At 38.8% G+C, this 72,089-nt stretch overlaps 1 protein-coding gene across 1 annotated transcript; it reads right to left on the bottom strand.

Moving 5' to 3' along the window:
- Positions 1-5,392: 5,392 nt before the first annotated feature.
- Positions 5,393-22,459, bottom strand: ufl1 (UFM1-specific ligase 1). Its single transcript, XM_023275734.3, has 19 exons — positions 22,250-22,459; positions 21,930-22,075; positions 21,757-21,785; positions 19,921-20,018; positions 18,465-18,579; positions 18,129-18,259; positions 15,985-16,043; positions 15,758-15,904; positions 14,417-14,592; positions 14,124-14,303; positions 13,897-14,023; positions 12,447-12,569; positions 12,106-12,226; positions 11,848-12,014; positions 10,262-10,392; positions 10,062-10,142; positions 8,797-8,882; positions 7,966-8,146; positions 5,393-5,874 (listed from the first exon to the last, which is right to left on the bottom strand). The coding sequence occupies exons 1-19, from the start codon at positions 22,324-22,326 to the stop codon at positions 5,662-5,664; spliced, it is 2,388 nt and encodes a 795-aa protein (XP_023131502.2). The 5' UTR covers positions 22,327-22,459; the 3' UTR covers positions 5,393-5,661.
- Positions 22,460-72,089: the final 49,630 nt, after the last annotated feature.

Here is a 72,089-nt window from a genome sequence, read left to right on the forward strand (position 1 = left end):
AGCTGGTGAGAACAGGGGCTGAGATTTCTAGATAATCTTGAATACATCTTCTGAGAATCCTCCTCTATGAATCGTAGACATAGTCTGTGAGGGGGGGTATTGTCTTGTTGCCCCTGTTGACAATCAAACAGTATCCTAATTTTCTTGCAAGGGCTGAACCGACAGGTCAAGAAAACGCAAGACTGCAATGCTTGAACAATGTCTGTTAGCTTCTGGATCAATAAGAGGGACTGTGATTGCTCGTGCTAAAAACATAGTTTAGAAATGCTCATACTGTGTCCATATAATGCCGCTGATGTTATGCATTGTCCCTACAATCATTAGTGTACAGTGTTTAAAGGCGAACGTAGAAGGGGCTTTTAGTATTTAACATAAACAGCAACATGAGTGGTATTGACTGGGTAAGCACAGGTGATACTGACTGCATGAGCTACTTACACTGTCGTGTATAATTAAATGGAGAGTGGGTGTGGGACTAACTGCTGTCATTAATGGCTGATTTCCACTGGGACCAAATGCCATTAAAATTTATGGTATTCTAACACAATGTACCAAAGCAAACAAAGTAGCAGTAGTGTAGCAACGTCCAATTCTGAGCTACTGATGCTTCACATGAAGTTCCATTTTGTTTTTTGCATGTTTTAACAAGTTCTCCACACTAAAGCGCCTAATAGGCCACTTTGTGGTTAAAAAAATCACTCTTTGGTCAGAACTACAATGAAAAATATACACTCTGTCTATTTTTGCAATAGAAATGGAACTAAAATGAAAGCAAAAGTACATTTTCTAAAGGAGAACTATTATGAAAGTATCCTCTGTTTAAATTCTTTGTTTTGTTGACCCACCCATTTACCCCAGCCTCCTCCTAAACTGTTGCAGACAGTTTCATCTTTAAGAGTTGGTATAATGAAATATATTGCATTTTGAAAGAAACCCAGTTGACTATGAATTCAATGTGAGAAACATTCATTCACTACTGTCTAAGTCCAATGTTTGTTTGATCTATCCATCCACCCCATCCTCCTCCTATACTGTTGCAGAAAGTTTCATGTTCAAGAGTTGCTATGATGAAATATATTACATATTAAAAGAAACCAGGTTGACTATGGAGTCCAAGTGGGAAATAAATATGGTCAAATGTGTTAAAGTCCAATGTTTTGTTTACTCATCATCTACCTCAACCTCCTCCTGTCACAGAAATGTATTTGAGATTTTGTCCGATGAAATGTATTACTTTTTTTTAAAGAACAAGAAACAGCCCAACTATGAGCTCAAAATTATAAACAAACATGGTCTACTGTGTTAAGCTCCAGTGTTTTGTTGACCTATCCACCCACCCCAACCTCCTCCCTACTGCTGTATAAATGTTCATGTTTAAGAGTCGCTATGATGAAATTTATTGCACTTTAAAAGAAACCAGGTTGACTGTGGACTCAAAGTGGGAAACAAACACTGTCGACTGTGTTGAAGTCTGTTTTGTTGATCTATCCAACCACCCCAGCCTCCTCTGTACTGTTGGTTCTATGATGAAAAGTAATGCATTAAAAAAAAAAGGACAAAAAAAGAAAAAAGAGGCTTGACTATAAGTTCAAAATGCTTAACAAACCATGTTAAAATCCAGTGTTTTATTGACCCATGTATCCACACAGTCCTCCTTCCGACTGTCGGGGAAATGTTCGTGTTGAGAGCTGAGTAAATATAATGTGAGTTGTACATTCAAAGCATGGTGCATTCAGAATGGTGCATTCAAAGTCACTGAACTGATCAGATCTTGACCCAAGTTTGACAGATTTCTTAAACTTACGAGGTTGCAAAAAGAAGCCTAGTAACTTTACACAAAAATTTTCTTGATCATGTGCAGTGATGTTTGCCTTACAGAAAGTGGGAGTTTAAGCTGGGAACGTTTCTACATAAACATATATTGGGCAAATATTTTCCATGATGTAGAAACAGGGGCAATGGTGTGGATCTCTGACGTGTTTTTAATAGATTTTGACCACAGAGGAATAAAGTAAAGAAGGGTACTTGTTACTAGGATGTATTCCTTGTTGGTTTGATCTTTACTTGGGATTTGTTGACAAGTAGAAATATATAGGCAACCTTAAAACTAAGCATATGCCTTTTATGAATAAAGCTAGCTTATATACCGTACTCTCCTTTTTATTGATGATCGTTGCCGTTTTCCCATTTATCTGGCTGATTAAGTCTCTTATAATACGTTATCCACCCTTGCATGCACTGTTTATGGTATGTTGGAAACGCAAAAGCAGCAGATGTATATAATGTGTATCCTTTCTTCGTTATGAATCATTTTCTGCGAGTAGGTGGCTCTGTTTTTAAATCTCTCATTTTAGAATGACATTCCTCATTTGACATCTCTCACTTGCCAAACCCGGAGGCCTCGGTGGAAAATGGAAAGCGCAAAAAAAAAACAAAAAAAAAAGAAAGAGAAAAGAATCTGGCCTCTGTGAGGAGATGCTTGTTTCCATGGCGATGTGGAGCATGTGCTTGTGTGTATGATGTCCTCACGCATGCATATCCTCCTCGCTAGCCTCTTCTTGTGCCAGGATGCAGACAGTGTGTCTGCCTCCACACGGCACATGGTGCAGCCACATGTCAGGCGCCGCTGGATGGGAGGACTTTGTGTTGGAAACGTGAGAAATCCACGGGAGAAAGTCAGCAGCTCAAGTTTACCTTCAGGAGGATGCTGATGGTTCTGACATCGTATAGCTCAGGGTTCATCTTGCTTTGGAATTTTATGAGCATTTACCATAAAGTGAGAAAGGAGAGATTGATCAGTTCTTATCAGGGAACATTTTATTGTAGGGGAACATCCTGTACTGCAGTCTAACTTGTTTCACACTAGTGCTTTTCAGCTGTTTAATGCATTTGTTTTAAAATCTTAAATGGGTTGTTTCTGCTTCTCTGACTTTCCCGAGGTGGAAGACAATAATAAAGCAGGAAGAAGTTCGAAGAAGAAATTTGATCTTACAGTCAGTGTGGAAACCTGCTATGTAAAGCTTTCTTTTTTCTTTATAAAAAGCAGTTTTCTAGTTTGCGGATATATTTATGAGCTCACATTTTTAAAAAAGTAAGTCTAAAATAGGGAGTTTGAACCAGATCACATTTGCCTTTAAACAGATATTGAGTCAGTTCATTTAAAACTTTGGGGGCTTGCAGAACCACCTATAAATACACCAATGACATCACAAAAGGTCATATGCTAGCCAGCACTTCCTTATTTACAATCTCACTAAATACGGTGCAACTTTGTCATGAGTCTTGTTTGTGTCTGACAAACAAAATCTCAATTTTAGCTCTGTTTTGGTCTGAGCAAAATATCTGACACTTTAGCTGTGAAATGCTTAACTATGTTCCCCAGCTAGATGCTAACCTTTTCTATCACTCTTCAATTAAACCCACAGTATTCCACTTGTCCAGCAAACAGCTAAAAACAAGGTTGAAAAAATCAGAGAGGACTAAAGCATTAAAGTTGTGGGACATAAAAACCAAAACAACAAGCTAACAGATGCTAAACAAGCTCTGCAGAGTTCTTAATTGGGTGATATTTCTTTATATGAGCCACCTCTATGGCATTACACACAGTCATTTGATATGTAAAAATAGGATTAGAGCAGCTTTAATGCCTGTTTCTCTGTGTTTTAGCATTTTCCTATTGTTCTGTAATTGTAATTTGTGGCCACAAGTGTCACTATTTAGCAAAGGTTACATAACTTAAAAAATTAATGCAACATAGCAGCTTTCTTGATTATAAAATATGTTGATAATGACACATGGACACCTCCATTCACATGCCTTTGTGTGCTTTTGGAGCTGCTTTAATTGTTTTTTTGGGTAATGACAGTTGCAACAAGGGAAATTGTACTGCCACAACATTAATGCACTGTTTAGGCAACTTAAAAAAAAAACCAAAAACCTCTGAGAGGACCGTTGACTGTTTTAACATTTGCAAATCCAGCTTTTAAGTTTGCAGTGTGTCGGCCTACATGAGGCTGACTGGAATTAAAGGCAAATTCCTGCGGCCAGATTCCAAAATCGGCTGGTGAAGCTTGAAACCAGCAGACCGAATGCTATTAAAGCAGCAGATCACTGTCAGTTCCATCTGTGTTTAATGTTTGACTATACTGTATATGTATCTTAAATGCTGCTACCATAATAGTCTTTTTTTTCTGCCTTCCACAACTGGATAAATACTCCCATGTGCTGCTGTGATTATATTTTAGTCTTGGCTGTTGGCGCCCTCAAGTGGCAAAAGGAAGAATTACGCACAACTTCTGTTGAAATGAGTTCCATGAGTTGCCACAAGAGGGAGGAAATTCAGATTTTTCTGATGCCCTTTGCCATTCTCACAGAAAAGCATCATACAGGAGAGAGCTCCATTAAATTTTTCCACTTTTCCAACTTGTCTGAAAGCTGCTGCATCTCTTGCCAAGTCCGTTTTGTTTTATCCTTCATGCACAAATGCCTAAAGTGAACAATTCAGCTCCCTTTCTCCCTCCCTTTTCTTGCAGTTCATTTCTGATTTCTGTCTTCTTCCCAGGTTTTCACAGCAGAAAAGACGTTGTGTGGCTCAGGGCTATTTGGCAGCATCTGGACTTTGTTCCACTAATTTATGTTTACACACTGATAACTCTGTCATCCCAGTTGCCCACACAATAACTCTTATGCTCCATTCTGTACAAACATCCATTTCATATCTGTGATGACGATGTTGTATGGTGCATTTATTGGGCTGTATAAATGAATAAATAAATCACACAGGACTGAACTTTGACTGCATCATTCCCATTAAATGAGCTGCCACAGAAGTGTGGATTTTGTCCTTAAAAATTCACTTTTTTCTTTTAAAATGTGGACTCAAGGTCTATTTACTTGCTTTTTACATGATCCTCACCAGAAGAAAAAAGTAATAGTAAAAAGTGAAAAAAATTACTTATTTAAAAATGCTATAAAAAGGTGTTTTATGACACTAGAACTATAAAAGAGTCAATGCTATGAAATACTAAATAGTTTTATTACAGATAGACAAAAATATTTTTACAGCATTTACTGATTTTTATAACATAAGGAGTTAAGGGCTAAAATTAGTCAACAACAAGATTTTGTGCACAGATGAATGCACCAGACGTATGAAAGGTCATGCTTTGGATTTTTTTTTTTTTGTTGAAATAAAGTAACTGAATGTGTCAAATAAATGTAATGTGGTCAATGCTACAACGTTTCTCTAACCCTAACCCTAAAATTGAATGCTTAGGTTAGTTATTTTAAGTCTGTTAGAGTTTTAGAAAATTTCAGAATAAACTGAGCTGCTGTTTCCAAGATGAAGTTTTACCTGTAAAGCTGAAGTCAGAGTAGGACAGTGAATAAGTGATTCACGTGAGGAAGAGGAGAGCTTTTAATGAATGCATGGAAATCAGAACCTCACTGAGGACTTTCACGTTAACAAGGTTTACAGGGAGACATCCCGCACAGGAATTACCCTCAATAATTTATAATTATGTTCACGCGGATAAATCACAAAAATGCAGGGTTTACCAGCTGATCTCGCAGCAGTAAAAGCTTTTTATCTGAACATGTAAGAGCATAAAAAGATTCCTCGCAGATCAGTTGTGACATTCATTCCTCTTATCGTCGAACTGTTCACTCTTCGGTGACGGACGGCTTCTTCTGGGACAGAACAGCATCCTTCACCTGAGGCGTCAGGGTCAGCAGCTGAGTGCGGACGCTCTTCGCCTCCTCGTCCTGACCTTCCACCTCCTCGCCCTCCCCATCCTCCTGCTTCTTGCCTTGACTCTGGCTCACCAGCTGCTTCACCACCAGGCTCTGGTAGGCCGACAGCAGCTGCTGCTGCTCCTGCAGCAACAAGGAGACGCAGGATAACATTTCAGCAGCTTAACTCTCCAAACAAATACACTATTATACTGATGCTGCAGCAGATGGAGACCACCAACAGCTGCTGCATTTAAACACCAGTTTCAACAAACCTAAGACGAAGCATTTGCTGAAATTTAGACCCCAGTGAGACACATATACATGATTGTTATGACGGAGTTAAACATTCACTGTTGAGTTTTTTTTTTTTTTTTTTTTTGGAAATGCACACCTGTTTGTTTATGAAGAGAGATGTACAGTAAACAAGTTACATCTGATACAATCTACTGTGAGGAATGTCTGGGAATTCACTGATGCTGGGTTTAAACTGAACACAACATCAACACAATACCTGAACCTCCAAGATGCAGAGCAATGGTTTGAGCCTGTGTAGCATCTTGGATGGCTCACAAACTCCCGACAAAAACAAACAACCGATGTGTCACAGTCAATCATGTGACTTCCACAGCATGTTCACTCAGCAACCACCTTGGTAACACCCACAGGCAGTTATTTAAGGCTAACAAGATCAGATTTCTACCTAAATGAGTGCAGAGAGAACAGCAACTGCAATTTCAATTGACACCAGGAGATAAAAATAACTACAGAAACAGTAGTAAAATCTGATAACTGCTTAAAATGTCTGGTAACTTTGCTTCAAAATAAAGTTAAACAAGCATTAATGCTTCTATTAAGCATGTGCAGAGTGTCACAACACTGCACTTAAGCCAGTGCAACAACAGGATTGGCTGAATGTTTCCTGGTCAGGCTGTTGCTGTTGCTGGAACGTGTCATGACAACAATCACCTGTAGTATCACAGGATTCTTTAAGTGGTGCGTCTTTACCTTATTATGTCTCTGCAAGCATTGACCTCATCTTACTTAGCTTTTTTTTAAGGCTTTTCCATAACAAAAGAAGCCCTAACTATCACACTGCTCACTGTTCAAATTCTTGTTTCTTCCCAATGATATCACACAAGACAAGCTGCAATTGGTCAGGAACCTAGCTGTAGTCTCTCATGTCTTTTAGCTAACAATTTACAACTCCATGACCACCTGATCTAGCACAGTGTCCATCTTATCAAACAGAAATATGTAGACTGAAAGTTTTGGAGATGTTTTGAATCCATGTATTTTAACAACCAAAAACCAGATCCAAAAGGAACCAACTACTGCAGGGTTTCTCCAGAAATCAGCCAGTCAGATTTAATGCTTTTTAATGCCATTTTAATGCTATACTGTAAAAATTTTAATGCCACAACCATGAACTCAACAAATTACACGGGTTTGTTTTTTTTGTAAAAGATGATTTTTATATGAAAAGTGTCCTTACGTTTCACTATTTCTGAATCCAGAAACCACCCCTGACCACCAACGGGCTGCAGTCATTCTCTGAATTCCACGTTTTCTAGCCATTTTTGCTGGAATTTGCATTTCCCCATTACCCAGCTCTCCTCCACTTGGTCCAGTCTGCCGGCCACTATCCAAACATGCAGTTTTTGGCAACTGTACCCAACCGGCCGGAACAATTATTGCAATGCTTCGGCATGTTTACACAGATGCACATATCCGACGAATCGCAGTTTAAAATTATATATTATTATCAAATATTTTTCTTGAAAACTGTAGAAAGAATTTTTAATGCCACCGAGACTCAAATTTAATGATTTTTAATGCCATTTAAGGCCTTAATTTTCACAAAATGAATTTAATGACTATTAATGCTTTTTAATGCCCTGCAGAAACCCTGTACTGAAGCCTCCTGTGTTTTATAAAACCAACGTACTGATCAGCAAGTTCAGCTTCACAAACACCTTCGATCATTTCTGCTTCTTGCCTGACCTGACAACCCGACTGACAGCTGTGGGTCTCAGCTCTCCTTTTTTTTCTCCATTTGTTACACAACTTCTTCTGTCGGTTGTATCTTAGCAACTTGCAACACAATGAATTTCCAACAAAAGAAACAGCCTGGAAATGTGCAGCATTATCTCTATATTTGAATAAAAGACATCCAGTCTCTCCACATTCTGCTAGAACATACACTGATCCTATGTCGGCGAGTGTCAGACGTACCGCTGGTATTCGTCCTGTGAGTGTGCCGATGATCTGAGGAACGCAGCGCCCCGGGGCGTGCAGCATGCAGTGGGTGGTGGCCTGAAACAGCAGCACACTGGTCAGGTGGAGGACCAGAGCTGGATCCTCCGTCTCCTTCAGCTGCTCGGCGAGAGCCTGGCGGTGCAGGAACAGGGCCTGTCTGGATGACACACATTAACACACCTCTGAAGTCTTGCATTTTCCTGGAATTTAATGGAATACAGGGAGTCCTTGACTTATCTCGGAGTTCCGTTCCTACGGATTGACGTAAGTCAATTTTGCGCCGTAAGTCGGAAGTCTGGCGAAAATGTAAACAAAGCCGTTACGTGTATCACGATATCAATCAGTTCTTGGGAAAAGTCATGAATACCAGTGACTTTCATGCATGTATGAGTCATTTTACATGAAGATAACAGAATACATTGCACTGTCTTTACAACTTGAGCGTTTTATTATATCTAATTTCCCTTCCATGGCTTTCCTTTTCTTCAAAGCAAGGCTATCAGAAGAGTCTGACTTTTGCTTGGGAGCCACAATGAAGTGCAAAAAGTTATCAAATGTAACACAATCCAAGGTGAAGTACAACCAGCAAATGTAAACAAAGTCGTCTTATAGCGCCGCGTGACAACGTATTCATCCGTTCCGCTCGCCAGCTGCTTCCACGTAATGACGAAACACCATATGTCGTAAACCGAAGACCCAGTTCTGACGTAACGACAAAAATGCTTTAGGTCAAGGACGTCGTAAACCGAGAACCCAATGTATATAGGAAATACATAATAAAATGGGAAAAAATTGTATTTCAGTTACCTCTCCTTTTTCTTGTCTCCTTTCTTCAGCATGAATCCACAAACCTCTGCACATGTCTCTATGTTGGTCAGAAAGTCTTCAATGGTCTGTAATAAACACAGTTGTAGTGTTTTAGTCACTGTATTTACATTATACTCTTAAACTTTTCCACCAGACAGGTTTGATTCTGCTAAAATACAATTAGCTGTGGCCATTTTGAGATGGTCACCAAGCATAGCACACCTGACCCTCCAAATGGTGCCAACAAACAGACGGCCTTGTACCAATGTAACTAAAATGGATGTAGTGTTTGTTGTGCTTCATTGCTGTTGCACCCAATTTGGTGGAACTGCAGCTGAGGATTTCTAGAAGAGGTTCAATAATATAAAAGTCTCCTACTTACTCTCTAATGTAAGTATGTTTTAATTTCTCCTTGAACAAAATTATTTGAGTAGCTTTGTTTCAAGTCCATAATATGGAAAACATATATGTATAATCATCATCTCTAAAGGAGGCTGGCCATCTCTGTCTATTTTTGATTTATAAGGCCATTCTGAACGAACTACCATCATATTTTTGCCAAAATTAAGTCTTTGAGCTAATCTTTCAATTATAATAATAGATCACAAGACACGTGCCGTCTGGCACTAGAATACTGAGAAAGACAAAACTGAAATCTTTAATGTTTTCTGCTCGAGCCACTTAAAATAGTGGGAAACATGCATCTTAAGCTGCATTCAAAGCTCTTGTAAACTCAGTAGTTAAGATTTTTTCTGCTTACTATCTTTGTATTAAGTTCAGTTTTCTAGTTGCCTCATAGATTCTTTTTTTCTTTAACCCTTCAGACAACCAGGGTTACTTGTGTGTGTAATTATGATCCGTCCTGTTCGAGACAGAATATGAGAAAACTGCAGAAGCTGGAGGCAGTCTGAAGAATCGAGTCAAACACAGCAAAGGCTCCAATAAAATGAGGAAAAAAAAAAGGACTTAAGCAAGACTGAAGAATTCATATTGTGATGTGTAACCTAACATAGTTGGGGTCAATCTTGATGCATTCAAATCAAATTGTCACAATATAAAGTAAGACTTTGTTAGGAACTGCATGGCCTTGAGTTCTGAGATCTTTTTCTGCGGTTTTTGGATTTAAAATCTCAAAATGCTCCTAAAGCAGCTCAAAATTGATCATTTTGGCTGTACACTGTTGGAGCTGGTAGTAGTTAAATATGATTTTTCAGGTGGACATTCCAAAAAAAAAAAACTGCCAAAGTGACAGGAGTTCTACTTACTTTGCCATTCAGACAGTTGTGCAGCTTCATCAGAGGCCCTTTGGTCTCCTCTGGCAGTTTGCCCAAAATCTTCACTCTGACCTGAGGCAGAACATCAAAGACATTCAAGATGAACCAGCTGAACTCCAACAAGAGTCACAGAAAATTTCAAACAGCAGCATAGTGCCGAGTGACTTTAATTTAATCTAAATGAAACAGACCTCATTGGTAATGGTGCTGGGATTCTCCACAGACATCATGAGGTCGGCAGCCAGGAAGTTAACCAGGATGTTGGTGACATCGGTGCACAGGGTCTTCAGGACGTGCTTGGCGATGTTGGTCTGGGTTTCATCTGCACAATCAAATAATACAAGTCAAAGGTTTGAACTCCAGGCTGATTCTGCTCAGTTTTTTTTCTTTTTTTAGAGGCTTAAGGCATGGTATGAACTGTACTTTCACTTTGAAAGAAGCTAAGACACCACATTGATCGAATAATGTCCTCTCCTGACTCTAAATAGAACTGAAATGAGCATTCAACACTGCTGGTTTAGGTCATGTAGTGTGTCACAAGTGAGCTGGTTAAGTTATGTATATCGAGTAACAGGACATTAAACAAAGAACTTTGACAAAAAAATCAAGCCTCATGAATTTGGATTTTTTTTTTTTATCATCTATGATAAAAAAAATTCAAAATGTTTGGATTTTTTTTGCATGCTACTTTTTTGTAAAAATAACAGCACTAGACATTTTTAAAAATATGTTTTCTGACATAATACAGACTGTAACATATCATGAAGAATATAATCAGCAGGATAATCCATAAATAACCTATTTCACCTTTCCTACTTTTGACAGGTAACATTATTAGACATGATTTGATAACCCTCTGAACTTTGCTTTCAGGTTTAAAAAGCATGTTGTCTGTGATGTGCTATTTGGTCAGGAAGCCTAATTTGAAACTTTATGTCTCATTTAGGAAAATAATTATTTACAATAACCAGATTCTATTAAAAAAACAACAACTCCACACTCGTCGGTTCACCCAGGAAGGCACTAGTGACTCAGCCGTGACCAACAGTCACACCACAAAAATTCTGGCACTTTTCGGCTGAACTGCAGGTTGTGTTTACGCAGAGCAGATAAGAGACAAGTATTGAACAAGGTAAAATATCTAAGCAGTCATATGTCTTTAGTATGTCACCATTTTTCCCACTATTGGTAACACCTGTGGGCACAAGTGTTTTACATGCTGACTCAAGTTTTTATTTTTATTTAGTAAAATACATCACAAAAGACATTTAACTGTTATTTTCCCCCTCATTCTTTAAAATGACTCACTGAATTATGCCATTGTAAAGCGACACAAAAATGTCTGAGTTCTCTCTGCTTATAGTCATGGTTGTGTTGTTTCCATAAAGGTGCAGGAATTTATGTTGCAGTGAAAAAATGAGCCCACAGAACTAAAAGTAGCTCCTCAGTTGGAGGCAAAAGTAAAGCTAGTTCAAGGACTTCTGAGTCAAAAAAACCTGCTCATAACCAGTCGAGTGCGTCACACTGTTTTATGTACAAAAACAAGTATTTCATCCTTACAGGATGAAACTAAATACATAAATATTGGTGGGCCAAAAGTTTAGCCGGCTCACCTACAAGTTAAAATTTGAATATTTAATATTTTTAAAGTGTGCATTGGCTTCCAGTGCTGTTTAGGATGAATCCTGATAATCTTTGGTGAAGACAGCCCCTGGTGCTTATCGTTTGTGAGTTAGCAGTAGAATAGATCTAGGATTGTAGGATTAATAGGATTTACCAGAGAAGAACTTGGTGCCTTTTTCAAACAGTCGGATGTTGTTGTAGAGGTTGGTGATCTCCTCTTGTAGATCCTTCATGCTCTTCTTCTTGTTGGCCCCTGATGGAGAGCTGGTGGAGGACATGAACACTGTCCGCAGCACCTCCTGATAGGTTTTATTCAGAGGCCTGGAGAGACATGAACAATGAGATAATGGACTGATCGCTGGAACTAATCTGAGCAGAGAAAAGCAACTTTAGACAGAAACCTGTGCCTTACCTTACTAAATGGTCTGCCAGCTCAGAGAGGATTTCTTCAGGGCAGTCACTCACTCGCTCCTCTAAAACAGCTACGATCTCCTCCTGGGCCATAAAGGAGGCTTCAGTCTGTTTGCTGCGATCTTGGCAAAGGTAAAACACAAGCTAATTAGTCTCACTGGGATACTACAGTTACACCTTTGTCTTTCATGAAGAAAAAAAAACCAACCCAGGGGAGAGATTGTTAGCCAACCAGCCATTACGCTCTTGTTACAGTAAAAAGCCTCACTGAGCAGGTTTAATTTGCATATAGAGACATAATGTCCTTGTGAAGATAAAAAGGCTCTGTGGCCCTTGGTGTACTTTGCTGTGAAGGTCCGGTTTCTTCGTCGCTGTCCTCGTCTTTCCTCCCTTTCTTCTTGGTTTTACGAATCCGGATCTCTCTGGCGTTGCCTCCTCCGCCTGCTTTCACGCTGCCGCTGCCCTCTGAGAGACAAACAGATTATTTACAATCCAATCATCTAGGAAACATCACAGATTTGTATTTAGGTGACTGTACAGCCAAAGCCACATGCAGACTTCAAAAGTTTCTCATCTCATATTCACCGCGCTGCTCAGACCATGAGAGAAAAGCTATTTTTTGTCCCAGACTGTCCCAGGAGTCACTGTGAGGCAGATTGTGGCAGATTTTCAGGTGCAGATGTGATGCAATCTGCCCTAAACACAGATGGAGTATGTACTAAACTAAAGAGCAGGTGTAAAAATAGCACAGGTGGCATTTAGATGAGCCAGAAGCATGGCTGTAGGGGGAAAGCAGAACACAGACAGTCAGTGTAGTCAACGCCGCCAACTATTTTCAGTGGAACGTCTGCTTAAACAATCACTAGAGATTATGTTGTGCTAATTTGCACATTCATGACATAGTGGAACTATGTGCTTAGTTTATGCAAGCTTTTAGAGTGAAATCTAAAATAAAAAAGTCAAGCTGACTAACTAGCTGTTTTATTAGCTGTCATTATTTTTCAAGCTGCTGTCATCCAGTCAACGTGCATCTGCCTTTAACGAAGGCGGTTGTTCGGACTTGGAACCAAAATATCATAAAGATGATCCATCCACCTTCACCAAGAAGACTATAATTCAGGGAGAGGAGTTAGCAACACAGTTAGCTAATAATGAATACACCATATGATAAAAAATCAAAAGTCAAAACTGATTCCTGTAAAGAACTTAGAGTTGTCCTCCATTCAGAATTCTTTCTTTCTTTCTTTCTTTCTTTCTAAAGATAACATCCCTTAAAAACCCACAGAACAGTTCTGGGATTCAAAGGGTTGAAGTTTCCCGAGATCCAACGAGAATGGACTATATGGTGATATAGGAGCCGCTAAACTTCTAAAGTGAACAATATTTACATATTTAAAGGTCCTAAATATTTATTAATAGTACTCCGTTACCCATACCAACTTATAGAGAACAGGTTTTCATTACTTTTAAGACGTCATCTCGCACTCAGGGAAGTCAGAACATTCTGGAATGACAATCTCCTCACACCTGCCTTTGGGTTTCTGTTGCTTTCTCATTGGATGCTGCCCCTCTCTCATCTCAGACATATTGAAGGTCCTCTGAATAAAAGTTCTACAAATCATGGCTTGAGGACAATCAAACTTGTCACAGTGTCTGGGACAGAAAAAATGAAGACATACCTCATGAGGCCACAAGCACAGACTCTATGCCGAATTATGTCTGAGTCAGGATTAAGTCGCAGTCTACATTTTACTTTGTCTGTGTTTGGTGAGATGGAAAGGATTTAACACACCTGCAGCCTTCTTCCTGCGCTCCGCTTCCCTCTTTTCCTTTTTAGAAAATGCAGAACTCTCTGTCAGAATGGATGCTTGCTTCAGGTCTTCTTCAGTTATAAGGAACACTGGATTGTTCTTGACTTCCTGGAAGCCAAATTGCAGAAAACCACAGGAGCTGTAGCTTGTGAAGTGTTTTTTTTAAAGGTATATTTTACAAGGAAATGTGTGTCAAAGGAAGCTGTACCTTCTGAGCCTTCTGCTGCATAGCCTCATCAAATAAAGAGAGGCAGTTGCTGATGAACTTCTCGCTGACGACGACGGTTCCTCCCAGCACTCTAGCAGAAGACTGGACGTTGGTGTTCCTCATGGCCTGGCTGATCAGCATCCCCATGTCTTCCATTGACAGGCAGCTGGGAAGAATTGGCTAAACCAGCCGAGGCGAGAGCGCGAATGAGAAACAGAAATCTCCAATACGTGTAATTTATGTCACTAATATAATACGGTAGGTAGCTATTGGAGACAAGATACTGTAATGACCTGGAGGTCGGTCCATGTTGACGAGTTGACAGCTTCCTCCACAGACGCCTCCACTTGGTCGACCAGAGTCTGACCCACACAGGCAGCTCTGAGGAACAGCAGTTTGTTGGACTTGAAGCGCTTCTTAATGTAGCTGGAGGGGTCGGGGATCCCCAGTCGGACTAGCGCATCAAACTCTGCAGGAGGAAGATTTCATCAGGTGACCACACTATAGACACTAAAGGATAATAATAATAATGAGCCGACTACACAACAAAAAACACACATATAGAGCAACAAAGAGGGTGTGGGAAAGTTATACTGGTCTACTAGCAAGAGGTTTTTAGCACTGACTTAACAACAGTCTGAATTTACTTGTTTAGGTGCGAACTACCATAACGCAGATTACATTTAATATAGATTGTCATTGTCATTAAATAAAGAAGCAGGCATCTAATTGCAGAAATTAAATGCAGTTCGGTATACATTTCATTTAATTTGGGAAAAAGCAGCCCTAACCCAAACCCTATCAATACTGGTGTTGGACGAGGACTCTGGATCGGCACTGCTATATCATCATCATATAAAAGTGAAAATTGAATCACTTCAGCCCTCCATTTTAGTAACTGCTTAAGTCTCACATGACTGAAATTGCAGCTTTTAAAACAAATTAAAAACATATGTGCAATTTATGACCTTCTTTGCATGTTTTTCAAAAGCTGTGGTGATGGTGAACAACTGCAACAACCTCCTGAAGTGTAGATTTTTTTTTTTATTATTGCCATTTATCTAACACACAATAACTTCTGTCCACAGGAGAAAAGAACACATCTTTGGAGACACTGAGGACTCAACATAATTACATTTATTGAGCCCCCAAAGTGCTTTAAAAAAAAAAAAAAAAAAAAGAATCACTGTTCAACGGTGCTAGGCAACGGTTCACAAAAAACATTACAAATGAAAGATGCGAAAGCAATTTCGCTCCAACATTAAACCAGAGCCTGAAATATGTTGTAACTGGAGAGCATCCACGTGCTGTCTAACATCTTAACTTTTCCTCCAGGTGACCATGAAGTAAAAGAGCATATGTAAACAGTATTTACAAAACTTTTAGAAGTTGAAAACAGTGTAGGATTATATCACGGTTGTATCCACAGGAAAGCTGCTTGGTTGAATCTGGATATAACTTGATCTGTTTCTCGTTCCTGCAGAAAATATTTCACAAAACTATAAGTTTTTAAACTACTAGTGGCCAATCCTGCTATTCTTTGCATTGGGTGAGTGTTGTGGTCTGTGTGCTAATTGTGGTGGAGAGAAGTAATAGCAAAGCAGAAAGAAAACACAACACCAATAAAAACCTACCTAAATATCCATTTTGCTGGAGGAAAGAGTCCACCCAGGCGTTCTGTGTTTTGGCGTAGATATCGGGGACATACACAGCCTTGTCCTGTCGGCCTCCAACCACACTTCCTTTCAGACGTCCGGTATTCACCAACTCCTCCAAGACAGCTGACAAAACACGTTACCTTAGAGTACAGTGTCTTACCCATTTACAGGAACAGTAACACAATATAGCAGTTTCTGCTTACAATACAGAAGATGCTCCTGAAATCCAAAGGCTCCAATCATGCTGCTGACTGGTGTCGGTCTGCAAAATAAAGCAAAACAGCAGGCAATAAGAATAAAGCACAAAAGAATACAATAAATAAAGACGATGGGTCTCTCAGTGTTCTGTGTTCATGACAAACTGCATTTTTGTTAGAAATAGCCATATAATGCCTCTCCCACTCCCACTGTGCCCAAATTTCATTCACAAAAGTGTTACTGAAGAGTGAATAGAGGAGATTCACACTGCAAAGCTACATGTTATTGAGCTGAGATCCGATTAGGGATCCGAAACGGTTACAATGACACGATGCAGAGCAGCACCGCACTATGAAGGAAATAAACAGAAAATTGTCTGACATTAAGTGAGATGCTGGAAAATATTTTACTACAGCAAAGCAGCTCATGCATATTGACAGGAGACATTTATTGTGACATGACTGTCGAGGAGATGGACGGGAGACTATTACAGTCTACAGAAGCTGGTGTTACACTGTCAGGGACAAAAGATGATCATACTGGAAAGATCTTCAGCTCATTTTTTTTGTTCCAAAGATATGTTTTTTCCCTTGTGAAGATAGTACATTTATACTGGTGAGCCAAGACATTATGTCCACCTGCCTAACATGATCTTGGTCCATTACATCCAATCTGCTGAGGGCAGACTCTACCAGATCTGTGTTATCAGGCATCAAGATGCTAGCAGGAGGTCCTCTAAGTCCTTTAGAGCTACTTTCAGACATGCTCTCCTTGCCATTAGTGTCACTGCATCTGAATGTGTTGGACTCATGTCTGAGGGAAACAGCCTGGTCACCATGGTTTCCATCAAAGTCACAGCAGCAGTCTTACTAGGTCAGATCTAGAAACATTTCTGTATCAATTCTGACACAAGTCTAAGTGGCATGCTGCCGCACTCAAGGATCTGTACCCACAAGTAACATACTTTCAGCTGCGTGAAGCAATTTAGGAAATAATAATAATAAAAAAACAACATTTCCGCACAAATATTGGTAGTAAAAAAAAAATCTCAGGGAGCACAAACGAAGACAATTTGTGTGTCAAACTTATAAAGCACTTTTCTCATTCATGTTGCTCCATAATTTCACATCGATCACAAGCTGAAATGTGCACTAAAATACAACTTTACTGTGGTGAAGAATGAACATGTCTCACCAATAATGAATGTAATCCAGGGTTTGTAGTTTCGTTTATGGCTCTAGTTTGTATATTTCCTTTGAGTTTATTAATACCTGCAGCGTCAAACAGCAGCAGAATCCATATGAACGTATCCAAAGCAACAGAGTTGGATGCATTTATGCACGTGGAACAAAAGAATTAACTTCCTCAATTAGTTATAAATAATCCCTAACAGGATCAATCAGGATCTAAAGGAAATTTGTACTTTTACTTAAGATCAGACAGGTAAGCTGTCACACACAAAGTCACAGCATGGAATCTGCTGGTAAATAATTAATTCCAAATCAGATTTGGATTTAGTCTTTTAATAGTGCATTATTGTGTAATATGCCACTTGATGTACCATCCAGTCTAGTAGCTATGGCGATTACACTGTGGCTCCCCTGCATCACTTTTGTTGGTATGTCTGCCTGATACCTGGATGACAGAATGTCGTCACTTTGACAGATTAATAGAAACAGAAATGCTACGTATCAAATGTCTAAAAAGGGCTAGAGCTTCTCATTGAGGCCTGTGCAGATCAGACTTAATACATCAAGTGTCCAAACATGCTGAGGGCAGTTCATAGTTTTCCCCTCTTCATTTGTAGGTACTCACCACTGCTGACCAGGGAAACCCTCAGGCTTTTCTGTTTCACAAATGCTTAGAATTTGTTGCCTGGACATAAAGATTTAACCCGTGTCCTACTGTAATTGTACTGACATCACCTACACTTTACCACACGTCACTGTGACAGAATAATCACCAATATTGGTGTGGTCAGAATGTTTTGGCTCATCAGCATACATGGCATCAGGTACAACCGGTCTAGACGTTGTACTTTAGAGAAAATTCTATTTGTGATAAATATAGTGACAGCGACAAGTCGTCTTGAATCACAAAGGGATTCTAGCATGAGGAGCAACATTTGCAATATCTCTGAAATGTTTACCTTGTGATTGCACTGAAAAGCCCTCGTATTCTGGCTTTATGACGGGCGACAAAAGCTGGAGTAAATATGACACCTCTGTTGTACTGGTCCATTTCTCCTTGGATAAGCTTCCCGAGACGCTTCGACAACTCCTAAAATATATGAGAAAACACATCTGTGTCATTTTTTTTTCTGAACAATGAAATCAGCAAACAACATGTTAAAAAAAAAAAAAAAGTATGAAGTCTGAGGCTGCAAAGGGGAATCAATTATCTTAACGCATAGATGACACCGTTTGTTGCCTAATTCATCACCACATTTCTTTTCGGATTCACATGCAAGTAGAGGCTGGCTCACCTCAGTTAGGAAATCTCCTGGGAGGTCGTAGCTTTTGCACAGCTCTGCAATGCTGATCAAACCAGCCTCCTGCAGTTTGTCATTCACCTCCTCGGCTAGACGGTCCAGGTACGTGCTGCGGACCACATGAGATGATCAACACGTTAACAGCGCTCGAGCCTAAGCATATGCGTTTCATTTAGATTTTGCTCGACTCTCGTTAAGATGAACAGCACAGCAACTACTGTCCACCTGTACTCGCTAAAACAGAAACAGGCTCATAAGATACAACTATTTAGATAAAGAAACTAGGTCCATACACATAAATCACAAACCATACTTAACAAATAAGCCATGCAGACATTTTCCCAAACTTTACTGTAGAGGAAGCCAAGAAATAAACACTAACATTAAATAACCATTTTATTCTGTCACTATCACTGTAAGAAAATGTGCTGGATTTTGAACAATTAATATAAATATTTCTAACTCAACACAATCATTACAGTATGGAAGAAAATATGATTAATTTGCAGCTTATTCTTATTTACATTATTCACAAAATTTGCTTTCCTCCTGCAAGTTTTAAATCTGCCAGCTTTAAAGGCCAGAGGAAGAAATATTTAACACCTTGGTAAGTTCGCTGTAACATAAAGTTCACAGCCATAACTGTGCTTTATTTGAATATTCACAACTTTGGTTTGAACAAAATATGCTTTAGCCATTCTTCTTCAAATCTAGCCAGCACACGCCTTCTAATTAAGTTAATGCTACGTGATAAATTAGTAATATATGAGTACATACAGTGTAATAGTTGTTTCATTTCCTCAGTAGCATGAAGCTGGACAGCCCATGGAGAACTGTGTGATTTGCTCCAAAGACAAACCTGCCTACATTAAGAAATTCAGGTCTGCATTAATACAGATGAGCATCCAGAAAGTGAAAAACTACACTGTCACGCTGGTTTTGTGTGATTCCTTGTTCTGTGATATTGCACCCCAAATGCTCAAAGGAGGAGGTCAAAATAAGACTTGAAATCAGTGCGTTTTTGTTGGCTGTAACCAAAATAAAATTAGCTGTTCATTACAATGAAAGTCTAAGGGGCTGAAGTCTTTGATTACATATATTAATTTTTTAAATTCAATCTCCATTTTCTGTTTTGAGATTGTACATACAGTGAGGTGCAGACAAGTGTGAGCCCAGTGCAATCCTTCAATAATTAAAACATGTCACAGAACTCCTCTCCAGTTCTCCGTGGAATGATCACTCCGATGAGGGAAAGGTAGCTGAAAGTGTTTGGTGAATAAAGCATGAAAAACCAGAGAAAAGCACGTGAGACATGCTTTCGTAACCCCTATCCACGAAACAACAGACCAAATGTCATCATACAGAATTTGTATGAGCAGCCCGGGCTGTATTTTATAGACAGACTTTGCCTCGGGCTCCAGCACCAGTCCGATAAAATTTTAATACTCACTCATCAATCAACTGTCCCAGCACAAGCTGAACCCCTTTATCAGATTTTGCAATGTCACTTGCTCTGTTTTCAACGTGGACCCAATCCACATTGATGATCTGAAAGGAAGAAGGTAAAGACACAATTCAAAGGACGTCTGAATGAAAGACACAAAGGGAAGTAAATTAACTTAAATGCAACAATGCTACAACTTCATTTCCTGCTTACAAAAACAGATTTGATACAGTCCTCATTTTCCAAACATAATCTACAAGAGAAATCTGTCCAATGTAACATAATTTACTCTGACTTAAGGGTTCTTTTTTAAACTTTGTTCACAAGACACTGAGTTTGCTGACATGCAGGTTCCTCATGTGCACATCAATATGAGCGAGGAACAGTAGAGAAACGTTGAGTAGGAAGGTTTGGTTGCAAAAAGAAACACAACATCATCACTGTCTGTGGTCGGCTACAGAAAGAATGACATTGACCAAAAACTAAACACGGTAATGCAACTAATTCAAATATACGAGGGCCTTTTGCTCGACCATCGGTGAAATTTTAAGAGCAATACATTATGCACTTTTCAAGATATCATTTTTAAAAGATACTGCACTTTGACCCACTTTCAACATATTTGTTCGCACGTTTAAATTTGAAGCAATGTTTGCAAGACAATATCTCACAAACTATTAAGGACAAAAGCCACTAATTTTCATTGTTATTTCTCAACATGACACTGATTCAAAATCCACACAAGAAGATCAAATCATTTCTGATTATGGGTGAGTTGAAATATGAAAGAAATACGATCATGAAGAGTCCCATGGTGTCAAATACTGATACTGAACAAAAGTACTGGTGATATTTGAATCACATGTAGTTGCAATACCACAAAACAAAATATACATGAAATTTTTAATACAAAATACTTGGTCACAAAAATTCATTAAATGTTGCTTTTGTTAGACTAAATGAGCAGTTGTACGACAAAAACACAAATACTGCCAGAGAGCCCAATTTCAGCAGAACACAGTTCTGGATTTTCAAAACAGTTCTCCAAATATAAGTAAGAAAATGCTTTTTTTATAATATGGGCACATTTAAAAAAAAAATATTTTCAAAAACAATTTCCATATTTGATGCTAAAAAAATGTGGGCAAGTCTGAGATTGTTGAGCAGAAATTGTTCCAATAAAGTGAAGATTTGAGATTGAATGATCTTATAATAAGTGCAGAGCCAGATCTGTAAGAAAAAAAAAAACACTGAAAATGAAATGTTTTGCATGTTTTTCCTCAGTTTTGCAACACATAAGAAAGATTCCAAATTGATTTTTTCAGCTGTTTTTAAAATGTGTACAGATGCACTTTTATTTGTAATATGGGTATTAAGAAAAAAACTAAATTCTATATATATGTATATACACACACACACACACACACACACACACACACACACACGGACATATATATAAACTTAAAAACATTTGAGCAAATCTGAGATTGTTGAGCAGAAATTGTTTTTAAAAAAACTTAATCGAAAATTAAATATTTTTCAGGTTTTTCTTAGTTTAGCACCACAAAAGAAATATTGCAGATGGCTTTTTCAGCTATTTTTTTTTTTTAAAAATTTGATGCAGATGCACGCAACAGAATGGCCCAAACCATTCTAAATTTAATCTAAATTTGTCCACAGTGTTATTTAAGTCACCTGGTAAAAAAAAAAAAACATTTTTAAAAAAATATCACAACATACATAGCAGAAAAGCTAATTACAATATCATTTTTCCAGCATTGTGCAGAACTAGTACAAGTCAGTACAAAGCTGTTAACACACAAGACTTAAACCAGTACACACCTGCTGAAGGTCCACAATGTTGATTCTCCCTGTGAAATAAAATGACAGCATTTATTCAATGTTTCCATGCCCATCTGTTGATTAAATCTCACACTAACGACATGAATATTATCTTTAGGTCTAACGTGGCAGCTCCTTGTGGCCAGAAACTGCTGTTTCACTGCTGAACTGACCTCCATGGACATAGAGTTCATCTCGGATCTCCCTGCTGATCTGAGCCGGGGTGATGTACTCTTTTCCATCCAGAGTGTGCACCACATCCAGCTTCTTGTCTTGGACCAGTTTTGCAATAATTTCAATGCAGTTTCTCTCCGACAGTCTGTGGAAAGTATACGCAAGTGGCGTTAAGCGACCAGTTGTACAGAGATGTTAATTCTTGTTGCTAAAAACAGCTGTTAACGGAAAAGAGGCTACTCAAAGCTAACAGCAACACTTTTAAATCAAAGTTTAATCATAGCTAACATTAGCTCTGATGCTAACAGCTGCTCGTTACCTTTGCACCGTGTCAGCGAACTGCGCTCTCTGGAAGTCAGCGGCAAGCCGACGAATTTCTTCCCAGTCAGCCGCCATTATTACAGGTTTATGTGTTCGTAAAAACAGCCAGCTGTCAGTGGTTTCGCTTCACTTTCTACGGTATTGAGCTAACTGTTTGCTAACAGCTCTCTGGTTTTAGCCACACGTCAACACACAGTGAAGTGAACGGAGAGCCAGAAGGGACAAATCTCCTCCGCCCACTTTGCGCGCACAGACGTCAACACAGTGATGACATACAGTCTATGAGTAATGATAAGATTTTGGTCTTTAAAACAGGTTCTTGCCCAATAGATTTTGCATTCCTAATGATATAAAAGACATTTTTTGTACAAGCTATTAAGTGAATTCAATAGTCTCCAATAATGCCGACAACTCGTGTTATATTTGTAGACATGCTGATGAAACTTGTAAAAAATATATAAAAAATTCAAATAAATTCTCATGTTTTCAGTTTCCATACTACTGACTTTTCCCATTCTATTAGTTTCGCAGACAACACGAGTGAGACCCTCTTCCCTTCTTTTTAGGACTACACTATAATTTACAGCATAATTCTTTTGCTCTCACAAACAATAAAATACAGGTTCTTAAAAATTTTTTTTCATTCATGAGTTTAGTTATTTAATTTTTTAAAACTCATTAAGAATATTCAATTTCTCCGTTGCACTGATTCATTTAATTTCTCATCCTTTATTTTCGAAATATTTATATGCTTAATTTGCACCTGACACAATGTGTGAATCTTTTGTTGAAAAAAGCAAAAATAAATAAAAGTAAAAAAACAAACAAACAAACTGATAAGTGAGATTAGAGGGAAAAACTACTGTATGCCTATATTTTTATGTACTTAACATATTCAGCATATAGGTGTTGCATCTGTATTAACACTAATTTATGCAAAATTGCATAAAGTAATAGTAGAGATAGTTTGATTTAGTTTTGTTTCCATTTCTTCTTCTTCCTCTTCTTCTTCGTCATCATCATCTTCTTCTTCTTCATTATCATCATCTTGTTGTCATTGTTATTATCATTACTGTTATTATATTTTAGTTTTTTTCAGACTTTCAAATAATTTCCAAGAACTGAACGGTGTGTAGCAGCTTCTAAAATCTATACATACTTAACATTTTTCAGATGACCTTTTATTAATATTGATAATGTTAATAAAACATATATACTGGAAATAATATGGATACTGGTCAGATTAGGTATGTGTTCACAGTAGGACAGAAAACTCTACTTTAATTTTCACCTCTCACAGATTGTCACAGACTTTCTGCAATAAACCCAGTTTAATAAGTTATTTATTTGCAACGTTTGGGCCTGCACCACCTTTTTCAGGTGCATCACCACAGTTTCTATTATTATTATTGTTATTATTATTATCATTATTATTATCATTATTATTATTATTATTCAATCAGAGGACCCTAACCCTATCAATATGCAGATTTATACATGCAATGTCATTGTACTACAGCAACAGCCTTACAACAACCCAAAAAGAGAAAAAAAACTGAAGAACACTAAAAACAAACATTATCTCAATGAAGACAAAGGATCACTAATATTACTTGTGACCCATTTTCATCAAAAAAGCCCTTGTTATCTCATGAATAAGAGCATTATGATTGGAATAATAGTTCAGGGATGCAAAACTCGGCATTAGTTGAACCAGTCAAATTTATTTTCATTTCTGTCATCAGAAAACACATCTCTTCTGTTTTGACTTTTTGAGTGAAGTGGCCCTTTAACATTTAGCTCACTGTAACTGAGTACATGAGATCTAATGACATAAAAGGAAAAGACTGTGCCTTTGCTGTACACTGAAATGTGATATCGGAGATAAAGGAAGAAACACAAGCTGCAGTGTAAAGGTGTAACCTCTGGGGAGCAGCAGAATACAGGCGATTAAACTCCTTCCTGGGAGCCTAACAGATGGTGCTGCATGGCGTGAAACACTCCATCATGTCGGCAAAGACCTGGTAGGAGTGAAATACTGTAATTATATGTCATGTGCATATTCACTGCAGGCCTATATGTAATTAATTGCAAGTTAATTTTTAAAAAAGCACAATCTCAATGAGAAAACTGTCCCTCTGTGTCTGGCAAAAGTGAACTATGTCTCAGAGCCATGTGCGCTCTAATAGCCTGCTGCCACGAGGAACTTCTTGAAATACTTTCTCCATAACCAGCTTCCATGTCAGTGTACAGTCGCGGCTGCCAGTTTGATGAAAGTCACACTTTCTCCAAGAGTAAAGAAGAAACTAATCAGTGGCCTGGAGCTAAGTTTTAGAATCAGGGGAGAAGTTGTAAGTAGATTTGTTCAAACTTTAGGATATATTATATGATCCTCTCTCCATATCGTTTCTGCCTTGGAGCCCAGATTTAAATGACCAGTCAAGGTAAAGGAAAATTATGAGATTAAAGTACGTTATTGAGAGTTTGTCTTTTGGCTAGTTTCAGAAGAGAGTGTGGGTGGAATATAGCTCCTGTAGAAATAGAAAAAAATAAAGCTGAGAAGTTCCCTAGCTGACCCATTTGAATATTAGATCATTTATAAAGAGCATTTGTTAAATCCTCCTTCTGCTAAAGGCCTTTAAATGGAATTCTTCCAAACAGGTTTGAACATGTTTCACCCAGTGTGTGCAGTTATGATTAAGCATCTCCTTCCAGCACTTCGGTGCAGCCAACATACATAATCCTGGTGTTTTAGCGAGGGGACACACCTAACTGAAGGAAGATGAATGTGCTCAGTTAATCACGCTGATAGTGCTGCTGGGTAGAGAGGTTTATTCTTAGTGTAACTTAATGTGTTTCTGCCCGTATGAGTCCGTAAGTAAATCGTCAGGCCCGTGTCCTTCAGCTGGAGTGTGGGAGAAAGAGTACACAGCAACTTCTAGTCAGAATAGTTCTTTGTAAATGTGAGAAGTGTGTAAATTAATGTGGCTTAATCATCAATCATCAAGTCATAATTAAGAAAACAGTTTAAAAAATACATGATGCTTCTCTGTAAAGCTGATATGCAGTAACTAAATTAAGACCAGAATCTGACTCATATATGTTACCTCACTATACAAAATATCATAACACTATATAATTTGATAGCAAATATAACAAGCAGTAAAAACTCACAAATTTAAAATAGAGGTGAAATCTGGTCTGCAGATTTATTTGAAGCAAATTTACACTTTTTTCCCCCATTTCATAAAATGAAAAAATCCCACCAATATCTTAGTTAATGAATTTGTTGTTGCACTTAAATGAGATAAAATTAAATCTTAAGTTGACTGCAAAAAGAAAAGGAAGAAAATTTGTTTTTCTAAAGGATTAAAACGAATCGTGTGGCTTAACAGATTAACTCATGATTCTGATTAAGTTATTTTATGAGGTCAAGCTGCTTTTAATTCATATATTTTGTCGTATTTACAGGATATCATAATTCAAAGATAATTAAGGCCTGATTACACATGTGAGAAATCTATATATAAATATTCCTGTAACTTTGTAAGTAAATTAATATAGTAAAAAATGCACTTTTCTGTCAAGTAACACAAAAAAGCAGTAAAGTCAAAACTGAGAATCTGACTTTAATACCTTTGTAGAAATGTGTAATTTCCCAAGATTAACAATTATTATAAACCTGTGGTAAAAAACCATTCTGCCGTGTCTTTAGCTTGTTACTGACAGGTTGAGTCAGACACAGTTCACCTATTTCTTCCTGCTGAGTGAAATTTAAAAATCTAGTATAATGCACAAATATCTTAACAATGAGTTTTTTTGCAGCACAAAATAAGACAAAGCTGAAACCTACATTATGTTGAGGAAAGAAAAGAAATAAAACAAGTGTTTCTAAATGATTAAAATGACAAATCTGGTTACTGGTTCGTTTATTTTACCACCAAATAACAGAAAAGCTGAATATTATATTATACAGTAGAGGCAAAAGCTGACGTCATTGGGACACAGTTTTGAATGTACTTTTTCTCAGTAATCAGTCAAAAGATCAGGGGCTTCTTATTAGGTTTTATCACATTTTTTTTTAATGTTTTGTGTATGTCTTCTTGTAGTTATGTGTATTTTTGTATAAAGGCTCATCAGTTTACAGAATCTGGAAACTATCTCAAGCTACATATGCTGTTTTTTGTGACATCGTCTTACTATTATTACTGTATTTTTACATGAACACAAGATAAAAAAAGGGCAAGGATGCAAAACTTTTCAATTCAGTTGATTGTCAATCGAAGTAGTTAAAATGAAGTGAAAGCTGACATGCAAAATCTAGAAATTAAAATAGGCTTCATTATTTATACATCAATGTGTCAGCATTCTACAGTAGGATTGCATCACATGAATTGATCAAATGCCTTTTTATGCAAACTCTTACCAGTAGTTGCAACTTTTGATTAAATGCCTGATCAGAAGTGGATATGTACAATATTGCAATACTTAAGTAAAGGACAAGTACCTCTTTCAGCATGTTCATGTTACCACATTTTTCCCTGCACGTCCTGCCTGATTTAAAGTGCTGCCATTTTGCCGTTTAGTCTTTCCAACAAAGACCACAGTGGAAATAAGTTTCAGTCTTTATTAGACTTTCATCCTCAACTATTTTTATTGCTGTCTTGGGATATTGGGAAGGTCTTGGTTGTAAAATGAGCTTTTAACATGTGAAAACGCTTTAAATCCAATTAAAATATTATTTACAGGCTATAAGAAAGAAGAGAAATCAACCTGGTTACCTGTTAAGCACTGATTTCTCAAAGAATATGAAAAAACTTTACAAAAATACAAGACAGTTTGCTCAAGGGGATATTGAAACTACTGCAAATATTAAACTGAGGGCTTCTCAGGTTGAATTAAGCTGCTAATGTTCAGTCTAAACACAATTTTGCTCATGCTATAGTTTCATAAGCACTGATTTTAAAGTATATTATCCTTTGATTTGCTAAAACCACAGATTTCTGAATTGTTTATTTGCACGGGTAATATGTGGACCTAATATGACCTTTTCTGACCTCTTTCTTTCATCCTGTGATTCTTACATCTTCTCTCAGTAACAGACTGGATTTAAGCAACAACCAGATGCTCCACAGTTTATGCTGCTGTGTGATGGTCCTTGAATCCTAAATGATGTCATTCACCGAGCCGTAATGCTTCACAAACATGCTGCACACCTCAAACATGCAGCATGTGAAGCAACTCTGCCTGTTTACACTATTCTTCTCTCTATGACCCTCCATTAAATCTAAGCCTAAAGTAGCTCCATGACAACACCAGAGATGTGCCTGATTGACTCTTAAAAAGCTTTGATATTAAGCATTAAATAAGAAAAAAAAATTGTTTTATAAAGCGCCTTCTTTAGAAAAGGAAGAATAAGTTTCCTCAGTCTAATTTCCAACTTCAAAGCACAGCTCCACTGGCAAAAATGTAGGTCATATTTCCACAGTGAATAAGCATTGTGAGACTGCCTCTTTGAATTGTAACCAAGCTGAGGTCCGTGAGTAAACACGCTTGTCTCTGCGGCGGCGAACGCTTTTCCCCCGTGACTCCCAACAGCTGAACTTAAGATACTCTGCTGTTGATTGGGTGGAAAATCTGCTTTGAAGATGTTACTGAACAAAAAGGTAGATGCTTGTTAATATTAAACCTTTTTGTTTTCTTAAATGCTCGTAAAAACTTCCCCATTCAGCACTTTTATGTGCTCATATAGACTGAGGATATACAGTACGTTATCATGCACTAAAATGACCAGTATTGTAAGTGCAATCCACGTACACATGCAGCAGCTCAGTAATCTGATTTCTCCCATTCCTCAGACTTTATTTTGTTTTACTTATTTTAGGTGCATGTAAGTGATGTGGAAGCCGTTTAAAGCTGCCTTATACTTGAAACAAACATGATACATGATACAAGTGTTTATGCGCCACGCTCAAAGCCTGCTCTCAGAGTAAGTAGTGCAGGAAGGTTTGAGTGATCCCTCTGTATATACTGAGTCTAGACCTGCAAATATTTAGAGTTTTTGGACTTTCTGAGTATTTGGGGTTTTTTGTGCACATTTCAGGCCACATATGTTTCATTATCCTCACAAAACATCAAAATACGAGCTCCAAAAAGTTGCTAAATTATAAAACCAGTTAGTATTTTTACTTAACTCAGCGTAGTAATTGCTCCACTTTTTATTTAGTACTGTTAAAGCATAAGGCACCAGCAATCAGTAAACTAATTTACTGTAAATATCTTTAAAATAACAATTAAAAATTGCAACTTTTTAGACCTCGCTGTAGTTTATTTTCTTTAAAATGAAAACAACAAACACATAGGTGTATTTAATGACAGTAAAATGATTTCACAGTCAACAAAAATGAAAAACATGCCATTTTCTGTGAAAAAAAACAACAGTTTTTATGGCTATAATTTACAGTTGTATTCATTTGTTTAAATGATGGAATGAATAAATAAAAATAACAGTAAAAAATGCTAAATAATGTAATTATTAGTTTTATCAACAATATTCTATTTTTCTTTCATTTCAGTGACAGCACCAGATTAGACCTCAGGACAAATCATTGACCAATCATGTGAGGTCAAAAGACGTAAAAATTCCACCATACTACCAATGATGAAACTGGTAATTTGGAAAATCTGAAGCAGCCAATTGGAGGGCAGCTTTTATGTCACCTGGTTGCCAAAAGTTAAATAGCCTTGTCACCACCGAATGTGAGTCACATGAACGTAAATGGTTGTGGTAGAATGTCGTAAACTGGTGCGTACACGACTCGCAGTGGGAAAAATGCTATAAAATTCAGCTCAACAACAGATCGAACTGGAAAAGTCGCAGTGAGGCTGTCATTAAAGCAGACTAACGCATACAGAAACATGTGCATGTGAATTGCTGCTACACTGTAATTTTCAACATTTAGGTTTTTTTTAATTTCAAATAAAGATGGAGGTTTTTATTTTTGGTTCGTCCAGTAGTCCTTCAGGTTTCCTCTGCTGAGATCAGCAGTGACCTTGCAGCATACACTATTAAGCCACATCATTAAAACCATGTTCCAAATATTGTGGTGGTGCTCTTTTGTTCCACCAAAACAGCTTTGACCCATCGGAGCATGGATCTCTGAAAGTGCCCGGTAGCTTCTGGCATCAGATTCTGTCGGCCCTGTGCGTTGTGGGGTGGATCCTCCGTGGATCAGTCTAGTTGATGCATCCTGTAGATGGTCAGTTATAGTGAGAGATGACCAGGAACCCATACTGACATATTTTCTTACCATACAGGGTGTTGTCTGGGCAAGAGATATGTGGGGATGTATAGCCATTGTGAAGCCAGTTAGTAAGAGATGCCTGTTGGAAAACATTTGAAAAAGAGCAAAGCTTATGGAATGTACAGTGCATGAGAGGACTGGTCTTCATAATTACTGTGCCTTTTCCTGTTTGGTCAACATCTCTTGGCTCTTTATGTTACTTGACCTGTTCCTGAGTAGTTTTAGCTGTGCAACAGGGTCTATTGTCCTTCTAAGGAGTGCCGTTGCCACGGTGTGCGTACTTGTTCTGCTGCTATGTTTAGGTGGGTGGCAAGGTAACATCCACACGAATGCCAGGAGCCAAGGTTTCCCTGCAAACCATTGTATTGTAGCAACATGATCAATGTTGTTCACCTCACCTGTCAGATGGTTTAATGTTGTGGCTGATGTTTGAATGGCCTCAGAATGTGAGAAGATGATGCGTGCTTTTCATCATAACCTGTGGCTTTTGTGTAATCCAGTGCAGATGGAGGACTTTGTGTGGCACAAACCATTTATGCTTGCAGCTCACTGTTTTCGGGTAGTGACAGACCCACATACACACTCAACTGTGTCACTCACACGAATGTTTTCAGTTTAAGTTTAGTGCATAGTGCAACTTAGCAAGTTTTATTTCAGAATTATTTTGCATTATAACGTTTATTTATGTATTAAACATAAATAAATGCCATGGTGGTGTAGCACGTGGCCTCCTGGCAGTATGGCTCTCAGTTTGAACCTGCTGGTTGACTGGAGCGTTTCTGAGTGGAGTTTTCATGTTTTCTCCAAGTGGCTTCCTTCCACAGTCCAAGGACCTGCATTAACCGATGTTTACCAGTGATTTTAAATTGGCTGTATGTGTGAGTGTGTATGATTGTGTTAAATCTGTGATGGGACTGCCAACATGTCCAGGGTGTACTCTGACTCCTGCCCAGTGTCATCTGGGAAAGGCTCCAGCCCCCCGTGACTCTCTACAGGATAAAGCTGGCATTGCTAATCGCTGAATGGATGTTTAAGTAGGCTTTTTTTGTGGAACAATTGAATGAGGTTGGTTTCCCAGCTCCCCACATTATCCAACTAACAGGCAGTAAAAGTTGTCAAACTGCTGCAGTGAATCCTGACAAAGTCCACAGGCTAAGAACCACTGACTCCACATGAACAAACCTGACAAGCCCTGAAGCTCCTGAGAGGTCTGCTCAGTAATCTTCAGAATACAGACCCTAGTTGAGGGATATGTTGAGTGTTTACATCACTGTCAGTTTGGTATATAAAAGCTGGTAAGGCAAAAGCTTTTGTTGAACTTTACAGTGTTGGGATATGACTATTTCCTGGACTTCGAACCAGTGAGAGATCCAGTACATGCAAAATCTGCAAAATAACCAATAAAAAAGATGAATTTGTGTGCTATTTTCCAGCATTAACAGGGGAAAGCAAGACACATTCTGACATGAAAATTAAAGTAGTGGTGTAGTAGTCTGTCCTCAGAGCCATTTTTTGTGCTGTACTCGTTCATAAATGTTTAACGTGTCAGAAGTAGTTGTGTGAAGAATAAACTTGTAACACAAAAACTGAAAAAATAAAGATGAATTTCAACGCCACATGCTGATCAATCAAATCAACAACTTTTTTTTTAAACAAGGATGATATACTGTCTGTCAGTGTTGTGTTGTGTTCAGCTTGTTGCACTGCCATCAAGTGACCCAAAAATCAGATAAAACTATTTAATCAAATCAGATTTGATGTAAACAATGGTTTATCACAACTTCAGTTTTACTTCTGTAGCTTTGCCCTTCAATTATATCACTACTAATGTGAGTACAGAAAGAAATCTAGTCTTTGCTGACCTCCAGTGGTGTAACCTTTCACCTTGCTGCAGTGATGTATAGGTGTTGTCCTATCGCATTACTCTTCAGTGTGGTTGCAGGATGTTGAACCAGAACAGCAGTGGGGGTAAAATAAACCAGGATATAGACATAGAACAGAACCAGCAAAGAAAACAACAACAACAGAACCTTGACATGACGCATACGCTTATCAGCCACAACATTAAATTCATGTCTATATTGTTTAGGTCCCAATATTGCCGCCAAAGCAGCTCTGACCCATTAGAACATGGATATTGGACCTCTGTGGGTGTCCTGTAGTGTCTGGCACCATAATGCTGGCAATGGATCCTCTGAGTTCAGTGGGTTTCCGAGTGCCGTTTCCACAATAGGGCTAGTTTTGGTCCCACAGATGCTCTCTCAGATTGGGATCTGGGAGGTTTGGAGGCCTTTGAAAGACCTTTGGCAATTACTCATTCATCTTGTGGGGGCAGAACGCTGCTGTCGAGGAGCACTGCTGCCACAGTTGGGTATGTTTGGTCTCTAACAATGTTTAAGTGGGTGCTATGTGTCAAAATAACATTGACAAGAATGCCAGGACCAACATTTTAAGAGGAAAATATTCTTGAATGGATAAAATAGTCATGATTCTAAAATAGTGGAATCTTTTATAGTAGGTGTGTTTTGGTGTATGATGAGAGAGAATTTGCATAAATCACAATACCAATGTAAATAAAAATAGCGATTCAACAAATAATAATCTTTTTTTAAAAAAGGTTTGTAAATGATATTTATAGGTGTCAGTTCTGGAACTTCTCTCCAACGAGACTGAGACAAATGACAAACAATACATTGATCCAGGCCTTGTTATCTGTCATGACATGTCATCAGGAAAGAAGAGTCAGGGACCAGAATGTCAAAAATAATGATGACCAAAGGAGTGTACATGGCTGGAAAAGTCTAAAAAAAGAATAATACTGTGGGTCATCCAAGGGTCGCACTACGAGAACACGATGGGTAGTTAATTCAGTAGTGTCTCTTATTTCTTGGCATGTTGTGTGCAGAAGAAGGTTCCTCCTGGTCAATGTCACGGGACGTTGTGAGGTGGCCATGATATGTCATAGGTTTGTCATTCATTATAATACACTTATGGGACGTGTCCACCGGGTCTGTCACATTAACATTCACCATGCATTGTCTATGTGAGCTGCCCTGCAATGTATTCTGGTAGCATTGTGTAACATTTCAAGAGACAAGGAGTCAACGTGCCGGCTTCTCATTTGCATGAAGTTGAGGTCTTGGCTACTTTATGTAAATGAGGATCTCTGGACACTTCTGAAAGAAACTGTTAGTCAAAAATGCAGACAGATTCAAAAACTTCCCGACTTGTTTCTCACCTCAAATGTTTTCAGAAACACTTTTCCTTGACCTGTTTGTCTTACAATTCTATTCAATTTTATTTATGTAGCTGAAATTCACAACATAAGTCATCTCACAGACCTCAGCATAGTAAGGTACTGAACTTAATTAAAAACAGAGAGCAGAAAACCCAAAAATCCATAGCTACCTTTGGAATCCCTATGTGCAACGACGGGAAGGAATGTAAAAACCCCTAGAATGGGAAGGGGTGGGGGGTGGGGGGGTGGGGGGGGGGAACCTCTGACAGAACCAGGCTCTGGGAAGGTGGCCATCTGCCTCGACCAGTTGGATGAGAGTGAGGATGAGGGGGGTGGAGATAGAAGGAGGGGTTGGGATAAATGAGGATAAATAAAATAAAAAGTCTCCGAACGAAATGCAATGTTGGTCTGGTTTGAAATCCAGCCTCTGAGTCGTCCAGTCAGGTGCAGACAATGTTTGCACAGCTGTAGGGGGTGAATCCTGTGTTGATGCCTGTTGAAGAGCAACTGTCAATCATCTATCATATACTGCCAAGTTGGACATTAATCAAGAGTCCAATGTTGGGAACCGTCACAATCTTTTATGTCAAAAAACGTGTACCATTAATCTCATACTTTGGGTATAAGTCACCATTTAATCTGCACATTTAACATATCTATCTCAACCATTTTCAAAGTTGCCTTCACTACAAGAAACAACAACAACAATGTCTGAGCAGCAACCTAAATGCTGTAAATGGCAAGTCTGGATTTGAGCCATGCAATGAGGTGGGTCTACTTGTTTTTTGTTTTGTTTTTTTTTTTTTTAAAAGTAAATTAGTGATTTTAATGATGTGTTTGTCCCCCTGACTGTAAATGTTCCACCAAAACATTTCCCCCATTACGCTCTGCAGGGGCACCATTGTTGCATCCTGGGCTGAACACTGCCTGAAATGACTGTGAGTGGTTTAAAGACGTATACACCCCACATCTTCTGGGTTAGGATACCTAACTCCCCAAGAAAGGGAACAAAACACTGCTTTTCAGTCTCGTGTTCAGTTACTCTGACTGACAGCTGTCTCAAAAACAAAACCCAAGCTGTAGTTTTCCTTTAAGTGCATGTAAACACATTTTCAGCAGCGTGCTGTTGTTCAGTCAAGTTCTGAAAGTTCAGTCAACCCAAATCTGACTCAGTCTTGCACCCTGTCATGTTTTCAGGCTAAAAATACAGCAGATAGAGAGGCACAGCTAGCATGAGGCCTGATACTGACACCAGGCAGCTCCAGGTGCATCCTCTGACTTTCCCTGCCTTCCAATGGTGTTGCTTCCTCAGCCCTCATCTCTGTCTGAGTCCTCGAGGTGGATGTGGGTGGCGTCGCCTCTCTGACAGTGATTATAGCGGTTGGTGGTGGAGGCCACATGCAGGTGGAACTTATTTATTCAGGCCAAGGACTCAGTCTATTGCAGAGCAGACACAAACTACATTCATTTGTGCCTGAAAAATGTGCAGAAACAAACAAGTAGAAAACACATTTTGTCACATTCCTTTCAAAGCATATTTTCATGAGAGGCTGAGCTCTTACCCAAGTCAAATTTAGGTCCTTTCATACCCACTTCAAAAGACAGCAGAGCAAAAATGTTTGCTACCCCACGGCTAAGAGCCCCAGTTAGGTCAGAGTGTTAAAAAAAAAAGCTTCAGAGTGCCTTTAGCCTTGGGCTAATTTCACTGATTGCAATATAAAAAGGTGTGTTAAGGTCACGGCATATATAAACACAGACATTTTACTGTATACTTAGCTAATTTAACTGTATTTCAATCTGTGTGGCGGATCTGCCGAATCAGACAGAGCGGCGGCGGTAGCTGGCAAGAGAAGACGCAAGTGGGAGCGGGACGGACAATCTGAGAGAGGGGAAAAGGGAGAATGTGTCAGCTGTCCAAGTCCTGCTGTAGCCGGAGAGGTTATGGGCGTACACGCCGCTGCCAAGTGTAATGAGGGTGCAGTAGGGTGACCACCGATCCACACACAGGCTCCAATAATTTCACTAAACGTCCTCCTGTTTGGAAGCACTGCGTGACCTCACGGCACAGAAACACAAGTGCTTCTTAAAAGTTCATTTCATACAATTGACTCTAAGCACCCGCTCATCCGAGGACGCCTCACAAAACCAGCCCCCAGTCATCTCAGTGACCGGCTACTGATGCCATTTCAGCTGAAAAACCTGAGTGTTGAACAAGTTTTCAGAGCAGGACAGTATTTCTGTGCGAGGTTTTGGTGGTGGTGGTGTTTTACAACGGTGCAAACTGATCGGATTTTATCTGGAGATTTTCATAAATTTTCCACCATCTTTCTCACCTAAAGTTACTATTTTACAGTGAAAATGAATGAAAAACAGAAATGGAGGATAAGTTGAAGCATATTAAGGAAGAAAGAGGTAGAAAAGGAGTTGAAAAGACAGAAAAATTAAAATGAATGAAAAAGAATAAAAAAAACATAGGGCAGCAACAAAAAAGTAAAGAAAAGGCACTGAAAGTTTAAAAAAAGGCAAAAGAATAGTTTCAAATGTGATTTGTCGGTTCTGTTGTAGTTCAGGGGAGGATGAGTCTATCATCCTCTGTTGGCAAAGTCTATGTCCCGTGTCCTTGGGCTCCAGATTGCTTGGATGTGTCATACCAGGCAAGAGACAAATTCCATCAGCAGATGTCATGGTACTGTTGTGGGTAAAGGGAGTTTGGATGATGGGTACATATTATTCTGTCACAAATGCGGTCCACTAGAAAGCAAGCCAAAAGCACAGGGAAACATTTGCTCGAAAAGAAAGCTGGAATAACGGAGGACTGGACGTCTAAACAGTCTACTGCTAATCAATGGTGATAAACTACCCAAACAAACCAACAATAAGGATCATGCCCTCCACTGACCACCAGATTAGAATATTAGATCACACTCAGGGCTGATGAATGGCTCGTCCGAATGGGAGCTGATCAGTCTTTACGAATCAAATTGGGCTGTATTTACTGATTAAGGAATGCAAAAAACTGACATTTTGCCCTCTTAAATACTCCAAGGACTTCAGTAAAGTTCACTTTATACACGACAATCAGCTGCACACAGTCCATCATCTGACACTCTCCAAAATTCAAGATATGCTGACCATTGTCTTTTGCAGAGAAACTTTTAACAATACAAGCAAAAGTTAGTTTTGCTGAAGTTGGATAAGGGTAATATCAGGTACACAACAGCAAAAGTACTGGAGAAAATACATGTAGAGTAAGTGAACCTTTGAACATGTATTCTGTTCACACCAGTGCACCCAAATGAGGTGTACTCAAATGACCCGCATGCATGCTAAATATGGCAAGAAAATTAATAAATTATGGAGTGGTGACAGTTCCAAGTTGTAAGTAGTGGCCCATGGGTCAAATCAGGTCTTCCAACTGGTTTTTTTTTTAATATAGTTTGCATCCTTCATTTCTCTTAAATCTATCGTAGGTAACAACTTAAACACAAACTTATTGTAAGTCCCCAAGAAGTTTAGCCTTGTAACTGCTAATATGAGTAAATAGCTGCATCTAAAACACAAAAAGTTGGCTGTCTAACAGAAAAAATGCTGATCATAACAGCATTAACAGTAATTTCATAACCATAGATATATGCTGTAAATGTTGATGTATTTTTTGATGGTACTGATATTAAAGTATCTGCTTCATCTGTGTTAGCTCTCATTTATTAATGAATTCCATTCAGAGCGGATGTCAGAAACTAATTGTGATAAAACTTTATAATTGATAAAGTGAAGTACCTGATCATGAATAGAAAAACATGGGATTTGGAAATCTAGATCATTCCAGCTATATAGCATTTCAACTTCTGTTTCATTTTTAACATGAAAAGAAAACTGAAGAATCCTGCTAGTGGTAGCAAAAAGAATGTCAAAGGATCACTAAAGTTTTAGATATTTATTTAGACTTTTGACTGTCTGCTATCAAATGTTATAGAACCAATATTTAATTCAAATAAAAATGTCATGCTAGTGGTGGTACAAGAAGAAAAGTTAGGGGTTCAACAAAGTCAGTAGACTTCCTCCTCTGGGGACCATGAATGTCTCAAGATTTCCCTGATGACCAAAATATACTAAAAATTGCTGAAAATGTCAGGGAATATTCTAAAATTGCTTCATGGGTGGGTTTGAGTAATATTTAAATAGGGTAAATTTTTTTAAAATTGTATATTTTAACCACTAATCAGTCTCAAATATGTGTTCCATTACTGACTTTGTTAGCTCCCCTGCTAACAAACATGTTATCAACCAGTAAACTGAGCCCCTGGTTGGCTCACAGTGCTCGCAGCCCAGCTGTTGGTGGCACATAAATTGCTTCATTTTAATCAGTTTCGTCATTCAGTTTTTGATGCATTATCAGGAGGCAACAGAGCTGCTAAAATCAGCACCTGGTGAGCTCCCAGATTGCTTATCATCATGACACCAGTTTAGCTTCTAATAAGAGTGTATGAGGTATGAGAGGTGTTGCACTTGTTACTACTGAATGTGAGCCTTTAACAGCTGAATTAAATACTGGCTGATTGAAGCAAACAGTGCATCCTACAGTGCTGGACTGTTGTCCAAGGAAACAATACAATCCCACTCTAGAGAATCCATTGTGATCCATCCAGTGTTTTGTACTCTGAGTATGAGGTCCTGCCGTCAGGTAGATAATACATAGTTGAACTGAGAGCTCCTTTGTGTCTGTATCAGTGGGAATTTTAAATGGTAGCCTAAGGTAAGCAGAGGTTACAGAGGTTGTGCTGCAGGACAGAAAACGCTAACTGAGTGATGCCCAGGCTGCCTATTTACTTATTTGTTTCATGTTTTTTTTTGTATTTTTTTGTATTATTTTTAATTATGTGGACTTTTAATTATGTATTTGTTTTAATTATGTGAACCTTTAATTATGTAGCATCTTCTGCCTGTGTGTTTGGCTGTTGGTGTTATGTGCCCAAATGTGTTGAGTGCATTTTTAAAAAAATGTATCATTAGTATCATACAAGCAGAGAGTTGTCTAACTCTCACTGTTTAACGTATAATAATTAATTAATAGATATGCAATATTTAAAATGTATAAGCTTTATATATACATGTAGATTACACTAACTAGCATTTCTCTAATATTCAAAACATTATTATTATTATCATTATCACTGAGTGTACATTTTTTGTATTAATATACAATAAATATTGTATATTAATGTACAATACACATCACTCAGAGAGAGAGAGTTGTGTAATTGTTTAAATAAAGTTCGTCTTAATTAAGCACATACTCAAATGTTGTGGTTGAAATTAAACAAAAAACACTGACATTAATAATATAATAACTATTTTATTAGAACTATAAAAACACAGTTTCCATCTATCTATCTCTCTATCTCTCTATCTCTCTATCTATCTATCTATCTATCTATCTATCTATCTATCTATCTATCTATCTATCTATCTATCTATCTATCAATCTATCTATCAGTTCCTATTTTGTTGCATATTCCTCATCAGAAAGTATATCCTGCAATACTCATTTTTACACATTTGTTTCATCTGCAATGGATAGATTCACAGTCTATAATTCCATAAAAATGACAGGATTTTGTTCTTTAATACATACTACATACACTTCTCAATACTGTACTCTGGCACCTGCTACTTCCCACACAAACTCATTAACAGCTTAGCAAATGCCATTGTGATTTGAGAGCCCACACTGTACTGTGCATGCACAACCCACCAAGCCTAAGCTGTTGATTTTAACACCTCCTGCTGAAGCTAGTTTGACATTAAAGCTGAAAGCTATGTAGATCTACTCCTCCTGCCTGCTCCCTGTGCTCCTGTAACAATTGATCTCCTCCTCCAGGATCGATAAACTCTTATCTCGGAGAGCTGATCAACTTCTCTCATTATTTGGAGAAACTCTACGTTTATATTGCTTAAATAACACTGGGTTAACAAAGGTTGGTTTAATAAATTAGTTGCTCAAGGCGAAACTACTAACTTTAGCACCTCAAATGATCTCTTCCTGTTTATTGGGTTGCACAAGCCCCCATAAGATTTAGAAGCTTCCTCCAAAAGAAAGGTGCTTGGCTTTAAGCACTGGACTAATACAGAGACATAATGAAAGTTTGTGTTCACTTTCCATCACTGTTACAATTTTTTGGCAAATGTGTGAAAAATTGTGAAACTTTATCGTAGTCTATGTATGTATTTAGCTTTGTTAATGTGCAAAGTAACTGTAAAAACATAAACATAAACTTGCAAATGTGAACTGAGTGAAGGTCTTTATTCAGAGTCTAAGGATGCTACACAGATTAAAAAGCAATTTGAGGAATTTTTGTGATGTGTGAAGTTGCGAGGAATTAAAAATTACTTGACCTTATCAAACTGGCGCCCAGAAATGTAATTAAATATGAAAAATCTTTTCTGCTGCTGTCTTTCTTGAATCTGGTGTCCAGCCCAGATGTCCCAGTGTCTAGCTGCTTTCTCAAGGCCCTCCTGAGGGATCCCAAAGTGTTCCCAGGCCAGAGGAATATGCAATTCCTCCTCTGTAATATGGGTAAGTCCATGATATCTGGAAACTCCTGGCATACTTCCCATTGGAGACATCCAAGTGGTTCTTTCAATGTAGTTCAATTTTGAGCTCCTTCCTAATTTTCGAGTCCACAGGTCTTATGGAGGAAACTTATTTTTGACGTATGTATCCACAATCTTATTGTGTCGGTCACTACCCAGAGCTCATGACAGCAGGAACACAAATGAGGACAGGAATGTAGATTACTTGGTGTTGAGAGCTTCTCACTAAGGCTCAGCTCTCTCTTCACTGACAGACTGATACAGCATGTATATACTGGAACTGCAGATGCAGCTCCAATCTCCCTGCCAAACTCACACTCCTGCCTTCCCTCACTCCTAAAGATGACCCTGAGATACTCACTTGGGGCAGCAATTCTCCTCTAAACCTGCGGGGTAAAATCCCCCATTTTTCTGCAGAGCACCATGGCCTCGTACTTAGAGGCGTTAATCCTCATCTCCAACTGTGTCAAAGTTACAAAGCTCTCCTGTGCATCTGCAAGAAGCAGCACTGCACTCCTGAGGTCACCAAACTGAACAGTCTTCGGTTTCACCTTGACTATGAAGATCAGGGACAAAATCTGAGATTTTAGATTCTGGTCCAACATGCACAGGGAACATGATTGACTTTGTGCTTAAAGTACAGGCACAACTTTTGCTGTGGTTATACAGGGAGGAGATGCCATATAGCAATGGCCCTGACACTAAATATTTACACAACAGCATTACCTACATGGGAGAAACTTGGCCTGATCGTGAAGTAGAAAACATAAACTACCTTGTGACAATGAAATGTTCTGCTTTGAAACCTTGGGTCGTGGCATTCAGTTGATGTTACTTTGACACATACTACCCTATTAAACACCTTTGAAGACCAAGGACAAGCACACATGGCAGACAACACAGAACTCCTGTATGGCTTTGCTCAGGACATGACAAAGGGCCCAAGGTGTTGAACCGACCTCCAGAATCCGAGTGAGTATCCACGGGAGGTGGCGGAACAAGACCCAACCCCACAACCTTCATCACCCTAAAGATCTGCTGCCAACATCCCGGTGCCAGACACCACAGGACTCCCCCAGAGGTCCCGTGTCCATGCCTTGACCGGTCAGCCTGCTTTGGCAGCATGAGAAAGATCTACAATATTATGCAGGCGGCTTTTGAATGAAGGAAGTCTGCAAACCCATTATAATTCAAAAAATAGCATAAAACTGATCCGGGCTGATCCAGTGGCTGGTGGTTCGCACTTTCACCTTGCAGTGAGAAGATCCCTGGTTCGCTTCCCGGTCTTCCTGGGATCTTTCTGCATGGAGTTTGCATGTTCTCCCTGTGCATGTGTGGGTTTTCTCCAGGTACTCCAGCTTCCTCCCACAGTCCAAAAATATGCTGAGGTTAATTGGTGATTCTAAATTGACCATAGGTGTGAATGTGAGTGTGATTGTTAGTCTATATATGTAGCCCTGCGACAGACTAGTGACCTGTCCAGGGTGTCCCCTGCCTTCACCCCAGGTCAGCTGGGATAGACCCCACCCCCACCCCTCTGCGACTCTAATGAGGATGAAGCAGCGTATAGAAAATGGATGGATAGATAAAACTGATCCATGAATTTTTCCTTGATTGAAGATTAAGGGCCTTTCAATGCATGGCTAGAGGCTTAGTTATCATGTGATCTGACCCACTTTTCAGCTTTTGTTTTTAAAGTGAACAGCTTTGTTGTAATCCATTCGTTTATCAGTTCATTGTCCTGTTAATTCCAGCTGAAATGCCTTAAATGCAATGTTAGTAATCAAGTAATATTTTCCACAGAAGAAATCAGCCATTTTATTAGAAGGCCTGCTCTGGTTTTTCTCCAGTAATAGCAGGCCACGTTGAATCTTATAATAAAAATGCATGATTTTCCTTCAATCCAGAAGACTAATTAATTTGTTCATCACCTCTGGGGTGAGCTGTCATTCCGTCTTCTGGGAAAACCCAAGCATGAGCCCACACGGAGGTTATATTTCTCACACAGCAGGGACTCCGGGGTTCTAGTTATCGTTTCATAGGCTGACAGCAGAGAGAAAAAAAAAACATGCTCTGAGGTTTCACCCCTCACAAACTCCCAATTCTCTGGAGGACAGCTGGTCTGATAAGTGGCTATAGGCGCCGTGACACCCACTTTTTATTGGTGCACAATTAACTGCAGGGCCTGGAATGAATTTGAGCGCAGGGGCTCATCAATCGCATTCCTGAGGACAGCAGGGCTGCTCGTAACCTTGTATGAAGTCCCCAGATTGTTTATATTTTTCAGTTTATTTAACCTTTATAGTACCAGGTAGGCCCCTGGAGAATTTTCCTTTTCTTCACGCTGCCTTGAAAGCGCCATCAAATCTGGAATTCCGAGAGCAGCACAACCTAATCAAGACCAGAGCGTGTTTCTTTCAAAATACAACATATTGGCTTTTAGTTTCAGAGCCTCAAGGTTTTTAGGATTTCAACCACTTTTTGTGTAGCATACTGTCTGGCCAGATGTGCATCATGAACCACAGCCATGGGAATCTAGTTTTTGTGGCAATTTACTGAGAACAAGACCTTTCAGATGTTCCACTGGCATCCCCGGTGACGACACTATTGCCTTTGTCCCGGCTTGTCATTGCTGTTCCTTAGCTACCTGCTGAAGGTTTCTCTTGACCGGCCATGTGGGCAGAAAGAAAGACTCGGCACACGTCTGCTTCCCTGACAGACACCCTATTTTTACGCCTGTTAAGGTGGCAGTGCACACCCTTAGCCTGCCGAGTGCCCAGGAGTTCATGTTTAAGTCATATGGCTCTTTGGCTTGACAGCTTGGTTGGATTACTGAACAGGCCTACCGGGCACAAGCTAACAGCCCTGAAGCCTCTGTATGTAGGACTTCTTGTCAGAATGTCAAACAACTACAATTACTGCAGATGCCAAATTGCCACAAAAGAAAACCCAAAGTTACAAAGAGATGCCAAAAAAACACAAACTTGCAAATTGATTACACAGGGATAGAAAATGACCAAGATTAAACTACAAAGAGACATAACACAACCACAAAGGGACATAAAACAAAAAGAAAAAATATCTAGAATGACCTGGGAGGTGCAAAGTCACTTCAAAGACATGCAAAACCACCACAAAACTACTACGAAGAGACCCACAAAGATGAACAATGAGAAATAGACCCCAACAATGATACAAAGGGACATGAAATGGCTACTAGATGTTAAATCAACACAAAAAGGCATAAAACAAGGACGATTATATGTGCAAGAAAAAGAAAAGATGCAACAAAACAACAAAATGACACAAAATCACTATAAAGACATGCAAAATGACAACGCAAAGATGGAAAATGACTACCGATGCACAAAATGATCACACATAAACTACAAAAAGATGCAAAACAACAACAAACAGACATTAAAAAATATAGAACAAGACATAACTAAACTAAGAGATGCAAAAATCATTTCAACGACATGCAAACCACTCACAATAGTACCACAAAGAGACCCACAGTGATGTAACATGACTGCTACGAGATGCTAAATTACAGAGATGGAAAATGAATACAGAGACACAAAAAGACCACAAAGAAGCTACTAAGAGATACAAGGTGGCTAACAAGAAACGTTAAATCACTTCCAAGGCAAGCAAACCAATCATAAAACTACCACAACGAGACTCATCATGATGCAAAACGACTGCAAGATGCTAAATGAAGACACAAAGATAGAAAATGAATATAAAGACACAAAGAGACAACATGGAAACAGCAAAGAGACACAAAATTGCTACTAGATGTTAAATGAAAAGACATAAAACAAGCAAGGAAAGAGATGCAAACAAACAGATAAAACATAAGACATAAAATGACCTGAAAGATGCAAAATCCCTTCTAAGACATGCAAGCCAATCACAGAACTACCATATAGAGGCCCACAATGATGCAAAACTACTGCAAAGAGATGTTAAATGACCACACAGAGCTAAAAAATGATGACAGAGGCAAGACCACTGAGAAGCTACGAACATGACAGGGTTGTTGTGACTCAGGTGGTAGAGCGAGTTGTGCCTTCTGTGTGCCAAAGCGTCCTTGGCCAAGACACTGAACTTCAAGTTGCTTGCAGGTGAGCACATTGCATACCAGCTCTGCTGATTTCGGTGGTGTGAAAAGGTGAATGAGAAACACATTGTGAAGGTTAAATGCTTTGTTAAAACCTTCGAGAATCTAGCTGAGGCTAAAAATGCACCAGTTACAACTAAACTGACCACAAAAAGGCCCAAAATGGCTTCCAAGAGATCCAAAATCACCACAAAGAGATGTAAAGCAAGCACAAATAAATGCAAAACACCAACAACACATGGACACAATGGGACTATAAAGACACAACAAGATAAAAACAACCACAGAATGACTATAAAGAGGCACAAAAGGACCACAAAAGGTTTGTCTTGCTTCCACATAGGTTTGTCTTCTGCGGCCAGGCGTCCCCTTGTCTCATAATACATAACGCAAATATGAAATTTGGCTCGTTTCTCCCAGTCAGTGAAAAGAGACAATAAAAATATGCTGCTGCTCAACGCTACGTGACTGCTTCATGAATCATTTGCATTGTGGAAAAGAAAACACTCGGAAGGAATTAATAGAAAATGAGCGTCATCTGCATGGGTCAGATTTTCCCTCTATAACTGGGTCTGTGAATCAATACCTGTAATTACTCTCACTATGCTGCTTTTGACTCTTAGCCCTGCAGTTAGAAGGAACCATTTTTGAGTCTTTTTAAGTTTTTTTTTTTTTTTGTTTTGCATGGTGCAGATCTGTTAATGGAACACAGACAGGAATGTGTGTAGGAGCCCTTTGGTAAGTAAAGGGTCGAAGTCATAATTTTTGGGGATTATTTTGAAAAGCCTGTGATATTATTTCGCCTGTGAAGCTCTGACATGTGAAATTAAACTCACGTATGTAAATCAGAATCTAGCAAAGTTCGCAAAGTTCAGAATGAGTAGGTTACGCCGAGAAGACCCTTCCCGCTAAGGTCTGGGGGAAAAAATAACACATTCTCATCAAGCTGCCTCTATGCAAACCTACAGTATATTTGACATGTGGAGCTGCAGGCTAACTGTGAGAAATGGAAGGGTCAGCTCTCAGAGGCACTTTGTTTCTCCACAACCCTTGTATCAATACATAAAAATGTGGCCATACTTTCAGGCTTCATGTTTATGCATGACCGGGCTTTAGCTAAGATCTTTTTTGCACGGCGAGAAAAGCTTGCGGTTCAAGTGTCTGTAAATAGACTCTCGGCTGTCCTGTGTGGGAGGACTGGTGGAAGTTGGTGAACCCAAAAAAAGAATGTCGGGCTAAACGCAATGTCCTGCCAGTACACCTGATTCACATTAAGCCCATTATCTCTGCTCGTCCACTCAGCCCGTATCTATTTTTCATAGCTGTTACATCAGGGGATCGGCTGGCAATGAATCTGCCATTTATTATGAAATACAGCAGTTTAGGCAGAATCACTGTCCTCAGTGTTGGGATTACGTGAGGTGGAGATTATGGAAATCTACTGGATAATATCTGGAGGATTATACATTCATTTTTTAATGTAGCAGAACTTTACTGGTTGCTCACATTATATTTTGTGCCCCATAGAAATTTGTACAAAAAAAAGAATTAAAGAAGCCCATTATTAACCTATTTTAAAGCTGTTTCAGTTTAAAGTAACCCCTACAGAATGAATTCACAATGCCACACATTGGACTTTTCTGAATCGTGAATTTAAGATACCTTGGTTTAATCCCAGTTCCCATGATTTATTAATCCTGTTTTTCATTGTATTAGTTTGCTGTTTGGGTTTAATCCTCTTGGTTTATTAATCCATTTCCTTGGTTTAATCCTGTTCCCTCAATTTATTAATCTGTTTTCTTTGTTTATTAACCCAGTTCCCTCAATTTAACATTTTTTCCCCTTGGTTTTAATCCTGTTTACTTGGTTTATTAATCCACTTCTTTGGTGTATTCCTGTTCCCTTGCTTTATTCATATGCTCTATCAGTTTATTAATCTGAGTCCCAATGGCTGATTAATCAGTTTTCTCGGTTTTAATTAAACCCCTTCTTTGGCTTAATTCTGTTCCTTTGGTTTATTTATGTTGTTCAACTGCTTTTTAAAATCCATTTCTTTAGTTGATTAATCCCGCTCTCTTGGTTTAATAATCGCATTGCCTTGGTTAATTAAGCCTGTAATTTTTATTACAGGCTTAATTACTTTGTTGCTTTGGTTTAATCCCAGTCCCTCAATTTATTAATCTGTTCTTTGTTTATTAATCCAGTTCCCACAATTTATAGTTTTCTTCCTTGGCTTTATTCCTGTTCTCTTGGTTTATTAATCTGTTTGACTGGTTGAATCCTGTTCCCTTGGTTTATTGATTTTATTGCTTGCCTCTTTGGTTCAATAATCTATTCCCTAAATTTATTAATCCTATTCCTTTAGTTTACGTATTAATCTCATTCTGTCTGTTAATCCTGTTCCCTCAATCAGTTAAATCCAGTTCCCTTATTCTATTAATCCCATTCCCTTGGTTGATTAATCCCGTTTTTTAAAATCAGTTAAAGCCTGTTCCTTTGGTCTATTAATCCCGTTCCCTTAGTCAGTCTAATTCCGTTTCCTTGACAGATTAATCCTGTTCCCTCGATTTATTAAACAAATTAAATTAAATACAATCTCCTTGGTCTGTTAATCTCGTTTCCTCAGTTTTTTAATCCTACAGCCATAGTTTAATATTCCAGTTCCCTACATTGATTAATTATGTTCCCTCAGATTATTACACCTGTTCACTTTAATCCTGTTGATTAATCTTGTTCCCTTGGTCTGTCAATGTTGTTCCCTCATTTATGAATCTATAACTATATATATATATATATATATATATATATATATATATATATATATATATATATATATATCTCTTTTAACTTGTATTTTCTTCTACCACATGACTTGTGGGGGCTTCACGATTTTGTCTCCAAGAAATGTTTGTCAAACTCAACATGAATCTTCCTTTTTACACTCGTACAATAGCTAACAACAATAATTTCACTTCCCACTGACCCTCCGACACCTGCCACCTCAGACTGGCTCTGCTGCTTTCCACTGTGAACCCTCACAATGAGCTCAATTAGCTCTGTGATTTCTATTCTTGCGGGTATATTTGGACCACACATACATGCTGCTAAGTCATACTGCACACAGGCTGAAACTCACTCATACGTGGGAGGCAGAAGAGTTTGACTCTGCGGTTCAGGGGAGAGTGGGGTCCTCAGAGGGAGTGTGAAGAGTTCATTTCGATTTAATAAAAAGAGAAAAAAAATTAAGTGTGAAGAATAAAGGGATGTGGTCCCTGCTGGGACCTGTATCTTCTCCTTCATTTGCATAAAGGTCTGTACATCAAAAGTCAGGGATGGCCTCTTTAAAATATTCAAATGCGGCTTGTTACAAGCTTCATCACTGCTTCTATCAAAGGCAGATGGAGGCAGCGAGAAAACCAGGAAGCTTGCTCACTTTCTCTCTTTTTTCATTCTTTTTTTTTGTCCACTGGTCAGCGACTGTTCTCCTGCCTGCAAGCCTGACAGACTGTCATTCTATAGGGCATCCCTCCCTTATCTCCCAGGAGGATATCATGCTGACAAGCAATAGCTGAAGTGAGCATGACAGTGGACGTGTCGAGGAAGATGTTTCCCCATAAAGCAGGAGCTGCTCGGCCCACAGTGTGGAGGAAAGAAACTGCTGTTGTGGCACTTCTGTCTGCACGGAGGAGGCAGCAGATCGGACCGACTGGCTCGCTGGTGTCCCACACAGCAACACAACATGGTGTTTCTCTGCAGCAGCGAGCATGTCAAAATATTTAGAACATATTCGGGGAGAATGATTGACACTGTTTGACTACCACATGGGGCATGAAACAGAACAGCTAGTTGTGTTTACCAGTTTATTTGCAGTGTGTGTGTGTGTGCAGTCGTAAGGAAAAATTGTGTGTGTGTGTGTGTGTGCCAGGTGCTCCTCTGCGTGGGTGTGGATTCTTTTAGCCCTCACATATGCTCAAACCAAAGCGCAATAAATCAAATTAAAAAGTAATACTTCTGCTGTGTTTCTAGGCAAAGCAATCTCAAGCACGTATCATTATACGCAGATTGCCCATTCATCATGTGCTGATGTAGGTTGAACAGTATTGTCAAATCGACAAATATCAGGTAAGGAGTGAAGTCAGATTGCAGCCTTTACTAATGAACTCATATTTAGAAAAATAGATGGGCCTTGGATGAATATTATTACAGTCTGAATGGCTATTTGGTCATTAATCACGCTGATTAATCAGTAGCAATTAACTCTAAAGAGAGAGCTGTATTCCTTTATGTGACGCTAAATCATTTTCCTTATTGCTGAGAATGTTAATGCTAAATTCATCACTAATTGTTTCTCTTTTTTCCCTGTGTTTCAACAGCGTTGTTTTTAAATGTCATCACAACGGAAGAGTTCCCAGGGGTCATTAAGAAGTCTGAAATTAAAATCGGGGAAAAATATAGTGGCAGTTTGTGGGTCCAAACCTATTTGTGCCCAACAGAAGGAAGCAGTCAAAGAATACAGCAGCAATGAGAGGGAATTAGGTTCGACAAACCAAGCAAAGTCCATTAAGAGAGTTTAATTCTTTTAAAAGACGATGTGAGACCAGTCAGATTCTTGTTTAAATAAACATGCACATCTTAACTATCATATAGCGAATGTATTTTTTTTATTTATTGAATAAAAAAAATCTATTTCAGCGCTATTTATTCATGTTTTCCTCCAAGAAGATTAGCAACAATATATATTTTGGAGGTAACAAGATGTTTTTTTAAAGGATTAAAAAAAGGATAATGCAATACCTTCATTTATTGTTATTCTCAACATAATATAAATTAAAAATCAAATGTATTTAAGGTTGCCTAGTGATGGTTTTGGATAAATAGATATTAAGAGAAAACATAGAGATACTATTGAAGGCTCCAACTTTGCTTGATGAGATCTGGCCCTCTTTTAGATATTATGTTCGACAAAAACATCAACACAACTTATGGATCTCGAGTCATGGCCAGCGCTGCAGTTGAGGTTTTGCTTCACCATTTCAAGGCAAGAGGTCCCTTGAACAGATAAAAGACAGTGAATATGAATAAAATGAATAGTGGAATAGATGAGTGTCTGCTGAATGAATAATGAGATATAATGTATGAACCTTACTTTCAGAATTCAGTCAGTAGGCATTAGGTCTAATCTAACTAATCTCATATAGCTGAAACCTTGTATCTCCAACCTGTAGTTATGGTTTGCTTATGGAAGCCAGAAAAAAGAAGTCATTTACACATAGTTTGGTCTCATGTTTGTGGTTGTGTTTGTTTCATAGACCAGTAGTGTGTCTGAAACTCTCCCTCACTACCAAAAGATGCAACATGCCACAAGAGAATGGCACCTTTAAGGGGTTTAAGGACGACTTACAGCCTCCATTTAGCCAGATGATCAAAAACATATTTTCTCATGCAGTGACATTTAATTCTCAGCACTCAGTTAGTGAATGGGATTGTGTTTGTGGTACTCATTTATAATCACAGGTGAATTAAAACAGATGAAAAAAGATCAATAAACTCATTTATAGTTGTGAACCTGGTGACTTGTCCTGCAGGTGTTTTTTGCAGAAGTTAGCTGCACCTGCCTCTACAGCGCTGTATCAGCAGTGGAGAATGGTCTCACTGCACCCATTGTCATTCAGCTATAAGGGTAAAACGCTCTTTCTAATTTGTATTTCTTTAAATTCTGAACAACTGATTTGTCAGCACTGACAGACAGCAGTAGTGTTCCAAGTCATTTTTTGCAGAATATATTTTTTACATTATAGATTTTCTACATTTCTGCACAGTGCATGTTGCATAATATGAATATTTTTATTACCTCGTTCTAATTCTTCCATACGTACTAGTGCTTCTGTGGATAGCTTTTGTCGCTGAAATGTTCTCTGTTCAGTGTTAGACATGGGTCCTTGGCTGTGATTGTAGCGGTTGTAACAAAGTAATTTCCTGCTGAGGATCAATAGAGTTTCTATCTGTCCATCTACCTGAAAGAACCAAGCAGACCTGCCTTATTGCACGATCCAAATCTTTGTCAAAACTTGCCTTTTTTAGCTTGTTGGTTGCTGCTCAGAGGTTGTTGTTGTTTCTCTTAGAGAGGGAGATTTGGAAAAAGATAGCAGAAGGGGTGAAGAATGCCGTCTGAGATGCATGGTAGAGACAACAGATTAACACCAACAAAGTCCAGAAGTTACATGAAGAAAGAGTCCACTAAAGGGGTCTATATTTTGTATGAAAGAATTAAAAAGGAACTAAAAATGCTCTGCTGGATTAGGCTTTTCCACAACCTGGCAACCCAAAGATCATACATAAATGATTTAACAATTAATACATCTTATAAACCCCTTTTTGACATTTGATTTTTTAAATTGACTTTCTTTTAGAAATAACATATATTAAAGAAAATGACCACACTTATGGATATAAAATCTCAAATTAGTTAGTTAGAACCTCACAATCAGCATCGATCAATCGCTGCATTTCTTCTCAAGTAGGAAGTGTTTCATTTCATCTCATCTGTTTAGGTGATGGAGGTCTAAAACTAAATTTAACACATGGTTCCATCTCTCAGGCCTCCCAGAATATTTTTCACGGGCTGCTGAGAGTCGTGTTCACCTCGGGTGCAGTGTGCTGCACTTCAGTGTACGCTCCCTGACAGCGGGGGAGTGGGGCGCTCTAATTGAGGTAAAATAGTATTGATTTCTGTTCCCTTTTCATCTTTTTTTTCTCCCCCCTCTTCTCACAGCTGCTTGGCTCCAGGCGTTCGAATGCCTGAGCAGCCAGCAAACACAGGCTTTGATGCACCAGGAGGTGTGTATCATCGCTAATGACCTAGCTAATTATCTGCACGATAAACATTATCTGGTCATTTTTCACCTTGAACAAACCTAACGGACATTGGCGTAGCCCCGCTATTGATATCTGAAGGTGTAAAGAGGGCAGCTTTGGATAAAACATGCTTGGCTCAAATACTAAATCCTGAAGATGCCGTTTTCTTTTATTGAGCATTAACAACACTGTCTTTGCTCGGCAGATCCACACTAACCTGTTCTAAATCAAGCCTTAATATCAGGAGGATGGTTGTTCTCCTTCTTTTTAATGTGTGCGTGTGTGTGTGTGTGTGAATAAAATGAACACGGCTTTAATTTATGCCTATAATATCAGAGAAAATAATTGACCTTCAGTGTGAAATGGGCAGAGCTGGGAGCAGCCATTCATCAAATCCAAGTGAAGGACATTTTCCCTGAAGTCTCTTAAGTCTGGGGGGCTCTGTGGCTTAATTGACCTCTTCCTATGATGTTTAATAGAGCAAAAAAGAAAAAAGTTGCAATGAAAGTTGTGGTGAAAAATAATATGTTTACTAGCAAATAAAAGCCTTGCTCCCCCCAAAAAAAAAAAAAATCAAAAGAAAACACTGCATCTGCAAAACGGTGCGTGGGTGTTTCGAGGAGTGATCTTTTTGCTCTCCGAGGTCATACATATTTCATGGATGAGAGTTTATGTAGTTTCAAGGTGAAATTCAAACAAGTTCTTCTCTTTTTGAGTGAGGTGAAAGCATGACTGCAGACTGTTCAAAAACACTCTGATCTACTCCAGTATATACAAATATATATATTAAAAAATGCTTTGTAACACAAGCAATATTGCTGGTTGTGTGGAAAAAAGAACATTTTTAACACGGCTTGTTTCACGTTTTCATCACGTCCATCTTTGCATATTGTGTGTTTCTGCTTTGTTTGATTCTCATTCAGCACAGCTTTTCAATAGAAGTCTGTTCAGCAGCCAAGTCTCATGATTCTCAGATTTCAGAGTCTCCAGCCGGCACATGAATGCAGCACAGGGCAGGAGAACGCTTCTCAAATGAATCTGTACATGCAAGTCCACTACAATAGAGTAATTTTAGCACAAATCAATAAAGACAGATGTGAAAATGTTGAATTACAAACAAAACTTGCACAATTTTGAAGGTTTCTTCAGTAAAAACTGAGATACTAAGAACAAAATGTACTTATATTGTCAAATGTTTGAAGGCTCAATATGTAGATTTATTTGAAAGCAGCATTTAATTGGTATAGTTTTGTGTATGCAACTGTTGAGCTGCTGCACAAATTGTGAATAAAGTACAGTAAAATGTACACTATATCCATTAAAGTTATAGTAAACCACAAGCATCAAGTGACTTAACATAAGTGTAGTGAGGCAAAACATTGTACTTGAAGATGCATTAATTTTTTTCCATTCACTTGGGGATAGAACTCCATGACAGTCACTTCTATTTGATATATTATGACCTGCTTGCTGCAAATTCTCTCTAATGTTGATACCTTTAGGTGCGGAAGAAAAGATAAATTTGCATAGCAGTGATTCATCATCATCCCTATTCACAAGAAACGAATTCAAATGCACTGAATACGATGGTATTTTACACACAACCCACTCTGCTATGTTTCAGCCTGTTTACATTCATGGGAGCATTTAAATGCTGTATTTATGCGCAGCATTGTTCAAAGTAAAATGTTTCTTTTTTGAATTACAGAAACTAGGCAAGTCTAACAGTCATTCATTTTGGAGAGTCATGTAAAAATATTGCAGTCACATAGTAATTATTTTTTAATCAGTGAGGTCTGTCAGAGCTTTGGATAGCGCCACTGATTCTCTTGCCTGCATGCCCGTGGCATGGGCAGGCCTCTACAATTAGAAGCAGATTGAAATTTCTATTTCTACATCCAAAGGGGATCGTCTGGCTCCGAGGAGCACTGAAAAACCAGAGAGTTCTTCTTGGCCAGCTGCAATCTGTCTGCATCTGAAGCTATTCCACTGGGAACTCTAATCATAGCTACAAACTCAGAAATCAGGGTCAGGAAATGTGAAGAATTCAGAAGGGGGCTTTGATAGAAGGCACCGAGGAGCAAATTTTGGAGATCTCTCTGTTTGAGATATCTTTCAAAGTGCCTTTCTCTGAGGAATGTCACAGTGCAGCTACCGCAAAGTAAAAAAAGAAAAAAGCCACCGATAAAAACTTGTTTGCATAGAATAAATACCTCTCTTACATGTCCTTCTATACAGAAGTCAATTGCCTTATAAGAGCAGTGCTGCTTTACATAAGTGAGAAAGTCCTTCAGAAAATTCTGATCCAAAAGAACTCTTGTACACATTGATTTCCACCAGTTTCTTCTTTGGCAGACACCTGCTCTGATGCTGCAGAAAGCCTTTAGTTAGTGGAGATTGTGACATTCCTTTGAACGGCAGCTCTTCTAATCATTTTGATGAGCAAAGCAAAGAATGTGTGTCGTGTCGTCCACTGCAGAGCTGCAGGACAAAGACAACCAAAGAAATCAGTCAGTTTCCATCGCTCGGATTTATATTTGCTATGAAGAAAAGTTGAAACTGAAAAGTTGCCTCGAGTAGTTGGAAACTTTAATGAATGGTAAATGGATAAATTAATAGAACTTTGTAATAAAGTCAACTCAAGCCATATTGCATGCTTTTTGATGTATTACACAGATGAAAACTTCTGTGATTATACAAGATATTGCAAAGTGAACAAAAATATCTCTACAGGAAATAATGAAATTAAAATATTTATAGTATTAAACTTGAATATAGCAGCTTTGTCTCTAAAACGAGAAAAAAATTAATTACAGTTAATTTGCAAATGTATTTTTAAAATGAGTATTTTTTTTCGAAAGAAAATGGAAACCTTAAGGTCATTTAGTTACAGATTTTTCATGCTATTTTACTTTAAGCACGTGCATCCACAGTCTGTGTTTGTAATTTTGTTGATCTTTTGTGTAGTTCAAAAATACAAAGAGAATAGGTGAAATAAAAAATGAAATTCTGTAAAATTGCATATCTATTAGATGTACTATTTACATTCAAATTAGAAAGTTACAGAAGCTAAACTGACCCTCAGGCCCCTCAGAATGATTAGTTAAAACAGTTTAAAGCTCATTTAGTTGTTTGAATCAGGCAACAATAAATCACACAACTATGGAAAAGAACATTCTTTCCACATTTTTTGGAAAGTTCTTGAACAGAATAGTCAAAGCAGTTAGCATATTACATGCTAGCTGCGCTGAATATTCTGCTGTAAACAAATGCCATTCATTACCATGGAAGGGGGCGGAGTTTTGACCTTACTGCAACTAGCCACCAGGGATCTGGACTTTCATGATGTTGTGGACAAACTCTCAGGCATTTGTTGTACAGGAGTAACCTGCCTATTCAGAGTGCAGGTAATACATGCTGTATTACAAGATCACAGATAATTATTATACACCAAGAAAGCAAACCACCAAAACTTAAGTCCTTTCTTGCTCCTTGAGTGTCAGCCTCCTCAGTGTTTACATCATCCAGCATCTTTCACATTTGGGAGTGCTGTTAACTGTACGCGCATTAAAAATGAATTCAAAAAGATGCTTCTCCTTTATTGAATTCTGTTCTGTTAAATTAAATTTTGGGGAATATTTGAAAATCGTGATCGGTGGTGCGAGCGGTTGCACCAAAACCACGGATCCCCGAAATAAATCACACGCTGAGTGGAAGTGAAATGAGCAGCTTGCCACTCTTCAATCAATTGTTCTTACTGTGAATCTTTTAAAAACACAGAAAGGCAACTCAGTCTGTCTGTACATTACATGTTTTTTTACCCACTGAGCCTCTTCAGATGTTATCTATTGAAAACACAGACATGCATGTTGGAGCTACGGAGCAGCCATACGTTTGTTCAAGCCCATAATCAGCATGCATCTCTGTTCTCTCCGTTTCAATTTCCACTTCTTTGCTCTGACTTCCATTCCTGTTAGAATGTCAAGAGTTCTTCCTCACATCAGTCAATGCGCAGGCTGCGATAACTACCATTACATGCCTTGCAACCTGTTCTAGAGTGCTTCCTTTGCAATCCGTCATGATGAAATCCAAAAAGAATGACTTGAAAACCTTAGAAGTGTTCTACAAGGTAACATGTGTCCTGACTGAATGAGTTTCTTACCTCGCAAGCGCTAAATCAAATATGTAACAATGACGAAACTGGATTTATCAAATAGGATAAAGATTACAAGAAACAAGATGCTACAAGATACAGCTTGGGGAAATATGTAAGAATCAGGGTTTCATGGGCACATTTCAGAACAAAAGGTGAAACTGTCAATATCTGCGATTATCACAGGGAAGCCTTTTAATGGTAACTGACAAAATACGTTTTCACGGATCACAACAAGACTCTGAATCTGGACATTTTTAGGTAAAAGGCGCCAATGACAGCTTGTCTCAGCCAGGCTGATGAACCCAAGTGCAAACACAAAGGGCAGGAGCCAAAGGTTAATGCAGAGTTTATTCTAAGGTGAGAGGAAAGCAGGAGTTAGGGCTTGTGTTGTGCAAAGGCAAGCACTTCTACCTTATTGCAGTTTTTCTTTCTACTTGCATGGTGACGGGACTCCTAAACACACGTATTAGAATTTCCTGGAGATACAGTTGCACTACTTGTTGAATCATTTAGAATGCATGAAGTGGATATAAGAGCTGTAGGGCCTGTGAAATGATGAGTCCCTACATACATATAGAGCCACTTTAAATCAGCTATAGTACGGCACACCAACCGCCAACATTTCCCAACAGATGATGCTGGGTTTGCAATGTGGTAACCATAGAAACAGTCACAACACACACATCTGTGGGGCTGCTACAAGACACTGCTGGAATGACTGAATTACTATCAATTTTTTCTGATGGAGCCGCTCCTTCAATTGCAGCTGGACTTATCAGACGAACAATAGAGATACCTGAGCAAGAACCCCAGGAACATAGATAGACAGGCAGGCAGACAGACAGACAGGCAGGCAGGCAGACAGACAGATAGACAGACAGATAGATAGATTTCAAATACTTTATTGTGCCCGTGGGGAAATTTGAGTTGGATCATTCAGTTTGCAGTTTTCTAAGAATGTTTGTCACTATTCTGGTAAATTTCAACCAAAACCTTTGAGAATGTTATGTATAAGTTATATATAATGTTGCTGGAAATGGGCCTCTCTACCCCTATGTAGATATTCCATTAAAAAAATCAGCTGTTTCCAGCTAGAACAGTCATTTACTCCATGAAGAATGTCTAGACTGTATTTCTGATTGTTATCTTCATTGAAAAAAATCTGCTTTTCTTCCAAAAAAAGGACATTTCTAAGTGACCCCAAACTTTAGAATGGTAGTGTGTATATGAAAAAAGTTGTACACACACACACACACACACACACACACACACACACACACACACACACACACACACACACACACACACACACACACACACACACATATATAGAGAGAGGGACTCTAATGCACTGTACAAATCTGGATGTCTCAACAGATAGGGCACACAACACCAGCAAGTTGAAGGTGCTACATAATTTAAGGTGCATGTAATTAAAACATAATTAATGCATAATTAAGAGCCCACATAATTCAAACTAATACTAAATTCAAATTGCAAAACAAAATATGTAAAACAAATAAATAAATGCTCAGCCCGAGGCCTCGCTCAGTTTGTGGTTTCTGTCTTGCAGCACAGTCTCTGTAACCTCGTTGTATTCCAGGCTACTATTTAAAATTCCAAATGATACGGATACAAAAAAGTTCTTAAACCATTTTGTTTCAGTTCTGTATCGTCTATACCCGACAGTTTAGCAGTTCTTCTTAAATATACAAAACATAAGATGGATCATAGAAGACTATCTAGAATTACCGAGACAATGGAACTGGGAGGATATGAAAATTATTGTTTCTTTGGACGAAGTTGGATGAAGTCTAGGATCCACTGCTTCACCTTTCCCCAGTCAGCCAGTATTTAATTCAGCTGTTCAAACCCCACATTCAGTAGCAACAAGTGCAACACCTCTCGTTTCTCATACACATGTAGAAAAAACACACATATCAAAAACAAATAGAACAAAATAAAAATAGAAGAGACGCCAAGGATACCATAACTATACTATGTAAATAGCAGTAAATGGGCTCTTCATAAAATGGTTTAAACGCTTTAATTAGCCATGCTTTTATTACTAAATAAATGTTAGTCCAAATTAAACTGCTAAAAAAATTGTCAGAAATTGGAAACACATGCACATCTCACAGAAAGTCGGGGCCCCTGCTCTGACCAATACTTTCAAGACCACAATTAACTTCTCCTCCATTTTTCAGACTCTGTGTTGACAGTAATTTCATCGGTTAGTCATCCTGGTATCCACTGACTGCTCAGTAGAACGGTTAATCTCCATGTCACCATGTCATGCATTTCACTATAATTCAGCTCTGGCTGAGCAGAAGGACCGACAGGGATTGAGTCTACTTGCTGCTTCACCTGCCAGATTGCCAGCTCCTGCGTGCTGCGCCTCCCCGCCTGCTCGCTCATTGAAAATGAATGATTACCAGGCGGCTGGCGTGTCTTGTCTAAAAAGCCCTTAAAACTGCAATCTGCTTGAATCTGGAGTCTGCTGGGTGCAAATCTGTTTTGTCTGCTGGGTGGGTGCTGCTCCGAGGGGGATCGCCCATCAACCACCATCCCTTCGGTTAGTCATACCCCTCTCTGACAGGTTAAATGGCAGCTCCAAAGTGCAACAAGCCAAAAAAAAAAAAAAAGAAACCCACAACTTCACTGTGGCCATGGCAACCAAGTTGGAGAGCACACAGCAGGGACTGCTGTCAGAATATGGACTGGAAAAGGACAGGCGGCGAGAGAACAACACTGAGAGGGAAAAGTGGCAGAATAATGCAGCTGAGGACTTCTTTCATTCCACAGTCACAGAGTGTGTGTGGGGGGGCTCACGAACGCAACAGTCGCACACGAAAACGCACAACTCATGACCTGAATTTCACCCCTGCTGAAATATTCCCTGCTGCAGAATTATTCCTTCTGTGGCAAATCCCATATGAGGCCAGTGATGTGACACACATCAGCAGTTTGAAAAGTTACTCAGCAACTTTTTTTTCCCCCTCATCTGCAAACTCATGTCTTATGCTGCGTCCGTTCGCTGTGTTGTTTTATTGTGAATTCCTGTCACAGCTTAGGTTTCCTTGTTCCTGTCAACAAACACTCCAGCTCAGGGTTGGCACATGTTTAAGGTCAAAAGAGCACAGGGTAGAAGTTCATCACGATCAGCGCGGCCAAAAGTTTAGGAAAACAGCCTTATCTAAGAAGCCTTTTGATGTCTGGAAGTGCATTCAGAATGCGACTATATTCTTGACACACATTTTAGGAGAGTGTCGCCCCGGGACCAGCACTATGAAATTGACATTAATGAGTATTGAGCTAGGGGAGGAAGATGGTGCTTCTCAACTTTCCCTGACTCTTTCTTCCAGAAAGAAGCTCCAGACAGACTGTGTTGGCTTATGGAAGACAACTTTTTACTGCACAAAGCCGCTGCTCTGACATAATTGCTTAGAGTATGTAAAAGACTTTTATTTTCTTCCAAAAGATGACGATGCAATTCTGTCTTTATGTATGAAGAGGTAGATATCTCTACAGGTACAGGCCAGATTACCCTGAAATTTTGAGTTAATATTCTTAGTCATCACCAAGATCCACTATGACCTCAATAATAATTATTAAAGAGAATTAAAGCGGTAAAAATGGTTGAATTAAATTGCAATGACTTTTACAGGTATATGTAGCACCATTTGGTCAAATTTTGATGAAAAATTTAACAAAATATTTATAGAAGTAATGCAATGATTTTCTTTAAATTTGCCATGGACATTTATGGTTCCCAGAAGACGAAGTGAAGGGTTTTCCCAAAATGATCTCACCTTTTCTGTAGCACCACCATCAGGCCAACTTTAACTTTACAAAAGACATTTCACCATGTAAATTGCAGGCTGTCAAAATGATTACTAAGCAGATTCAAGCTCCTCTTATGGATGAATTATGCTTATGCCATTCATGACATTCTAAGTAGGCCAGCAAGCAAATTTATTATTTTGGGGTGTAATTAACAACCACTGGGGATGGCCTCAATAGAAGTTTGTCCTGAGTATTACCAAAAAAAAAACAAAAAAACATTGATAATCTTGTTACAGTGCAATGTTCTGCTGGAAAACCTTGGGTCCTGGTATTCATGTGGATGTTACTTTGACACTGAGCAAGTCTGGCAACAGTGCTCTCTAATACGAGTGGTCTCAAACTAGCAGCACAATGCACTACAGCACAATAACTACTCAGAAATGACTTGAGAAACATGATCAAGAGCCAAAGGAGTTGAACCAGCCTTCAAACTTGTCACATCCTCATCCACTCATACAGGAAGTGCCAGAACAAGCCCAAACCATGGAAACCCTACTCTGTAACCCACAGTACACAAACAATCTGCTACATCCTGATGCCAGACACCACCAGAGGTCTGTTTCGGTGGCACAAGGTGGAGCTACACAATATAAAGCAGGTGGCTTTACGATGTGGCTAATATTAAAACACAAATGGACAGCAGAGCAGACAATAGCACATATTATGTACAAAAACAGCACAGTTGTAGAGTACAGTACAGTCCGGAGGTACACACAGACCTCTAATCCTTCCAGACCTCAGCAGAAAACTACACTAACCTCACACAACCTTTGCATGGGGCTGCTGTGAGGTAAAGTCGTGGGTACATTGATGTGGAAATTAGAATTTCTGCTTTAGCCTTGAGAGCCTTGCCCAGCCTCTAAACTGCATACTAATTCTGAGCAGGTATTGACTTTCTCACTGCGATGTCACTGGAAAAGTCAGAAAATGAAGAATACTGTATAGCAGTGTTTACAAACGGGCTACATAATTGATTATTACTTGAAAACGAGGTAAAACAAATAATATGCTGCCATTGATCTGCAATACTTCTTAACACAATGCACAAATGAAACCTAGGGGATGCTCACGGCTGTAAAACATGACAACAAATAGAAAATAGTGAAGAAAAACGTCCAGAAAGACCTCGGAAAACAGTTATCCATTTCCGACGACAGTGCCTTTATTAAATTTAAACAATTAGTGCACATATTTCCTGATTTTCTGTTAGTACAAAATGGTTAAGCATGCTGATTTCTTGTATACTAACAGATGTAATGAAAGAATATGGAAATTAGAACACCTGCATAATGTATACAATTGGAGTGTTACGATGCTTGTAATAGAACCATTCAGGAGAAGATGTCTTTGTTCTTTTGGCATTCTCCTTCTGTTCAGTATTACATGTGAACAAAACAAATACTCGAAATGTTGTTTAATACTGTCTAATTTCTTCCTTAACATACATATGTGCCACATGGATGCTGAAGTGAATGAACTTCAGAGGGACAGCTTTGGCAGCAAGACGGTTTGCAGACCATGATAGTCAAGTTCATTCTTGGCTAGTAAATGCAGGTTTGTGTCATTCTTTCCTTGCACATCAGGCCTGTAAGTAAAAGCTGTACTGTCTGGCTCTTTACATTAGCAAATCTGACAAAATCCCAATCACATAATTGTTTTTTTGGTATTCCTGGGCACCCAGGTTGTACTTGCTGCATGTAAAGGAAATGTTGGGTGAAGAGAGTCAGTAAAAGAGTTGAACCATCAAAAATACCAGTCAAAAAGATGCTTTTCCCAGAATTACTGTCAGCTCATGTGGTGAATTCAAATGAGAAACCACAGCTGGAGAAGTCCCCGATGTAATTTAAGTATATTGAGATGATTATGATTTCAGCAACACTTAAACAGTGAAGACTCTGTGCCAAACAGAGTTATGGTGAGGTTGGGTGGATGTTAAGGAGTTTGTGTGCCATGCTGTGCTGGTGTACTATGAAGATTTGGCGAAGGTTCAACAATAAGGATCGGTTTCCTCATGTTTTGTCTTTTTGTCTCTCATCAGCTCCTCTTTCCCATGCTGTCATAGTCCCTACAATGACAAATTCATCATCAACGTACTTGACCAATGATCTTGAGAATGCTTGTTTGCATTCTTTGAAACGATGAGTCCCCAGCTGCTGGCTTTTAAATATCATTGCACGTCCTCTCAGACTGACCTCCTCCACCAACCTCAAGGATGTCTGGAAAGTCTCAAGTGAAAGTTTCCACCATCTATTCTCTGGCTCTTCTTGACCGCTTTATGAAGATGCATCGCATTGTCAGGGTAGCACTTGATTCAGCTGCACTGAACTGGAGTACTGCAGTAAGTGGTTTGGACTTTGTATACAGTTTTATTTGAATGTTCTTCCTCAACTTCTTGATTTTCCTACTACTCCTACTCTGCAGAAGGCTGTTTTCTTAATACCACTAAAGCTGATCAGTATTCTCAACTTTCACAAACATACCACTGAATGGGAACAGTTCCATCAATTTTGAGCCTTGTTCTGTCCAACAGTGAAAAAATACATACTTTTTTACTACACCGTATGAATAAAAAAAATGCATACCTGTCAATGATATCATTGCCAAAATACAATCAAAGCTACATTCAGAAGAATTAAAGTTATACTAATAAAGAAGGTACACATTTCATAGCCTGCATTTCTTGTAGGTACCTTGTTTTATATGGGCAGGAGAAGGTATTTAGGGAGAGCAGAACAGCTACAATGTGCCGGTACCTGTTGTATACAAGCAGCAACTTACACAGCTGAAAAATGGAGGCAATATGGAAATGCTAAAATTGCAGGTACTCGAATGGCCACTTGAGGCTAGCTCTAAGAGCGAGTCAATCCCCATAGACCTGCATGTTAAAATGTTCAACTTTACAGCAGAAACAAACATGTTTACAGCCTGGCACAAAAGATGGTTTTGGTCTCTATACCTAATTTCTCTGTTCATAACAACTGTACGGTGGATGAAATGCTTGCTTTGAGTGACATCCTAGAGCTGTCACAGGACTGTCCATGACCTGAAGATGTTTGCGTGAAATGCCTCAACTCCACTCATGCTTCACCTCTTTACTCAGTTTTGGATTAACTGGAAGTTAGAAGGAGGCAGACATTGCCAAGATGGTGACAGCCAAAACCACCACAGTGAGCTTTTTCTTCAGAAAACCTCTGGCTGATGTCACAGAGCCTTTATCCAGTTCTGACAACAGACAACTGAGAAAATTGTCCAAATGTCAATCTTGTCCTGTTTTGCTTTTGTATTGCAAAAACATGCTCTATCCTTCTTGTTAGTGCTAAAACCCAGAATCTTCAGCTTATTGCAGCAAAGTTAAAAGCGTCCACTCCCACCAGATTTGCACTGGATCCTCTGGGAAGAACCATCCCTATCCCACTGCAGTCCTCTAAAACTGACCACCAAACTAAATATAAAACTACCAGGTGTTGCCCTGAAGGTGATCTCAACACTTTTGACTTAAGTCTCTGCGACTGTCATTTTACTATGCATAGTCAGAGAATAATCTCTAACTTGATGAAGCTCTACCTGCTGTGACACCATGCAGCTAATATTCTTCATCAGTTTCACATCCCCGCAAGTCACACATACAGAAACACACACACACACACACACACACACACACACACACACACACACACACACACACACACACACACACACACACACACACACACACACACACACACACACACACACACACACACACACAATGGACTATCTTTGGTTTCAATTTCTGCACTAATCTCTCTCAGCATTATGCAAGCCCCGCTGCTCACTTACCCAAGACTATCCCAGGGAGCTTTGCTTTAACGAGATAATCATACTGACGATCAGATTGACATTTCAGACACTCTCTCCACTCATTCCATCAATAGGGAACCCTACTTCTATCACTAGATCCATATTAGACTTGGCAGATTATCATTTAGAGCAATTCACACTTCATTGTGAAGTACTCGCAGATGATTTTTGCATTCAAGGTTGCAACCTTTCTCAGAGTAAGATTAATACACATATAATATGAATTCAATTAATTTCTCCTCTTTTAATCCCACTGAGGGCCGCAGATACAGAGATCCTCCATTACTCTCCCTTTTTGTCAGTTCCTTGGTGGCTACGGCTTAGGAAGCAAATCCAATTATTTGACTTAATATTCACTTTAGTGTGCTGGGGATCCTGTCTAGGTGTCCTTGCTTGTGGTCATTTTGATAGAAGCTGGTGGAAAGAATCAATTCTTTTGTTTCTACATCTCGGCCGCACTTTAAAAGAGAAGCAGGAGAAGAGTAAGTCTGTGATCAATTAGTTCACAATGTGACAGTTTGACTCAGCTTCTGCTTTTTTTTTATTATTGTTGCTGGTGTATACAAACTAAAATTTCAAGGCTTTTTTTTTGTAAAGAATTTCCTTAATATGACGACTGAAGATCTGTCACAGCAGGAAGCAATAAAAGCATCCAGAGTGGGAAAAGAAAAGAACATTTTTGTTTTCATTTTATTTTGAGATTCGCAAAGTAGCAAATCAGTATGACTATATGAAACAAATTCAGAAATGGAAGACCGTAAGTTTTAGAGCTTACGAATCATTTGTTTCCCTCACACTACAAGGTTAAATGGGGACAAAAAAGAATCACTTGACTGGTGATCTGACATTAAGACTACATTCAAAGTATAGTGTTTGAGTTTGATGTTTACACTATGATTCTATTTGCACCCCTTTAGTTCAGGCAGATGGACAGATATTCAATTTTAGCGTAAATGTATCCAAGAAGCATTCAAGACGGATTGAAGGAACCTCTTCTGAAGATCATTTGAAGCGCATCATAGCTAAGATTGGAAAAGAACCAACACTCATTTATGTACATCTGAGAAAATAGACAGATTGCATTGGATCTGTAGTCTGGCCAACACAGATGCATTACACACTGATGAGCCAAAACATTCTGACCGCTCAAAATGAATAATGCTGATTATCTCACAACTATGGTGAACACTTGGTTCTTGGAGCCAAAATGCTTGGAGAAATGGGAAATGAGTAACTTTAATGAAGATCAGATCATTATGGCCAAACAACTGGTTCAGAGCATTTTTGAAAGGGAATAGTTGGGTGCTTATAGTCAATAGTGGTCCAACGAACAAGTCCCCATGCCAATTACACCAGAGCACCTTCAAAGGTCTTACAGAGTCCAGATCTTCATGGCTTGGAACCAGTGTTGCATTTTTAAATCAACAGGTCCGAAAACACAGAAAGGTTGCTGCTCCGGCAAGTTAAGGGACAGAAAAAGTCATGGACTGCATCAAAAATCCACAGTGCTTGTAGGACTTTGACCAATTCAAGTTGGTAGCTCAAAATCAGCAGCTGTTTATGGATTCCATCACTTCCACGTTATTTCCCTTCTGTCTGTTGGCTGTTACAATAGAATTAGGGCTCAAAATTCAATTTACCATCATGAAAAGCAAGTAGGCTCAGAAACCAAACTAAGTGATGAGTTCTGTCTAGTTATCAGTCTCGTCTTTTCTGTTTAAGCATGATCACAGCACTCCACACACTTTAGATACGCACCTATCCCATGATATCATTCAAATTAGCCACCTCTTTACCAGCTGAAACATTTTAATGATGTATAATTGAATATATCAATAATTAAAACACACAACTATACATATTAATTTTGAAGGCAGATGTTTTACTTGGACAGGTGTATTGCTGTAGGTGTGGTATTAGTGTTTTTACTGAAGTAAAGAAACTGAATGAGGATTTGTCACATTTATCCAACAGTTGAAGGATTGTATCTATCTGTGTCCATGGCAACAGATGTTTTCTGCTCAAGGAGTAAAGTACCGAGTTTGTCCCAGAGTTTACTTGCTCATTTATACCCTCCCGTTTAACATAGAGGATCCTCCACAGCTGTGAGTCTGACTTCGTATGGCGTGACACTCGCAGTGAAGGGCCAGACTGTGGGAATGCACACATCTTAGGCCACTTAGACTGCGGCTCAGCTGTCAGCCGTGACGGCGGCCACTTGGTTAAAACCTGCTGAGAAGTACTGTACCTGCAGCCAGCAGCTGACCCAGACTGATCTCTGGTGCTGCTCTCCACACTGTGGCGGCATGTCAGTCGAGGATTGTTATCAAGCCACACAGCCACCCACATCCGCATAATGTGAGCAGGATCTCAGGCGTGTGTGACAGCATATTGACACTAACAGCTACTCACTTCCATTAGCTGATATCAGCCACTTGAGCGGCTGTTTGGCTGCTGAAGTTGGAGCAATCAGATTGTGGCAACACAGCCATTTCCTGAAGCTGATTTGTTGGAGCATGAATCCGTGCACTGTGCATGGTGTTAGGAGATTACAGACACTCCCAGACTGACGTGGGCAGTCAGCCTTTTAATAACTCACAAGGTCTTTAATTTATTTACACAGATAAAATGCACATACTCAAACATGCAATCATTCACATAAATACACTAATAGATCTGCATGCAATCAAGTACGGATGCTACAAATGGTGAGTGTAAAGAGCAGGAGCATTTACAGCATTTTAAATGAGAGTCACATACAATTCTGCCTTTTACTTTTTCAAGCGTTTAGACACTTCTCTTTAATAACGCATACATTTGATGCCAATAATGGCTTTAATAATTCTCTTCTCTACAATACTATAACATAGATCTGGTAGAAGCAATTAGAAGCAACAAGTTTTGAAATGCGACGCTGTGAAAATCCATCTGTTAAGACAATAATAGCCATTGAGTCTGCAGTAAAACACGTAAGTAAATCATCCATAAAGGGTCACAGGTCACTCACTTTCTAAGTGCAGAGTATCTGCAGTACAGAATGTTGACTAAAAGATTTTTACAGCAGTCCATCAAGTCCGCCGTCGTAAATGTTGACAGATTGTCAATAAGTTTCTGTTGAGCGTGCCCTCCAGGACTTTACCAAAGATCAGAGGTCAAACGGTCAAACTAAAGAGCCCATTACAAATGCTGTCTTACTCAAAAGCAGGATACTATCTTCATAGCATTAAAATAACAGTTCTGTTTATTTTGTTTTCATGTGTATTTAAATAGTGTTTGAGTCGTGCATTTTCCTAATTAAATTGTAAGGATTTGATAGAGCAGTCTGTGAATTTGAACTAATGTCAGTACGCTAACATGCTAATAATGAGAATGCTAACGTGGTATCATTTAACAAGCTTAATTTTACCATGGCCACTATCTCAGCTGCAGCTAATGGAAATGAAAAATAGGTTTGCAAATATTTGATTATAATCAAAATTTTGTACAAATTGAAATATTTGATCCAATGGTGGTGCTCAATGAAAAAGCAAAGGATCTTGAAATTCTATTCATCTGCAGGGGAACAAGACTATCTACCCATCAAAATAATCTAAAGAAAACTGTATGTGTCTGTACCAAAGTTTACACCAGTCCTTTCACTATACCTGGATATGTGAAGATGTTTAACTTAAGGTGCTAAAAGAAAGTCGTGGGATCCTTAAAATCAGAAGGGTTCATCCTCTGGGTATCATGAATATCTGTCCTAAATATCATAGCTCTGCACCCATTGGGTCATTGAGATGTTTCGCTTCAAAATAAAAGTGCCACATCATACATTTTCTACAAAATGTACTAGTTGGTAAGAAATTTCAGTCTGAATCAAACTGGTGGATCAACTAACCAACACTTGAGTCTTATCATGAATGTATCTATAAATGTGAATGATGCTACAGTTTGTGAATTTCCATTTATGGTTTTTTTTTTTTTTTCAAATTTACATACAGGGTCAGGTTAATCGAAATTTACAAAAAATATCTTAACATATTGCAGAAAATCTTTTGTGTTGGCAAGTGTTACTTAAAGCAGACTTATTGAATAAATGATGACTTACATGAAACACTTGACTTCAACACCCACTTGAAACTTTGGCTCCACTGATGAAATGAAAAACAGATGAAAACATCAGATTTGTTTGGAGCGATGAGGGAACTGTAAACTTCCTCAAAGTAACACATAAAACAAACAGAAATTTAATATTTCCTTCATGTTTTCTACATTTATTTTCCAACGGTTTGAGGTTTTACTAAAGCCTTTTTCTATTGTTTCTTCTGCAATGGTTTAATGGCCAATAAATGAAGAATCAACATGACTAATGGATGGAAACTGGCATTATGTTGCATTTTATTTTGTAGATTTTTTCACATTTAATCAACATTTGTGTTATATTTGTATGGAAATCTGAAACTGAACCAAGAAAAACTGGTTACATTCTATTGCTGCAGCGTAATTCTAAAGATCTGCCAGTTTCCGTCTTTAGTTTTGATCTTTTTTAATCTTCAAGAGCTCATCGAGAGATTTCAAACAATATACAGGATGTTTCAGTTTCCCAAAATGTCACTTACACTCCTTTCGCACTCACTTAGCGATCACAGGCCGCATGGTGCTTGAGTGGTTCGAGCTGCCTTCTCACAGCGAGCTCTCTTTGTTTGAATCTTGGCCCTGGTCCTTTCACTGTGGGGTCTGCAAGCTCTAGATGTGGTTGTGCCAGTTTCCTACCACACCAAAAACACTCAGACCATTTTATGCCTTTTGTGGCAGTCAAACAATTATCGTCTAAAGTGATCTTCACCACAGAACTGCAAGACAAAACACCACATTTTGTACGTGACGCAGACGGACAACGCGGTCTGAAGTGAGAGGAGATATGAGACAAAGGGGGTTTATGGACTTGACATGAAATTTTGGAAAATAAACTTGAACATGTTGCAAGAACTAATCAGCAACATCCAGGCAAATCTGGTGAAAAGACTAACAATGTGTTATTTCTTTTCTCAATACTTTCTAACTTTCTTTTACTGTCTGTGGCACTCAGCACCATGAATAATTGTTACTACGGAAAATATGAATCTAAAAAATGCCTCACAAATACAGATAATGTTACCAAAAAAAATCTATAACTTCCTAAAACAGCAGGAGACTGTAGTTTTTAGTGATTGTTACTCAAACTGGAGTAAATGGTGTATTTGTTGGGAACTATTTTTAGCTGTGGATTAATACACATTTATTGTGCTAGTGTGGTAACTTGATCATAAGACTGAATAAACACGTCTGTGTCTCAAATCAATCACTATATACAGTGCACTATACAGTGTATTTGTCATTTTGTAGTGCTGACAGAATGTTAAGTTACAGTTATTACATCCTACATAGTGCATGCAAAGTATCCCACAATGCACCCTGTAAAGCAATGTACAGTTGATGGTCACTAATCAACAATATGTACCATCATGCATTACGTCGAAGGAGAATGGCAGACAGGTGGGCGGAAGGATGAGAGACCAGTTCAGGATTGGTGGCATTTCCACAGATTTCCGATGGCTATTTTATTGTGTTAAGGTATATTTTTTAGTGTTTAGATGTATTTTATAGTGTTTAGATGCATTTCCTATGGAACATACACCAATCAGCCACAACATGATGACCACTGGCAGGTGAAATGAATAACACTGATCCTATTGGTACTATGTGGTGTTCTGCTGAAACTACCTTGGGTTTTGGCATCCGTGTTGATGAGACTTAGACACCCAAATAAACATTGTCACACTACCTCATGCAAATGGAAATCCCAAATGTCACTGGTCTACCCCAGTAGGAAAATGCCCCCCACCACATCGCAAAAACATCAATCAGGAACATCTTGAGGAACATGACAATCACCCAAGATGTTGATTTGACCTTGAAACTTCCTAGACCCCATTCTGATCAAGCATCAACAGGATGCAGTGGAACAAGTTTGATTCCCAGAGGCCTCACTGTACAACCCAGAGTACCCAAAGGATCCACTGCCAACATCCTGGTGCCAGACCCCATAGGACACCCTGAAAGGTCCTCTTGTCCAGGTCCAATGGTTCAGGACATTTTGACCACATAAAGGGGACCAACACAATATTAGGCAGGTGGTCATAATGTTATGCCTGATCGGTGTACTTTTCCAAAAAGACAAAAGGCACAAGACATATCCATGAGTTATGGCACCAAAATATTCAAATTAAAAATAATAATTCATATTGACATGTTATGTGGAGCAGAGGAAAAAAAGAAAAAAAGTTATTTTCATTTCCTAATTTTGGAAAATACACTTAGTATAATATAAATTTATAGCAAAAATACTGGTCGGTTCACTACCATAGCCAGTATCGAGACTCAAATAGTATCCGACAATGTTAGATAATTACCAACATGGCCACTTTGTTTTCTGCTTATTGACTTTTAGTACTGTAGTAGTGCTGTCTAATGTATTGTGATCCAAATGGTGGTTTCTGACAATGAAAAACTACATCATTACCTACGCTTTATTGGTATTTTTTTTTCACAATATCGCTAAGTTCATGGTCCCACAACACAAGACCTTTGAATTGAATTGCAAAGTGGAAAGAGTTGCTTCTGCAAATGTGTTTTGTTATTCTTGTACTTTTTTTATTTATTATTTTTGCTTTAACTGGCACCCAAATGTTACTTAGCCCAGACAAAAACAGAACTCTCTCGGAGAGTGTAACAGTGCTATAGGGTTATGTTTTAACCAACAGTTTTAATAATTTCAAATTAAGTCTTGTGTTGGTGTGACAGACTGCACTAAATATCACAATTGCATTTTTATATGGAAGAGAAGGCAGTCAAGAGGTGTGAATCAGAGCTGCTACAAATCGAGAATGTTTTGTTGTGGCAGTCGGGAAAAACAATCTGGCGCCATATTTTCAGAAATCTTCCAATTTGACCTCAAAACAGAAATGATTTAAGCTGTTGTGCTACCAGTTTTCCTTTCAACACTGATATGTATTGAAGTTCTTTTATTCACACAGTATTCTACCTAAATCAGATTTTTTGGAGTTTGCAACCATGTGGCTCATTAATGTGTTTCTTCAACAATGGAGCTCAATGACACACAGGAATAAGAGGTTTACACAATAACTGTTAATATGCACATTCATTGCTTGCTTTTCTTGGCAATAACACCCGTCTAGAAAACTTCCTGACTCATCATTCAAGTACTACCCTTAAGATATATGTCACATATATTGTAGATCACATTCTTTGGCAAAACTAAAGCACATGCTCATACGAACATTGTTTTTCAGAGTGGACTGTAGCTGTATATCAGCATCTGACCTCATCATGACACATGTGATCAATCATAGGCGGCAAAGTATGAAATTTGCCAGATTGCCTCATGTCTAGTGACCGGCTGAGGTCAGTGATACCGAGTGAAGCAGTGCACGCTGAGAAAATAAAGTGAAGCTCTTCTTCCAGTCTGCTGGGTTGTATTTGTGGGTCTGGTTTGAACAGCCTCCACGGATCCAGACGGGGCATCACACATTCCCACTGTGGGAAGATGGGAAAGGCTTTAATTTGCTCTCGTTGTTGAGCTAAGACTTTTCCCCGTGGATATAAGTGGATTAAGGCAGCGGCATTGCTCAGCGTGAAGCAGCAGCAGGTAGATAATCAGATACTGTACCACTTAACATTTACTTTGCAGGTCTAATGTTGCAGAGCCTGATCCCACTATGACATTGTTTAGACTCGCCATGTGGAGGCACCTCTTGGCTCGGTGGCTCGGCTTTTGAGCGGCCCTCCAAGGTTGCCTGCGGGGGTAACAATGACTAGCAGGTGGCGGCTTCTTTCAAGGGTTTAAGGCTTACCTCCAGCCAAAACAGCTACTTAACCTAAGTGTCTCCGGATGAGAGGAATATTAAGCAGCTTGCTCTGTTTGATGAAGTGAAGGGTGAGAGGAGCTACAGTGCCAGAAATGATATTGTTTGGCTCCAACATGGGAAAAAAAGAGGTTTTGATTAGTTCAGAATGCAGTATGCTCAAGTTGATTGAGATTAATATGGCTAAGATTGGAATGACTGAATGGACACTAGTTTACCAGACAGGTGCTACGGATGCTTGTGGAGAAGTTCAGTCACCTCCTGGTCACCTTTTTCCAAATTCTGCCTGCTAATTAAGTGCTTCAGTTCTCTTTTAACCCACCCTGCAGAGGGCACCTCTGGATATATGTCCGTAAACAGAAAGTTGCCAGTTTGAATCCCAGCGTGACTCAGGGAATCTGAAACAAGGCGTCCTCTCCTTCATTTGACAACAGCTGTCAAGGTGCCTAATTAATCCCAATGGACTTCTCTGAGGTGTGTCACAGGAAACAGCTCGACTGGACTGCAGCTGGCAAATGCTACGAGAAATAATGGTCATTTGGCCAAACCACACTCAGACCAGCATTCTGAAAAAAAACCCAAAATGCCTCCCCCATTCATTTCATGTGAGACCACCAGATTGGTTAAACCGGGCTAAATTGCTTTATTATGCATTCTAAATGGCAGCGGATCTCCAAATTCCATTCATTAAGTGCATTTCCAGCCACCTGTTTCTGTGCACATTTTAGCTTTGCACATAAAACCACATGTAAAAACAGAGACAAAAACACAAATCGCACACACTACTGCTGCCAAGAAGAATGCAGGTTGTTCCTTTATGGGTTTATTCGTCAGTGACACTAAGTGATTTTTCGTATCTTAGCATCATGATGCTATAACAGCATGAAGTGACCGGCTGTGCCAATACAGCAAGGCACGTTGATTCAATCATTTTATCATTATTTTAATGTGGTGCCACTCATTTATGCTGTGAATGCTGCACAGTGTGCTGTCATTGCAAAATATTTATATAAAAAAACACACATATATATGTATACAGCTCACTGATTCAACAAACACTACTCACTGCTTGAAGTCTGTCTACATCTCTTATGTAACAGTTTTTCTTTTGTTTGCAGTGTTTGACTAATTGACTAATAATGATCAGGTTGACTTTTATATGAAAAACTAACAACGGATAATTAATCGGACACAATTAGCATAATTATGTGTAGATACAAACTTGTAGGCTCAATACATAAAAGCATGTCAGTGGTCACAAAGAGCAACAATGTTCAGTTGCATAATTAATGTCCTCTTCATATATACACTGCTGTATTGTTTTGTTATTTCTGAACAGGGGAGATGGTTTAATGAGAACACCCTCCTGCTCCCACACACCAACCTTACATCTTTGAATCATATTTTCAATTGAATAGAACAGCTGCCAGACTATATTCATATTTTGTCTGTGTATTCTTTTTGCTGGATGCATTTTAATGATGCTTATTTTTAAAACCACAACTGATCTATGTAACTGTAGCAGCTCCATTTCCAGGTTGCATCAAATATCTAGAACAATAACAGAGCTGTAACAAACTAAAGAAAAAAAAATGGAACCCTAGAGTGAGGTGAGTTGGTGGTTCTGTTATTCTGCAGGAGGTATTGTGCCTGCATGGTTTGGTTCCACTTATCTCTATTCATGGAAAGGTCACTGCAAATCAATGCAAAGTTTTTCAGAATTATCACATCAATCCTATGATGAATCATTTCTATCCTGATGGTGGTTGTGTCTTCCAAGCTCACAATGCCTCCATCCACAGGAGATGAGGGGTCACTGAATGCTTTGATGACACAAATAAAGCTCGGAAAGGGTCCCACTGATTTTGAAAAATCATATGCAAATCAAATTAAAAGTCTTCTCTAACTTGGGTTTGGACTGGAACCATTTAGTGTTCTGAATGTTTGTTTACCTGTAGCAAAGTTTTGTTTT

The sequence above is a fragment of the Amphiprion ocellaris genome, chromosome 12 (genome assembly GCF_022539595.1).
Source record: "Amphiprion ocellaris isolate individual 3 ecotype Okinawa chromosome 12, ASM2253959v1, whole genome shotgun sequence".
NCBI classification, from domain to species: Eukaryota; Metazoa; Chordata; class Actinopteri; family Pomacentridae; genus Amphiprion; species Amphiprion ocellaris.

Bases quoted from the DNA above. Each gene is read 5' to 3' on its own strand.
- ufl1 (XM_023275734.3), bottom strand. From the start codon at position 22,326: ATGGCGGCTGACTGGGAAGAAATTCGTCGGCTTGCCGCTGACTTCCAG. The intron at 15,905-15,984 runs GTAAGCAGAAAC...GTGTTTTGTCAG, and splicing joins TCAGGAGCATCTTCTGTATT to CTGTCTTGGAGGAGTTGGTG. The intron at 12,227-12,446 runs GTACACCAAGGG...ACCTTTGCCAAG, and splicing joins AACCGGACCTTCACAGCAAA to ATCGCAGCAAACAGACTGAA.